The following is a 52793-nucleotide window of genomic DNA, read 5'->3' as shown; positions in this document are numbered from 1 at the left end:
TTATTTGCCGAACATGGGTTTGGCTTATTAGAATCCAATTCAATCGCTACTTTAGACCAAGTTTTAGAAATCGGGGCGCGGTGACAAGCCCTTTTACAAGAACCTCTAAAACGACAATCACAGATTAAGCCGAAGAATGAGATAAGATAAGAGGTTGTGTGCCAACTAGCTCGTCAATCAATCCACTAGCCGCTGAAAAAATCAATCCGAGAACGTGATCGATGATGTGATCATCTAACAAACATCTGGATATGTCTCTCTCCACTTCCTCGCCGATCAAATTAAATTACAGGAAAAAAGCCTTGTTGTTTGATTACATTATTAGGTCATGACAGCAACACTGCTGACCTTCTTCCATGACTCTCACTGCAAACGACACTTGGACACGAAGCGGTATCTGAACTTTCGCTGCGTCAGATAAAATCATGCTCCTCCCGACATCGCTACTCGCGCGGCTCGGAGGTCAAAGGACGGTGAAAGTGAAAAGATTTGCGTTCCAACGAAAGCTCGGGTCTTATCAGCCTCGAGATTTCAGGAGTGGAAAGATGCTCGGCGAGTCCGTGAAGCTGTGGATTCCACGAGTGATGAGAGAGAGTGATTTCTTAATTTGCGATTTAATATAAACTCGTAGCGGACACGTGTCGGACGATGGATGCCTTCGCGGTTTTTTGTAGACCCGCTGCGGGTGGTTTCTATAAATCCCGTTAATTGGTGCTCTATCGGAATCTCTTTCCCACTCTGGGTTTTCTGTTTTTTTTTTTTTTTTCATTTTTACAGTTTTTTTCTTTCTTACTCGTATGTGAAGTTGCAATTTTCGAAATCGATTCGGTCGAGTTTCGGAGAATAGAGCAGGGAGAGTGGTTTTTTTGATACGGTGGAGGGCTGTTTTTCATTTTTTTCCTTCGTAGATTTGTTTGCTGCGATTGTAGGCTAAAACAGGTTTTGGAGATCTTTTTATTCCCGGAGACGAATTTGGATCTGATAATGGCTACTTGGGCTCTTTTTTTCGTGGCACTTGCGTGTCTCGTTGGAGTAGTTCATTCTAGTGCTGGTGATGTCGATCCTGAATACAGGTCCGTTCCATTGGCTTCATCTCAATATTGTTCTTTTGCTCTTCTATCCTTTCGTTGTCTGGATGTTGACGTTTGTTCCTTTTTTCTTGTTCAACGTCATGTTAAGTACTGGGGAAGAAGTGCTGTCTGCGAGGTGTTCCTGATGTGATTGAAATTTGAAATGTTATTAACTATATCGAAGACTTCAAGTTCAAGCAGCTCGGGACGATTTAAATTTAACTGATCCTGTTCGTTTTCTTTTAATAGTTTGTGATTTAGTTCTTGGCCAAATTTCAGCATATAGTTCCAACTTTGATGCAGTTTCTGGTTATTTTATAAAACTACCACTAATATTTACATAAATAAGTGGTCCATTCTGCCGCGGACAGGTTTTAGAGTATGCTTACTTAAGAGCTGGAAGTCTGGCGTATACACTAAGGCGTAGAAAGGGAAATAATTTTACTCTGCTGTGTGTTTCTTTTATTTTCACATGTCTTCGTTCTCATTAGGAGAGAAATTTAGAATTAGAATTGCATCCTCATGTGAATAACTGATCAATAGGATCTAATAATGTAAGTTAATCCTGCTTCACTGAACAAATTCCAACATTGACAGGGTAAGATTGAAACGGACTTCATAATAGGAATTACGTGTTAGGGAAAAGGAGTTAGCTTGAAAATTCTATGGCTTACTGTCTGTTCTTTTTCCCAATTTACAAGGTATACTAAAGTAGTGCCAATGTCTTAACTTCAGTTGGATCACCAGTTTCCTTTTCCACATTTCTCTACCTGTCAAATTATCATATTCCTTTTTGCTAGCCTAAATCATCAGGTAGACTTCTGTTGACATGAAAATGGTATCTTTAGTGCTCAAATAAATGAACCAGCTTACTGTTGTCTAAATCTAATATGATCCATTAAGTGTCAGAATTGAGGGAGGGCTACTATGTGGCTGGAAATCTACTTGATTAAGTGCAAGGAGTTATGCCTATGTTTTTCACCCTGATGCCTTTGTTGAGTAAGTTCCAGGTCCATCTTTGTCTTGCTCTGAGAGAGTGAAATGGCCAGTAGAAGGACCTTTGCAACTCCATTTAGAGCATTGCATGGTTATCATCTTGCAAAGGGTCCTGGACTAAAGTGTGTGCTTATAAGGATTAGATACATATCTGATCTGATAACTTCAAAATTATAATCCTAATTGAATCAGGTAACCCTCTCATTGCTGCAGTGATTGTTTCACCATGATTACCTATTTTGGTGTCCAACTATTGTTGGTTTTAGGTCACTGGTGCTGATTTTAGTCAGCTGAAGTATCCAAGTACAATATGTTGGATCAGTAGTTAGGGAAGCGAATTTAGAGTGCCCAATGAATGTAACTATACATGATTTAGAATGCTTGAATGGAACCATACATGATTTAGAGTGTTTGAATTACTCTTAAATTGCTTTCTCCAAAGAATGCTCAACGTTCTAGCATTGTGTAATTATAAATCAGCAAATCTTGTATCAATGAGTTTGTATGGCCTAGCAATTTTATATTAACTGTCAGGTTCTCTATGACTTCTTATGAGTGGCAGCACCAATGAGCGTGCTGGACTTTGATGGAGATGAACCATTGCCCTATGTAATGCTTTCATGTAATTTCTAAAAGGTGCACTGTGTTGGAGTTGTTCCCATGTTCATATTAGGGCCTTGCAAAAGAGGGCTATCAAGTTTTTCAATTAAATATATGTATTGTAGTTATAGATTCATTATTCTTCAAGTTGACCATTGACCAAAATGGACATATGTTTGCAGAGATGGTTGTTGAAGTTGGATATACATTTATCGTAAAATGACTAGGTGAAGTTAGGTTTATTGTACAATGAATAGGTAAAGTTAGCTTTATCATAAAATGACTAGGTGAGTTGGGTTTTTATTGTAATATGACTAGGTGAAGTTAGGTTTACCGTAAAATGACTATTTGAAGTGAGGAGGTCTAGCTCTACACCTACAACTCCTTCCCGATCCACTCTAAGAGTCCTTTCCCTCACAAACCCCACTATCCTAGGCCCCCAAGAATCCCTCTTCCACCAAACCACCTTGTTAAAATATGTCCAGATGCATTCTCTTATTGTCCAGATTCATTGTCTATTGAAATATGTCTAAATTTATTCTCTTATTGCCCTGATTCATTGTACGTTGAAATATGTCTAAATTTATTGTATGTTGAAATATGTCCAGATTCATTATATGTTCAAATATATCCAGATTCATTGTATGTTCAAATATGTCTAGATTTGTTCTCCTTTATTGTAGCCATTATAGTTGTGATTAAATGGATGAAAATTGAAAAAAAAAAATCTTCTTCTTTTTATTTATGGTAACAAACCTAGTCTCTAAATTTGTCTTTTTCATTGGCCTTCATTACCCTCAGTCACCATTGTTTTCAGTCTTCATTACTGAAAAATGTTTTTTTCACCCCTTTACCGGCCTCTATTTGCCTAAATCCTTGCACCGGCCTTTTTCATCGGACTTGTTTGTGTGGAAAGGTGAAACAATGGGTTTCTCTTTCTTGTCAAGTTTTTCTACCACCGTGTTCAAAAATTTCTAGGTCCTCACTTGTTACAGATTACTATAAAAAATTGTGAGGGTTGTTTACAAAGATAGATATGTATCAGCATGTGGGAATGGAATCTGCTGCAGACGTGAAAAATTAAAAGTCATGTTGGAGTGGAAGAGAGTGTTTGGGACTCAATTCTAAATTCGACCATGTTTGTGACCATGTTCTTGGTAAAGAACCCTTTTTTGATTTTACTGAAGCTGTTACTCTTGTTCGAGGGGCTGAACATCAAAAAGCTAAAAGGTGGTGTGACTATTGTAATAAGCCTAGACATCCCAAGGAATCATGCTAGAAGTTACATGGTAGACTTCCAACTGGAAGAACAAAGATGGTAGAGGTACGCAAGCAGTTACACAAAGCCAGGGAGCAATTCATCCTAGTAGTTTAGAGACATCTTTATTTACTAAGGAACAATTAGAGCATTTGTATGAACTATTGAATCAGCCCGAATCTAATCTTAATACATTTGTTACTAGTTCATTTTCACAAAAGGTTATTTTCTGTTGCCCTTAACTCTTCTTTCTCGTTTGTTCTTGTCCTATACTCCTTGTCTTGGTAATCTTAAAGTGCGTATTGCTGATGGATCTTTATCTCCAGTTGTAGGTAAAGGTTCTATTGTTCTTTCTAAGAATCTAATGCTGCAATTTGTCTTTACGTGTTTCTAACTTGTCTAGTTATCTTTTGTACATTAGCAAACTCATTAAAGATTTGAATTGTGTTGTTAAGTTCACTCAATCTCGATGTGAATTTCAGGATATGTGTTCAAGGAAGATGATAGGTAGTGCTAGAGAGGTTTATCAACTCTACTACTTTGACAAAAGTGCATCCATGGTTAGACAAGCCCAAATTTCGGGCAGTTTATTTTTTCTTTCTATTAAAGATGAAATAATATTATGGCATCATGGACTAGGCCATCCAAATTTCTTATATTCGAGTAAGTTGTTTCCTTCATTTTTTCAAAAATAAAAATATTTCTCTTTTCCATTGTGAAGTATGTCAACTTGCCAAACGTCACTATACTTCCTTTCGTTCTCAGCCTTACAAACAATCTTAACCTTTTTCTCTCATATATAGTGACATTTGGGGCCCATCAAGAGTGGAAACTATAATGGGGACACAATGGTTCATTACATTCATAGATAATCATACTCGGGTATGTTGGGTGATCTTTTGAAAGAAAAATCCAAGGTTGTCAAGGTGTTTCAAAACTTCTATACTATGATTAAAACCTAGTCCCATACCAAAATTCAAATCCTAAAAACTGATGATGGCAAAGAGTACTTCAGTTCCATTCTTGGCTAATTTCTCATGGAAATAGTATTTGTATACCAAACAACTTGTGTCACACCTCAACAAAATGGTATTGCTGCACAAGAACAAACACCTTTTAGGGGTAGCATGGCAATTATGTTTACCACTGGGCGTTCCTAAACACTTATCGGGAGAAACGGTTTTTAACTTCATCAATTGAATGTTGTACTGGGTATGTCAGTTTCAAAAACCTTTCAACATTCTATTGGAGATCTACCCTCACGCACAATTCTTCAATAATCTATCTCCCAAGGTGTTTGGCTGTGTTGTGTTTGTTCACGTTCACAGTTATACCCATAGTAAACTTGACCTGAGAGCTCGTAGATATGTCTTTCTTTGATACTCACCAACTCAAAAGAGTTAGTGTTTTAATCCTACTACCAACCAGGTCTATGTATGGAAGTCACTTTCTTTGAAGATCAATCTTTTTTCACCCAAACTTCTCTTTAGTGGGAGAATCTTTTGGATGAAGAAACGTTTTAGGAAACAGTTGTCCCCTTGTCTATATCTTCGGTTATCTCTTGTCTAGAAATAACCATTTTGTCTCCTTAACCACAAAACTTTCCTAATACCGATTCCTTTCCTGAACAAGAGTCCATTGTGCTAGAAACTAAAAAATCTAATGTAGGGGGAGAAATACTACCTAAGAAAAATATAGAGCTGCATGTGTGCAAGGAGGCCTAACCAACAAGATGTGGAGCAACAACCACAAATAGATTGTCAAGATGCAGTTTTGATCACATAAGGTAATTCAGATTCTTCCTTGTGTCCAGAATCTTGTGGTTTTCAAGACCTTATTGTCCCCATGCTCATATAAAAAGCATAAGGTCATGCACAAATCATCCTATATCTCACTTTGTGTCCTATCACAGATTGTCCTCAAGCTTTAGAGCATTTGTTTCTAACTTGTCAAAAAATAAATTACTAAATCTATGCAGGAAGCTCTTGCTTTACCTTAATGGAAAGAGGCTGTTCTCGAGGAGATGAAGGCGTTAAAGAAGAATCAGACTTGGGAATTGCTATATCTTCCCAAAGGAAAAAAGTCCAGCTGGTTATAAGTGGGTATTCACAGTAAAATATAAGGCTGTTGGGTCAATAGAAAGTTACAAAGCGAGGCCAGGTATATACTTAGATGTATGAAATAGATTATAAGGAGACCTTCACTCCTGTTGCAAAAATGAATAGTGTCAAAATCCTGTTGGAAGGGAAAGTTTAAATGCATCTACCTCCAGGATTTGAAGGCTTACTTGGCACAAAAAATGCCTATAAGCTCAAGAAAAGTCACTCATGGTCTTAAACAATCTCCTAGAACATGGTTTGATTGGTTCACTAAAGCTATAAAGAACTTTAGGTACCTTCAGAGCCAAACAGATCATACTATATTTTTTAAACACACTAACTATAGGAAGATTGCTATACTTGTAGTGTATGAGGTTGATATTATCCTAATTGGTGATGATCTTGTTGAATTGGAAAAGGTAAATCTTTTTGGCCAAAGAATTTGAAATCAAAGATCTTGAATCTATGAGGCATTTCCTAGGCATGGAGGTGGCAAGAACTAATGAAAGAATTTTGGTGTCTCAAACAAAATATATCTTAAATTTTCTCAATGAATTGGTATGCTAGAGCGCAAGCCAGTTGAAACACCCATGGATGGAAATTGCAAGCTGAGTGCAAATACCAGTACTGAGGTTGAGAAGGGACAATATCAATGATTAGTGGGAAATTGCTTTACTTATCCCATACTCGACTTAACATTACTTTTGTAGTGAGTGTTGTCAGTCAATTCATGCATTCCCCTCGTGGTGAGCACTTAGATGCAGTTATATGATTTTTAGATATCTTAAATGGATTCCAAGAAATGGATTATTGTTCAAGAAGAGTAATAATGTATGTGTTGAAGCATCCACCGATGCAAACTAAGCTAGAGTTGTAATTTATAGGAGGTCTACATCTGGATATTGCACATTTGGAACAAGAAATCTAGTGATTTGGAGAAGCAAAAAACAGAATTAGTGGCTAGAAGTAGTGCTGAAGTTGAGTTCCAGGCTACTACACAAGAGATACGACTTCTAAGTGAGTTGAAGATTGAGTTCAACCGGCCTTTGAAGTTATATTCAGATAGCAAGGCAGCTATTAGTATTTCTCATAATCCAGTACAACACGATAGAGCAAAGCACATTGAGATCGATCAACATTTTATCAAAGAGAAGCTAGATGAAGGATTCTTGCGTATTCTGTTTATTCCTACAATACAATAGGTGGTAGATATATTCATGAAGAGTCTTCCATTACAACAGTTTGACTTCCTAATAGGCAAGTTGGGAATGCTTAACATTTACAAACCGCTTAAGGGGGAGTGTTGGAATATGTCTAGATTCATTCTCTTATTGTCCAAATTCATTCTCTTATTTTTCAGATTCATCTCTTATTGTCTAGATTCATTATATGTTGAAATATGTCATTGTCTGGTGAAGTATATCTAAGCTCATTCTCCTATATTGTAAATATTTTAGCCATTGTAGTTGTGATTAAATGAATAAAATTTGAAAAAAGAAGTTTTTATTCTTCTTTTTCTTCACTCTTGAATCTCCTTCCATATAGAATTCACACCTACAACTCCTTGCCTCCCATCCCAGTCCCCCTTGTCCATAACACCTTAGCACTGCCCCTCTTAGCCCTCAAATGGTCCCTCTCTCTCAAACCATGTCTTTTCACCTTCCTTTCTCTAGCCAACCTCCCTTACCTGAATCCTAGAATCCGAAACCCTAATTTTGTGCCTTTTCAGCCAAGTCCCATGTAAACCCTATCCCTACTTCTCACGTTCATAATTTTGTACCTTGTCAGTCAAGTTCCATGTAAACCCGATCCCTACTTCCGATGCACGAGCTTTGGAAGGCTCACCACTCTAGAAAAGTTGAAGAATGACCTCTTGCTCTACTGGGATCATAACAATATGTGCGAAGCTTGTGCTTTGAATTTGGAATGGGAATAATTGATTAATGTTATAAACCTATTAGATTGGGTTGGAATTGTGGAAGTACTTGTAGTTATCTTGTCATGTGTTCAATGCCCCTCAATCGGTGACCAAGATAAGGGAGAGGAAAAGGAGAATAAGCCCATGCTTATGAAGGCTAATGTGACACTAAAAAAGGAGAGATATTGGCTCTTCATTTTTTGCAATATCTCCAATCTTTTATCGATAGTATATAGTTTCCCTTTATCGATTCTAAAGCGGAAGTAGAGGCCTTTACATTATTCTTGGAGTTTTAGGAAAGTTAATTTATTTTTTCAGTTTGTTTTTCCATGCAGGGACCAATAGGTATCAATTGCTTGACTTATATGACAATGATTGTGTCCTTGAGTTTTTCTAACTATCTTGACATCCATGGTTGCATGCTCTATCTTGAATAGAAGCCTATCTGCTTTTGTTGTTATTTCTACCACCTTGATTAGTGGTAATATACATAGACAAATTATTTGTATTTTGGATTGTTGAGTCATAATCTTTTATTAGGATCCAAGACATTGTAGCAATTACATTTTTTGGCTTGGTTTTAGCAGACTACCCCAATATTTGTGAATGAGCTTCCTCTAGATAGGGTATGACATTTACGGGGTATAGTACATCTATCAATTCTTGATGCTATTGTTGGCTTCTCCTCCTTCAATCATTGGATTTTAAAGCCACTCCATTGAATCTTCTTTCACATTGCTATTCATCGTTGTCGATGATCAAGGAGTGGATGCCTTCCGTTCCTGCCAACCCCTAGGGGTAGTGGATCTTTGTATGGGGCCTACCGGCATAACTATGGCTTGACAACACCCTCAACAACATAGCAAGTGTCTTTAGATGACCACTCAAAATGGCTAATGACACCTCCCGGAAAACCAGGCTTGATGTAGCTAGGCTTTTCATTGCCATGACGAATGAAGCACTGGACCGACCACTCTTTCCTCAAAATCATGGTGGGCAATGATTACTTCTGGACCAAAGTTGTTTTCGATGAGATTGGTGTCACCGATACTCTGATAGTACCTCATCGACAGGAAGGAAGACCACCCAAAACTCAACATCTGACGAGCCACACACCCTATCATGACCTAGTCGTAAATCACACGAGTCGCACCCCGCAACCCAGCACCCCACTTGCTGTCTTGGACTACTCAATATCCCTACCGCCCTGTGGTTCAAATTTGAATTGGTACCCCCCTTGCTTCCCCTTGCTAAAGTTGCCACCAACCTCAGTCCCTTGTCAAGCCTATCCCCCCAACCTAGTCTTTCACGTGAAGCTACACATTCCCTTGAACCTTTTGATTCATCCCTTTGCTTCTTCGCTACCACCCCCTTCCTTAATGGACTCACCCCTCAACTTTTTCAGATTGAAAATCAGAACCCATTGAAGTTTTGTCCCCCAACCTTGTTAGATACACAAACACCCCAATCTAGGTGTCATGACGAACCTGCTTCACCAAATCATACCCAACTTATGGAGATGGCTTCGTTGATGCGATTGGGCACTCGGGTGGCCTAATAATCCCCTGGGACTCAAACTGCATCGACATGTTGGATTGCTGCACTAGTAGCTTCTCCATTGGGCTGAAAATTCGCGACCATGCTTCTGGGTGTCACTGGTAACTTGTCAGCATATATGGATCCCCAAGGTACAGAGAGAGGAGCCGATTCTGGGATGAACTCGTAGACCTCATTCAAGGCTAGACCTTCCCATGGTTGTTGGCCAGGGACTTCAATTCAATTCGTTTTTGTAATGAAAAGAACTCGTCAACAACCAGAATTTCCTCTTCAATGAGGGGCTTGGCGGACTTCATTGGTAGCTGCGAGTTTGAGGAGATCCCCTTGTTTGGAAAGATGTTCACCTGGACGAATGGTCAACAACAACCAATCCTGTCCAAATTGGATTGCTTCCTAGCAAGTTTTGATTGGCTGCAAGTATATGAAAATATGATAGCGAGAGTTCTCAATCGAGTGGGGTCTAATCACTGGCCAATCCAATTATCCACCTCATTTGGAAGGTGGGGTCCACCCCGTTCCGATTTGAAAACTCTTGGTTGATGGGGACGGACTTTCATAATTTTTTGGTTGATTGATGGTCGAGTTTAGCATTGATGATAGAGATGAGTGGTTCTTCCCCCCAAAAATTAATCTCTTAAAAGCCAAGATGAAGGCATGGTCTTTTGATCATCGCTCATCAGTTTGTGCTGAGAAAGCCTCCCTCATATCCCAAGTTACTAATTTGGACACAAGGAACAAAGATACCTATCTCAAGCTGAATTCTCTCTAGAATTACTCTCTAGCTTAATCTTCAATCTATTTCAATAGGGAGGAGTCTAATGGAAGCAACGCTGCAATTTAGGTGGTTTGCAGAAGGAGATGCCAACACAATTTTTTTTTATGCTATCTCTTAGGCAAGGCGAATGACTAATCGAATTACCTCATTATGCATTAATAATGAAGTAACTTCAGATAGAGCCTCCCTTATTGATGCCTTACTCAGATTTGACGTAGATCTGTATTCCGAGGAATATTATAATAGGGCCCAAACTTCAACACCTTTGATTTGCAAATTATCCATTGCTGCCACTTCTTTCTTGGAGTTACCATTCGCCAATATTGAGATTGAAAATGCAGTGCTAGGATTGGTTTGTGACCGAGCTCATGATCCCGATGGTTTTAATGGTGATTTCTATAGGAGTGGGTGACCAACAATCAAACAAGATGTGATTTCTATGGTTCAGAGTCTCTACAACAAGGATATAACTTTTTGCAGTATGGGTGCTAGAAAGTTAATGTGGAGCATCCTGGAGGCTTGCCTTTTAAGTCTCATTTTCAGCACTTACTAGAGTATTGCAAAACTGCTTGCCCACAAATTTTAGGATCTCCTCCCCCTTGTTATTCATCATGGTCAAGGTGCTTTTCTCAAAGGAAGAAACATTTTGGACTCTACTATGGCTGCACATCTGCTCCTCGACCGCTTCAATAAGCTCCAATGCCTCGTGGATTGCTCTCAAATTCTGGATAAACTGGGTGTTACTGGATGACTGGTTGGGCTATATGGGATTTGGTGAATGGTGACACTTCTGGATCAGAAGCTGCATTTCCTCAACATCATATTCTCTCTTGATAAATGGTACTGCCTGTGGCTCTTCAAGGGTATTAGGGGAATCAGACAAGGCATCTCCCTCTCTCCCTTGCTGCTCAATATCCTTGTTGAGTTCTTATCATCCATGATCTACACAGCAAGAGAACTTGGCTGGCTCGGATCAGTTAGTAATCTCGCGGCTTTCGATATTCCCCTTCTTCAACTCGCTGATGATGTAGTCATATTTGGAGAAGGGACAATCAAACACATTAAGAAGATCGAGGCTCTTCTTAGCCTTTTTTAGATGGCTTCTGGGCAGAAGGTTAATTGGCAATAGGCCAGCTTGATGGGCTTCAACATCAACCCTGATGTGCTTTGATCTATGGCTGACCTATTGGGCTGCTCACTATCCTCTCCTCCCACCACCTACCTTGGTCTCCCCCCTCTTCATCAGCTGCCTCAACAAGAACCTCTGGCCCTGATGGTTGAAAAGCTTGGAGTACGGCTTGCCACGTGGCATGGGAGACTTCTTCCAAAGGCCGGCAGACTCACCCTTCTAAAGTCATGTATTGCTGGAATTCCAAATCACTACCTATCATTCGTGCCTTGCCTTGCATCCATGTGCCAGACCACTGAAGGAATCAAAAAGAGATTTCTATGGAGGGGCACTAGCTCAGATTTCAAATACCATCTCGTGGGATGGAATGATGTGTGCGGATTGGGAATTCGTCTCACAAAAGACATGGACCAGGCATTGCTCCTCAAGTGTCTTTGGAAATTCAATTCTCCACAAACTTATGGAAGTCCAAGGTTGCCTTGAAGCTTCGTTGGGATGATCATCGGTGGACCTCGGAAGGGAGAAGAGACTTACCAGAAGAGGATTTTCTTAGGAATTTACTAGTAAATTTGCTAGGAAACTATAAAAAGAAACTTATTGACTTCAGGAAACTGTTGACTTTTCCTTGATATGAAGCATTATAATATAGTACTTTCCCAAAACACGGTTTTCCAAAAACTGTAATTTACTGTTTTTCAGTCTTCCTCTGTCTTTTTTCCTGTTTGCTTCTTTTGTAAACCATCAATGGTCTAGGATGACTTAGTTTGTTCTCCTACTTTTTAGCTACTTCAACATTTGAGCTCTGTACTACGTCATCAAGGTACTTTTGGACTTTCTTGGATTTTTGGGAATTTTGAGACTTGTTTCTGAAATTTGGATTTCCTTTTGAATCAGAATCTGAGAACCCTAAAAGATCCTCCGAAAGCACTTCAAAAAGCAATTTCCAGGAAATAAAGTTGAGCCACAAAACCACTATTTAAAAAAAACTATTAAAGACGAGAATTCAAATGCTTGTCATCAACCTTCAAAATAGAAATTTATGGCTTCTTTCTGGGTAGATTAGAGGACATATTATGATAAAAATAACTGTATTTGAAGGTAAGAAACAAGATTTCAATGCCTCTTATGAGTGGAATTGATTAGACAATACTTGGATTTCATGATTTCATTGAGAGTGCCACACTACTCCGCAATGCTTCAAACTCTGGAAATTTTTCTATCTATCAATCTAGCATGGAAATATTGTAGATAAGGCTTTGTGATACAATTAGAAATTATTTATCATAGGAAAAATTACCTGTCTGGATAAATATCTTTGTACAATTGTCAGAATTCGGATCATCCTTTTCAAAAAAAAAAAAAAAATGTCAGAATTCAGACGCTGCTTCTGGCCTATAACAACAGTATTATGGACTGTAGGACATGCTATGATATTATGTTGAATTCTGGAATCCCATATTGAAGAGAATCGACAAGATGAGATACAAACACAAAACAAAAAAGAGAAAGAAGAAGAGAGATGTAGGATTCAAATTATTATTAGGAATATTTCCAATTAGTGCTAAGATAAATCTTCCGGTTATTGTTAAGTGGGAATTGTCTCACATTGGTAAGTGTTAAGAACTGTTTTTGGTTTATAAAGTTGAGCAATAAGGCTCTTAAGGGGCTAGTGATTTTGGGATAGAATTGCACTCAATCCAACAGTGGTATCAGAGTAGGATGTTTGCTTAGGTCTAGGCCTAGTTTGTGCTCCTTTATGGTCACCACTCATGAGTTGGGAAATGAAAAATCCAGACCCACATTTAACATGGTATTAGAGTAGGATGCATGCCTTGTTGGGCCCACTTTATACCTTGTTTTGTTTGTACTCCGTATGTGTTCTCCATATCTGAAGTTTGTTATCTGTTTGTGTAAGCCGGGATGTGAGGAATGTTAGTGGGAATACTTCCACATAGTTAGTCTTGAGTAAAATTACATAGTTTTTTAGTTAGGACATGGCTTCATAACTTTGGCTAGTTATTTTTGGATGGACATTAACTCGATTTTCAAACATGATTTAAAAAAATATAATTTCTAGCTGAACTCATCACATAGCTAGGATTCTAATTTGTCTTGTACTCGATTAGTAACAATTGACTATGTTCGTTGGATAATCTTCTTTATTTTTTTCCTTATATGACTCTTATACGTTAAAAAAAGGGGTCCTATTTATACATGAACCTTCTTCTGTTCTGAAACTGAAGTTTCTAAGTCCATCAAGCCTTTATATTTTGATCATTGCATCATTTTGTTTTTGCATTAAGGTAAAAACATATGTATCTTCAGCTGCAGTAGAGTATTCCATTTACTACAGTTCATTGCTCTTTTTGGAGTAGCTTTTGCATATAATTATTGCTTATGAGTGTCTGACCCACCCATCAAATTTTGGAATTTTATTGGAGGTATATATCATAGAGTGTCTATTGTTCAAAGGACCTCCTTGACAAACACTTTATTCCACAGTAGAAACAAGAGGATACTAGCAATTATACCCAGATGTGGCCTTTTGACCATTCCATACGAGGAACAAGAGGCTGATAGGAAGAATACCCTGATATGGCATTTTGACTTTTTATAAGTAATGTTCCTGCTGGAAATGAACAGTATCCTTTGAGTAGTTAAATCGTGAATTTTTCTTAGTATTAAAGATCTCATAAAAAATTTACAGGAGCTTGCTAAACAAACTATAGCATTCTTATTGTGATATACTTGTTTATATATGTATCATATGCTTGCTTATATACGTAAGATTAACTTCTTATATTTCCAGCATGTTTTAGCCGTCATTATTTCTAATTTAAGTTACCTGCCGTCTCTTCAAAAAAAAATTGTCTAGATGATTGGGTGGTTCACTCCACAGGGATTAGCCCATACTTGTAATATGATAATTATCTATAATACTAAACATCTTTAACAAGATGAGTCACCATCAGTAACTTGGACACGAAACTTTTGCTAAGTTTTTACAGTATCTTTGACTGAAATAGTGGTAGTATTTGGCTTCAGTGTCTTATAAAGTCATTCAGTTCACAATTTGAATCTTTGTATTCTTTCAGTATTGTGTTCCCATTCTAGGATGTGCTTTAAGTGTCCAGCATGTTAGTGAAACCTGTACATGTGTCTGTGGTGTATCTTAAAGAAAGCCTGGTAAGTCAACTTTTTTCTGATGGTTCCGATATATGACACTTCTTAGGATCCCATTCCAGGCGTTGCATTGGAGAATGTGAACATAGTGGATGTGTGGGCAGTACTTGTTTCAAACACTGCAGATTAGTATCAACTGGGGGTGCAGTTGATGGACCATGGTACATGCAGGAACCTCTATACCTAAAATGGAAAAAGTGGGACTGCCAGAGCGACTGTGGTTACTATTGCATGCAGGAGAGAGAGAAGGAAAGACATAAGGCTGGCCAGGGACCGGTTAAGTATCACGATAAATGGCCCTTCAAGTGCGTGTTTGGCCTCCAGGTTCACAATCTTGTCCTTAACTGTCTTTGGACTTTTGGATTTCATGGTCATGCCAGACAGGAACTAACAGGTTCATGAACTGTAGGGGCATGAGTAGCAATTGGCAATTGCTCTTCATTGCGTTTTTTGAGTAATGGGCCATCACACCATTTATGTATTTTTTTAGTTTTTTAAGCCAACAGGTAGTTTTAATTAGTTTCAGGTAATCCAACAGTAACATGATCTGTGCAGGAACCAGTCTCCGTAGCCCTCTCTGCGTTAACTCTGGCTACACATTTTCATGGGTGGCTGTCATTTTTTGTCCTTCTTTACTATAAGTTACCCCTGAGACCTGATAGCAAAAAGACATATTATGAATATAGTGGGTTCTGGCACATTTATGGCCTGTTGGCGATGAATTCTTGGTTCTGGAGTGCTGTTTCACATTCACGGTAAGCAAGTTCATATTTTATTTACGTGCTTCCATGTTTTAACCCATTCTTTAATAATCAAAGATGATGGACATTCATATCTTTGTTTTTTTTTTAATTCTTTCTGATCTCTCTGTGGAAACTGCACAGGTACTGTGATTTAACGCAGAAATTGGATTATTCATCAGCAATAGCTTTGCTTGGTTACTCCCAAATTTTGGCAATAATAGCAAGTTTCAATGTGGTAAACGCAGCTGCTAGGGTCATGGTTGCTGCACCCTTCATCGCGTTTGTGACTACCCACATCCTGTACCTCAATTTACACAAGCTTGACTTGGGTATATCAAAACTTTTGATTCCATTTTCCCCGTAAGGGCCTGTTTGGAACCCACAGAAAAGAAAAGAAAAGAAAAGAAAAAGGGAAAAGAAGTTATTTTCTGTTGTTTGGTGGCAAAGAATCATTGAGAGATAAGAAAATAAGAGAAAAAATCAGTTAATAAATTTTCTCTCACAAAATGATGGAATATAGGGAGAAATGAAAATAAATAGAAACGGAAAATTTTAATCATATAAAATTTTAAAATATTAATCATATAAAATTTTAAAATATTAATAATTTTTTTTTTTCTTTCTCTTGTATCCGAACAAGAGAAACTATATTTCTCTTTCATTTTCTCTCTTATTTTCCATGGGTATCCAAACAAGAGAAAAAAAACCTCTTTTTTTCTCTGTCTTCTTTCTGTGTTTCAAATACAGCCTAAGTGAACATGTATTTTCTTGTTGTCTGACCATTGTGTTTGACAGGGTTGAACTCCAAAGTGATTGCTATCATGGGTGTGGTTCAACTTATTATGTGGGTGGTGTGGGCAGGAGTACACCGTCATCCTTCACGCATCAAGCTGTGGGTTGTTGTTGTCGGAAGTCTATTTGCTCTGATTTTGGATGTGTATGACTTCCCTCCCTACGAAGGATATGTCGATGCCCATGCACTGTGGCATGCCACCGCTGTTCCCCTTGGCTATCTCTGGTGGAGCTTTGTAAGAGATGACGCTGAGCTTAGGACTTCAAAACTTGTCAGGAAAGATGAATGACCAACTTTTGATCTTTCCAGTGTCGTGGAACTCTTTGTTCATCATTTTCTTTTATGTTAATAGTGCTTTTTTCTTATTTTCGTATGCTTACCAGTAAAACACTGGAGAATCCTTCTTTGTGTTTGTTTCAGTGGCTTGTGAAAGAAGTTATCTCCGAAGAGGGAGAATTAAAGCAAAACAAAGTCCATATGTACATGAAAATGGAATGTGTCAAGCTCATAATTACATATGATAACTATATGGACGGGTTGAAGTCAAGTAATCAGTTTGACTTTTTTAATCTTTACTTGTAAATGTTTTATTTATTTATTTGTGATTATGAATTTTTCATGTTTTGTTTGTTTGTGTTTTTACGTTTGCTTTCTATTCGATTTTATGACATTGAGCCTGTCTTATGCTAATTTTTATTTGTTTTATGTGTTTTTATGTAATTATGTTTGCTTTCTGTTTGGATTTTATGATATAAAGCTTTTGTCTTAAGCTAATGCCTCAAAAGTCAAAATTAGGGATATGGATTCATTGCTTAATATCATATGGATTGAATGCTTAATATCAAAATTAGGCAATTATTTCTGTTTGAATTTTATGATATTAAGCCTTGTTGGAGTCTGCTTTTTTTTCTTACCTTAGATTTTTTTTGTTCTTGGTGCCTCGGAACATCTCATGCACTTGTTGTAGACTTCATTTCTCCAAACTAAATTTGTTAGAAACTTTCTTATTTCTTCGAACCAAGATTCTTAGAAACTTCCTACTCAAAATGTCCAAGATGGGATGAAAAGAAAAACTTACAGTGAGATGGGTCACAGGTTTTTATAGATGGGTCAGTATCCAGATTTAAGTTTATAATCCAATTGAGATGAGTCACAGGTTGAGATGGGTCACAGGTTTTAATAGATGGGTCAGTATCCAGATTTAAGTTTATAATCCAATTGAGATGAGTCACAGGTTTTAATAGAGATGGACCAATATCCTGACTTAAGTTTATAAAGTGGATTCGGTTTTTAAAAATTTGCCTTAAACTAACTCCTAGTATTTAGTAAGTAAAAACAATGGTATTTTTTACTTTTTGTTGCATTTATTACAGTACTATAGTTTTTTTTTTTTTTTTTTTTTATATGCGAAGGTGGGCCATGTGTGGGAAAGAGAAGAACCATATTTATAAATTTGAGAATAAAATAATCTTGATAAATTTTTTTATATGTTTTGTTATGGTTTGTGTAATTATCTTATTGTTGAGGTGATTGTGGTTTCCATTATAGCTATGTTTGAGACAGACCATGCTACAACTCTGAAAATTGGTCATTTATAAGTGAAGGAAATACTAGCATTAAAAGAGAAGGTAATCAAACCACTGATAGTGCTATTGAAGTTACATGTGATTCTACTCAACCCATTGATAGTACTAGTTAAGCTCCATAACCTTTACATGCACAGTATGGAATAATTTTCAAAAATTCAAAAAAGATGAGATTGACATGGCTAGTGTAATCATTGTAAAGTTAAAGTAAAAGCACCTAGCAAAAATGGAATATCTAATTGTTTTTAGCATTTGAGGAGGTGACCAAAAAATAAAAATCTAGACATTAGGCAACAATTATTATTCTTTATACAATAAACTAGTGGAATTACAAGTCTCACAAGTCATATGTTTGATCAAGAGAGACTTAGAGCTAGGTATCACTTAGTGGGTTGTATTAGAGGAACAACCATCGTTTACTGTTGAGAGTCCAAACTTTAGGAATATGATAAAGGAGGCAAAACCTTTGTATCAACCCATTTCTCATACCACTTTGAAAAATGACCTCTTGAAGATGTATAGTAGTGAAAAGTAAAAGCTTTTGAACTAGTTGGATAAGCTATCTAGTAAAGTGGGCATCATGATTGACATATGGACTTTAGTGCAAAAGAAAGGGTACTTGGCCATTATTGCTCATTACATTGATGACTCTTGGAAGTTAGAAAAGGGCAACTTGGGGTAGACCTTAGACTTATACCCATACCTTTTATTTATGTTATTTATAAATTACATATATTATATTATGTTTATACTAGCATTGATAATCTTTTATACCTTTTTCATTAAGTTTGTTTACGTTCCTTGTCCTTATACAAAAGTTGTGTTATGTGACACTCTCTTGGATTTTTTTTTGGAATGGATCATAAAAAGAAAGTTGTCTTGTATTACTGTAAACAACTGTTCAACTAACTATGCTTGTATATAGCATTACTTTTGGAACAAATTTCTAACCCTGTTTTGCTTAAAGGAGAGTTTTTACATGTTCGATGTATTGCCCAAATATTAAACATAGTTGTTCAAGAAGGTCTTAGACAAACTAAAAAAGCAATAGAAGTTTTAAGAGATTGGATTATGTATTAGATTGCAAGTCCTTAGAGAGGAAATTTGAAGAAATGACTTGCCAATTGAGAGTTTCTTGCAAAAACAAGTTGATTTTGGATTGTAAAACCCAATGGAACTCCACCTATAAGATGCTTCAAGTGGAATTGGAATATAAAGATGTATTTGTACGTTTGAAACAAAGTGAAAAATTAAACATGGAATTGCCAACTGAAAAAGAATGGAGAATGACAAATGAAATATGTTGTAAATTGAAGGTGTTTTGTGAGGTCACTGAATTATTCTCACACACTAAATACCCTATATTGAATATTTTCTTTGCAAAAATATCTAATATTAAGTTAGCATTAAGTAGGTGGAGTAAATCCATGGATCATGCTATTTCTTTGATAGCACAAGAAATGCTTACCAAATTTGACAAGTATTGGAAGAATTGTTCTTTAATTTTGACTATTAGAGTTGTGCCAGATCCAAGGTATATGTTGAACAGCCAGTATGGAAGAGTCTTATATGACTCTCATAGTAAAAAGTCACATAGAGTTTAATATGGTGGAGTCTTATAGGAGTCTCACAGGTGGAGGTCTCACAGAAGAGTCTCAATTATAGGTGTTTTAGTTATGTTGGTCCTCTATATATATTATGTTATTCAATTATTCTAGGACTTATCTTTTAGTGTTTAACTTTGGGTGTAGTTGGGATAAGGGTAGTTTACTTGTAATTAGACTCTACTCATTTCCTTTATTATAAGTGGAGGCTCATTGTACTCAAATTATAATAATTAATGAAGTTTTTCACTTTTTTAGAAATTCTACATGGTATCATAGTGGGTTCTATGAGTTTACTAGGTCAACCCACAGAGCTAATGTGATCATTTTCTAATCTATCATATCTAGTAGTTTAGGTTTATATTATATCATTTTTTGTTCTTTTAGATTGTATCCATTGTTTTTTTACAAAGATAAACTGATATTTGACATAGCAAAGGTCAGACTGCAAGAGACTATAGTAGAAAGTTTGAACTTTTGAGGCATTTTATGCCATCAAAATGAGAGTTTTTATGGAGAATTATATGTTAAAATATATATATCTATAAGTCTATTTTTTTTACCTATTAAACCAATTCTCAATATAAGTTTTCTAGAGGGAGATATCAACATCGAAAGAGTAAATGGTCATACTGGCTAGAAGAATGAATATTTAGTTCAGCCAAATTATAAAGTTCAAAATTTATCAATTATTTATCTAAAAAGAAGTATAATTTATGAAGAAAAATTATACTTTAATCAAATGTATCAAAGTCTAGTTTCATATAGAGAAAATTTATTGTTAATCTGATCTATATGTAAGGACATATTCACATTGAAGTTGATAATAGATAAGCAACACAATGAAGATAATAAAGAGGTAAAAAATAAATAAATTCAAGAACGAAGGTTTTTATGTAAAACTAGGTATCAAATTAAATCTCTTTGAGTCTAAATTCTTAAGCAACAAACAGTTTTTAATTTTGATCTACATCGTGGGAGATATTGATATAAAAATTACTAAAAGTCAGTTTAACTGAAAATCTCTCATTTTTCCTATTTTCTCTCCTATTATCTCTCCATCCATTAGTGTAAATTAAGTTTCATTTTCTCATTTTTTGGCCAAAATTTTCTTCTAATTAGAGAGTTTTGGTAAGAATTAATCACTCTATGATGTACTCGTTCAAGGTATGCAAAACTTTCCTGCTTCGATGTTGTTTTTAAGTTTTGCATTTTTGTTACCCGATTGTGTATCTTATGCATCATCAACTCCAAAAATTGTGGTCGCCCCCCAAAAAATGTTATACTTGGTCAAATTTATTGTGTTATGACATTATAGTATCCCCTAATTTTTCAAAAAAAGAGAGGTTATATTCTAGGTTCATTTGGAAGTATGAGTATTGCATGGTGACCTCTTTCCAGTTAAAGTTGTTTTTCTCTAGTATTTCTTTAGTTTTTGTATTTTCATTGTTTTTAAAGCAATACCTAGTCCCACTACCTAAAAAAAATAGGAGTGTGCCCAACATCGAGCTTGAGTCAAGCCTTTTATTCTTCACCCAAGAGGAAATTTGTGTTTGAGTTACCCTTAAAAAGTGACTAGTCGCTTTGTTAAGCCCTAAAGTTGGGTCATTTTTTTACCTTTAAAATTGAGCAGATTGTGTTTCAGACTATGACTGTTTTGACTGGTGTATGGAGCTTTGTCGTTCTGCTAGGAGTGGTTTTTTTTCTCCCAGATTGTGTTTTGTCCAAGCCGAGTCTCTGTCCTTTTCGTCCTAGCTTGAGGGGGGAGAAGTACAAGAAGAAGTACATGAAATAGGTATTTTGTTCCACATATTATGGTAGTTTTTATGTGACCAAAATATTCAATAAAGAGGGAGAACAAATAATAAAAATTTAACATCTATAAAATTTTATAAAATTTTTTAGTCAATGAAGATTGAAGACCAAGATTGAAGATAAAAAATCTTTTTCATTACAAGCTGAAGTTATAAACTTTAACTTGAGGGGGAGTATTGAAGAACATGTATGGAAGAGTCTTATGTGACTCTCATAGTAAGAAGTCGCACATAACCAGAATTAATGTGGTGGAGTCTTACAGGAATCTCATGGAAGGAGGTCTCATAGAAGAGTCTCAATTAAAGGTGTTTTAGTTATGTCAGTCCTATATTTACGTTCAGTTGTTCAATTGTTCTAGGACTTATCTTTTAGTGTTTAACTTTGGGTGAAATTGGTTTAAGGGTAGTTTATTTATAATTGGATTCTACTTGTTTCATCTATTATAAATATAGGCTTATTGTACTCAAATTATAACAAGTTAGTGAAATATTTCTCTTTTTAAAAAATTCAACATTACAAGTTGGGCATAATTGGGTTATTCTACTGGAAATTGTACATGGATTAAAGGGAAAAAGTTTGTAAAGTTTGTGAATGTCTATATATGCTTTTGAAGGAATATTAGAAGAAAAGAAGAATGCCCAATGTAGATATGAATGCATCTTCCACTAGCATGTCTACTTAGATGAGCCCTTAAACCCTAAGAGTTAGATTTTGAAATTTTGATGTGGTGGAAGATTAATGATTGGAAATATCCAACATTATCATTGATTGCAAGAGATATATTGGTTGTTCCTATCTCTACAGTTTCATTCAAGTCATCTTTTAGCACAAGAAGTAGAGTGATTAATGCTTATTGTAGTACTCTAAATCTAGATACTATAGATTTTTAATGTGTGTGCAGGATTGGGTTGGAGTTGAATTCAGTAGTAAGTTTAATTTTTTATTTATTACTCCACTTAATATTTATTTGCTTCTTTTAAAATATCAATTAACTTTGATTTTTTTTTTTGTAAATACTTGTTTTCCTACATTTATCTCGGCCGAGTTACAAGTGATGATTATAGAAATTGATTTGGTTTTGATGGTAAGTTAATATTTTTATGTATATTTATTTATTTTATATGTTGGTAATTGGTTGACCTTTTTTTTTTTTTACAAAAAAGTTGTTTCTTTTCTTAGTGGAGCTATTTGGAGATTGATCGAGTTGTGACATTTTATTATGAGTTGTGAGGATATGGCTATAAGACTATGGAGATATTATGTGTTGTAATATGTACATAGTTTGATATAATTGACTTGTTATGACATTTCTAGGAGTATTGAGACTTTAATTTGATGTTGACATGGTGTGACTATGTTGTACTTGATATTTTAATCCAGGTAGAACAACACAATGTGATGGATGTTTAACTACATTTGGAAATTTTTGATTTCTAGGGCTAATCTCAAAGGAATAAGAGAAGATAAGAACTCTAGTTCTTGGAAGAGAGGAGAGAAGAAACCAAGGGACAGAAAGAAGAGGAAAAGATAGAGAGGAGTATGGACGGATTTGAGCCAAGAGGAAGAGGCTTGAATGCTCTACTTCATGCCTTAAGGCTATATTTATAGTTGTGTGAAGGTGTTTACAATGACTACAACTGAATAAAATAGAAGAGTACATAACTAAAACACTTTTAACTGAGACTTATGTGAAACCTCCTCTTTTGAAACTCATGTAAGACACCACCATAATAATTTTGGCTTTGTAAGATTTCTTGTTGTGAGAGTCATGTGAGACTCTTTCATATCTGCTCTTCAATAAGAAGCAAATTACAGAATATGGTGGCTAGATCAAGTGCAGAAGCATAATATAGGGTTATGACTCATGTAGTAAGTGAACTTTTATGGCTAAAATTATTGGTGACTGCGCTTGGGTTTCAGACAACTAAGCCTTTGCAACTCCACTATGACAACCAATTAGCCATTCACATTGCTACCAATTTAGTTTTTCATGAAAGAACTAAGCACATTGAAATTGATAATCATTTTCTTTGAGAAAAATTGCAACTAGGTGTCATATCCATGCAGTATGTTCATTCCAAGAACCAAGTAGCAAATATTTTCACAAAAACTATTCTTACAAGCTCCCTCTCGACTACATGTACCAAGTAAGAATATTTGATATTTTTGCACTAACTTGAAGAGGAGTATTGAATATAAGTGTCATCTATTGTAATTAAGTGGGTGAGTAGGGGTGGCATCGAGCCGAGCCGAACCCGAACCTGTCTATGTTCAAGCCGAGCCTGATTTAAATATTTCGAACTCGAGCTCGAGCCTAAAATTGTTATCGAGTTTGAGCCCAATAATTTTAACCAAGTTCGAGCTGAGCTCGAGATTCAACATTCATTTAAAACTTTTCAAAAAATTACATGTCTCGAGTTCGAGCTCCAACATACATTTAAAATTTTTCAAAAAATGTATGTCAAATAAATTGTATATAAAATTATACATACATTTTACATAAAATTGGGCATGACCTCTACTTAAAATTGAGCATAAGGGTAGCATCGAATCCAACTGAGTTTGAACCTTCCTATGTTTGAGCCGAGTTTGATTTAAAGATTTCGAACTCGAGCTCGAGCCGACCTAGCCTCCAGCGTAAAATTGTAATCGAGTTCGAACCTAATAATTTTAACTGAGTTCGAGTTCGAGGTTAACCTACATTTAATACTTTACATAAAATATATGTCAAATAAATTATCTATAAAATTATGCATACATTTTTAAAAAAAGAATGATAGGGGAGGTTCAAGATTGAATCTTGATAATAGATTAGAACACACCAATATTAATTTTTTTTACCCCAAATGTTGTCTAGCTTATTTTGTAATTTTTGAATCTGGCCATAAATTTACTATGGCCTCCTTAATGCCCTAATTGAAAATTTATATTCTAGGATACACATTTCCAAAAAAACCTTTAAATAAAATCCTATTACTACTAGAAAATTACAAGAAATATTTTAAATTTTCTTAGGAAAGTTAAATGGACCTCTTATTGCTACTTCTAGGGAAATAAATAAAAATTAATAACCAATCTAACATATTACTATACTTATCGATAAATTTTTAATAAAAAAAATGTTAAACACAAAATTGCTATGAAAATTGCCTCATGTTAAAAGTAGTATTATACCATCACCTGTCAAATACTTATTCGAAATTTTTTTATACGGTTTTCTAGCCCATCTTGGCAAGAAAATCTTACTTAGAAAATTATATAATTTTTTAATAAAAAATTCTAATTAGAAAAATGTTTCCAAAAAACATGAGGTACTAATGGTCCCTATATTTCTACTAAAAATGTCTTTTCAATATTTATTGAAAAAATCGCTAATAGTCTCTAGAAACGTATTTCTACTAAAATGTCTTTTCAATTTCTTCAAAAGCCATGAGGCAGGGACAAAAAGTTTTTTTTTTTTTTTTTTACTTATTTATGATCTCGCACGTGTGACTTTCACACATGCAAAATCAACTTCATGCGGGGTGGGAGAAATTATTTTCTCCCAACTTAGGTATCTCTCTGTACTCTTGTTTTTCGTGAGACGATGCAGAGCGAAGGCGTGGTGCCGGCGCCAGAAACAGAGGAGGCGAAGAAATCGGAGGGAAGGGGATGTAGCGGCCGACGAGGAGTTGTCGACGGTGACAAGGGTGGACAGAGTGGTGGACGAGAGGGGCTCGGCTCCCCCCCCCCCCCCCCCCCCTCTCTCGCTTCCGCGATTCATCTGTTAACGAGCCGACTCGCGAGCTTTCAAAGCCGAACCTTGATTTGGTCGAGCTCGGCTTGTTAACTCAAAGGAGCCGATTTCGGGTCTCGAGCTCGTGAGATACCGAATCGGCACCGAGCCGAACTCGAGCTGGCTCGGTTCGAAGCCACCCCTATGGGTGAGTAACACGAGTTATAATTATGATATATTTTATGTTCTTGTTCTTTTTACTCATGTTCTAGGGTTTCTACCCTAAAACTATAAGTATCAAGCTAAGGGGGAGGGCACAAAATTTGTGCTCAATTTCCTTGCCTAACCTTTTCTCTTCAACTCCCTACTTTCCTTTCCTCCTTTCTCCTTCTTCTTCCCCTAAACCTTAGTTATTATAAGCATGATACCCTAGAATTTAATGTAAGGTGATGTTATAAAATCTAATTCTGAGAGTTAATTAAATTAAGACAAGTGTTGAAGCTGAATATAGGGCCATGACTCATGTAGTAAGTGAACTGTTATGGCTAAAATCCTTAGTGATAGAGATTGGGTTTCAGACAACTAAGCCTATGCAACTTCATTGTGGTAACCAGGCAGCCATTCACATTACGACTAATTTAGTTTTTCATGAAAGAACCAAGCATATTGAAATTGATTATCATTTTATTTGAGAAAAATTGCAACCAGATGTCATTCCAAGAACCAGGTAGCAAATATTTTCACAAAAAGTATTCTTGCAAGCTCCCTTTCAACTACCAAGTTGGGGATATTTGACGCTTTTGCACTTGTTTGAGGGGGGAGTGTTGAAGTAGTATGAGTGACATCTGTTGTAATTAAGTGGGTGAGTAACATGAGTTATAGTTATGATATATTTTATGTTCCTTTTCTTTTTACTCATGTACTAAGGTTTCTACCCTTAAACTATACGTATCAAGCTAAGGGGTAGGGCACTAAATTCGTGCTCAATTTTCGTCACTTTCTCCATCTCTTTTCTTGCATCAGTGGCTAACCTTCTCTCTCTCACTCCCTTGTTTCCTTTCCTCCTTTCTTATTCTTCGTCTCCTAAACTTTAGTTGATTAAATTAGGTTCAATTCGGTTCGACCAGGTTTGACCGCTAAAACTAGTGCTAATGCAATAATGGGTTCAACCAGGTTTAACTGCTGTTAAGAATGGTGTTGATGCAATAATTAATACAAAATATAACTAGACTTATATCTGTAATCGAGGGAACATTTTCCCCCAATCTTTGATGTTCACTTTTCACAAATCAAAGTTGACTCAACTATATCTAACTATATCTTAACTCTTTCAAAACCAGAGAAAGATGATATGATAGAGCAAAGTAGACTCGAACATAATCTGCTGGAACTTGGAAGAATCATCCTCAAAATTGGACTCTGGAACAAAGTTTTTGAAAACCAGATTAAGTCTTTTGCGGCTAATTACTTATCTTCAGACTTTTGAATGTTTGAACACGATAAATGGAGTTTAATCTCTAAAATTATCCCATTCTGCGCCAGATGCTCAAGAGTTGATTTTCCGAGGCTCGTCTCAAACACACAGCTTTGGATGCAGCCCTTTTCTCAAGCTCCATTAGCAAGCCAAAGATGATAAACAGTCTATGATTGTTTCGATGCAAATGGTTAAAGCCTAATATGAAAGAAGAAGAAAAGGAGATCCCCAGTCTACCAGTTCGATTTCGTTGATTTGCTTCAACTGAGTGGTTACGGGTGTTTTTACTTTCATCAGTAAGGAGATTGTGAGGACTGGAATTTCATCTAAGAACCAATAATTCAATCCTAATGTGGCTTAGACCGAGACAGAATCTTTAATGCTCAAATCAAGCCAAAAGCCTCATTACTCTCTCACATTTTTGTCAATTACGATCCATCCTGCTCGTCCAAATTTAAAAGAGAGGGAGACGCAGAGAGAGAGAGACAGAACGAACGAAGCAAGAAAAGTAAAAGGTTAAAAGACGAAGAACAGGATGCGAGCTTCTGCCTGCTTATATTTTATAGTTACTTTCGTTTGATTTCTTCCAAATCTCAACTTCTGGAGCCCCTTTTTTTTGCATCTGATTTGTTTCCCCTGAGGACCTTTATGGTTTCTAGTAAAACTTTCTTCCACCCAATATTGGGAAAAAAAAAGAAAGAAAATTAAACCAATGGCGCCTTCTCTTCTTCTTGTTCCCTCCGTTTTTGCTGTTGTTGTGCGAGGGGCAAGGGAGCTTTTGGAAGCTTAATTGACGGGAATTTATCTTCAGGCAACAGCTTCAAGGTAATTCCCATGGCAATCAACAGAAGGCCCGTCCCATGTTGCTCTGTTAAGGGCTTGGTGAAGACAAGATACGATAGCAACAAGGTCACCGCCTTTCTGGCCGTCGTCACCTGTCAATTCTACGAACCAGAGTTAAAATGTATGCATGCAAGATTACGGCAAGAAAAATTCAAGGTCACAGGAAGTCGCACGACAACTGTGCTTACAATACCATGGCCGTGGTCGCCGCCCCGAACAGCGCGATGAGAGACAGAACTGAGACTTGACCCACGAATGTGGCCATGGCCTCAAAAACCAGGACGCCGTAGACGTAGAGATGCTGGAACAAGCCAGACAAGACACGGAACGTCAGACTAATAAATCACCAAATGGGAAAAGGTCAGAGAAAGAAACAGGAGAAACCCAGATGATTCACGAATTCCAGTGTTCCAGATACAGATAAATCCGTCGTAAATAAGGCGTTTTCGCATATATTCGGTGAGTGCCGCGCACGGAGGCGACTTTCATGCACGGCGCGTGAGGCTTTTCTCGGAATCTGCTGGGAAAAGATTAATGAAACGTACCTGGGAGCACGATTTCCAGGCGGTGAACAGCTCTCCGGTTAAAAGCATGGGTGGAATTAGAAATAGCAGCCCAACGACTGTCGAGCAGAAGAGCATCTCCATCTGCATGTAGAAAATAAAAATCAACAAGCGGAGGACAAAAATTAAGCTGTAAAACAACAATTTAGGAAGGTCGGTCAAGATTACCTGAGTTGTTTCAGTATTCACTTTAAAAATGGCTTCTTGCAAATTACCCAGAAACGAATCCATGACGAGGGCACCAGAAACCATAATCACCCCAACTACACTGAAATTTGGAGATGTCTGGGCATCAGCCAAGGTGAATAGAATGAGGCCAACGACAAGAAGCACAGCTGAGAGGTACTCGCGTAAAGGATATTTCCGACGGAGGCCCGTAATGACGGCTCCCATGATCATCACTGGTAGGACCTGAATCACCATTAAGAGTTAGAAATTGAAACGTAAGCAGAAAGTCTCAAGATAACCTGCATTATTTCACTCCTTTTATTCATACTACCACGTTAAAAAGATCTGCCCGAAGAGGGCCTCCGGATGAGACAAGAACGTTCATCCCAAATTCTTTCTGTAGTGACATTTCAACAAACAATTACTCTACTTCACTATCTTCAATTAAATAAACAAAATAATTCAACTTCATCGTGTTTACTCTTGAGAACAATGGATCAAGTCGCTGTTTGGCATCAAAGACCTAATCATGCATTCTACACAGCCAAACGAATTAACTTAATAACATAATCAAAAGTAGAATAGCAGAGTTTTGCATTATTGCTTAAAAATTACTCGCTCCATTCTTCGTTCTCAGTTTTCACTCGGCTTACGGTTAAACTGAACAACCCAATGACAAAGTTCAAATACTGGAATTTAACCTATTAAGATACTGGGGCAAAACCAGAGGCTGAGGCGGAAGGTGTTCTGCACCTTGGTAGATTTAAACATGAGCTGTGCAGGGTAATTAAGAAAAGCCAACGAGCCTTTGGTGAGTCCATGGGATCCCATCAGAACAGCAGAAAGTTTCACATAAGTCTTCCATGGATTCACCATCTGTTTTGTGGTAAATCCTTGGGTGTAAATGAGTACCAAATAGACAAATCCTTGAATGAAGGTGAAGTACCACCCGTAGCTGGAATTATAAAACTATTCAGAGTCAATAAGCAAATCCCGAAGCAAAAGGCACAACTTTGAGGCTGAGAAAGAACTAGTAGACTACCTGAATTGCAGACGATTGTAGACATATTCCTGCCTCAAGAAAGAAGAAGCGAATGTTATGATAAAGAGGGGAATGCCCAAACAGTAATTAAAAGTTAGAACCTTGGAAATTCAAGGACAAAAGTAAATAATTTTGTGCAGGCAGACCCAGTTTATCTTTGTGTGAAACTCATTACTGAAAAGGAAATGGAAGACTGCAACTGATCATGGAAATGGTGACAGATGCAAATCACAAGAAAACTTTCTTCTCCTTGCGCCAGTATTTCTTCAAAATATTTATGACTAACACCTCATATCCTAATTCCCCCAAAACAAAAGGTAATGCATTTTTCAGAGGAACGAAGCCGGTGATGATAAGATTTTGTGGAGGAATACATACAGTCTGCAAGAGCACATTCATAAGCCAGAAATATCTAGAAGAGGCAATGCATTTGCTCATGTGAATCAATTTTTAAATTGAATGAAAAACTAATGCTTTGGAAGCATAAGAAAAACTTAAATGGAAAAGCCAGGAAGTATAGCTCTAAAAATCTCACCCAAAAAAATAAAAAATAAAAATTGAACTGGGTATTCCACGGAATTCACCATGAAAGAGAACAGAGAACAGAAAATTTCTTGCTTTTGAAATTGATACTGTTGATCATGCGTTTGGAAAAAGCACGGTTATACCTCAGACAGAGAAAAGGAGAAATGAGAAAAACAGATATTAGACGAAGTTTCCTATTCATCAACAAAAGATCACTGCGACCAACTGAATTCTCTTGAAATCGAATCTCAAACAGCGAAAAAGACCCTGTAGAATTCCCAAACCACAGCAAGAGTAGAGAAACAAGTGCTTTCTATTGGAGACAAACAATGCCTAACCTCACAGATTCCATTCACCAGGTATCCAAAGAAGAAACCTGAAGAACAGATAAGAAATTGCTGCCATACAGGCCGGCCAGAGAGCGTAATCCCGAAGAGAGACCGAGTCTGCTCCTTGTTCTTCATCCCACTTTCTTCCCAACCCAGATGAAATGCAGCGAAATATGATGAGACCGAGCAAAGAGTTATGACATTAGGCACTAGAGTTTGCGAAAGCGTCACAGTTTACTGAGGAAAGGAGGGAAAAAACCTGAAAAAGCGGACGTCTGCTTCAACAAGGAAAGGATCTCAGAAAATAGAGAAAAGATCTGAGAATTAAGTTTCAGAACTGGTCTTCATTGGCTCCTATTTATAAGTAGAAGGGTAAACAGGAAGCCTGAGAAACAAATGGAGAAGGCGGCCAAGCTGTGGCCTTTGTCTCGTTGTTTTCTTTATTATTTCTTCTTCTTTCTGGCTCAAGTGTAATTTGCATGAGCTAGCAACAGTGTTTTCCACGTTACCCTGTAAATTCTAATCCTTGGGATGCGCTTCTTTACATTATAAAACATTTCGTGCGGGAGGCGGGTTTGAGGCCGGCTCGTGACCGTTTGGGTCTTAGTCTTTATCAAATATTATGGATTTTTAATATAAATATCACTTTTAATCAATGCAAAATTATGATTCCCGTTTAGACTCTTGTATAGTATCACAGCAGATCGATTCTTTTGAGTTATTCTGAAATTTTTCTTTGAAACCGCTTCCTTTGCCTCTCAGCCAGCACAATCCCCGCCTTGATCCACGCTGCATTGACGATCTCATAATACCCAAAATTGATCGCTCCGTCTTCAACAAGAGAGTCGTTTCTTAGAGTCCTCTTTGGCAACAGTGTGAAGATTATCTCCTCTTGCCTATAATGTTTATATTCCTTTTTCTCTCATTTTTATTTTATGCTAATTTTCCCTTTCTTTAAAGATGATAAGTTGCTATTTGCTCTCCTTTGAAATCTTTCTTCTCTCGATGCAATCAGCCTTGAGAAATATTTTTTTAACTATTCATCCCTAAAAAAAAAAATGGCTCACACCTCGAAGCTCGCCTTTTATGTCAAAGTTCTACTTTTATAACAAGATGAGCTTTTATATAAAACAATTGAATTTTAAAGCCGGTCAGAAAACATATTTGTCCACTCAACATGTGCTCTATGAATTGGTACTTTAAGATGTTTAAGTGCTATATCTTCCCTATTGATGTTTTCATATTTGTATATAGATAAACATTTTTAAATGTTTGTATCTTTAACTTAGTACTTGTCTCTTTATTTTTCTTTCAATAAGCCTATGCGATTACAATTATGCAAATTCCTCATATTATAATCGTCTTTCAAACTAGTAGTTCATGGCATGCCATGTAGTTTGGCTATATGAATGACATAGGCTTTAGTCTTTGTAGTGTATGGGTACTTGAGGGCACATACATGAACATATTTGCTTAGCCTGTCCACAACGACAAAAATCACCGTTATGCCTTTTGAAAGAGGAAGTTCTTCAATGAAATCTATAGATACATCTTCCCAAACTTTGTATGGGATTGGTAAGGGTTGCATGAGGCTTGGTATTGTTGTATTTTGTTTGTGAGGACACATCGCAAATGACCACATATGCATTGACATAATTTTTAAGGCCTAGCCAAAAGAAAGATCTCCGCACTCTATGGTAAATCTTTAGAAAGCCTTCATGTCTAGTGGTGGGAGAGTTATGCATTTATGTGAGTATTGCTTGGACCAAGGGTTTGTCAAGTGTTGAAACTACTACTCGATTATGAACAAAGGGTAGTGAATTAACCTCCTTGTGGTGGGGCATTGCGGAGGGATCTTGATGGATTTTTGGGAGCATCTCTTGAATCGTTGGGTCTATTGAAAGAGCCAACATCAGAGTGATACACATTTTCTGTTTGAGGCTCTCGAAAGCTTTGGTAGCATCATCACCCCATATAAAAGCATATTTTTTAGTAGGGTAGTCAAAGGTTAAGTAATTGTGGCATAATCCTTCATAAACCGTCGATAATATGCACTTAGACCTAAGAATGCTTAGAGTTATTTCAAGGTTTTTTGGTTGGGACCTTATCTGGGCCGACACACCTTCTTGAAAGACCACATGTCCAAGATAATAGACTTTTGATGAAGCAAAAGTGTACTTGGATATTTTGACATGGAGGTGGTAGTGTTGAAGTGTGCTCAAAACCTTATGTAGATGGTGCAAATATTCCTTGAAAGTCTTTCTATAAACAAATATATCATAAAAAAATACTAACACAAATTTTTGCAAGAAGGGACAGAACACGTCATTCATCAAGCTTTGAAAGGAAGTTGATGCATTGGTTAGACCAAAGGGCATTTACCAAGAACTCATAGTGTCCATCATGAGTTCGAAAGGCAGTTTTTTCGATGTTACTATCAACAACTCGGATTTGATGATAGCCTAAGTGAATATCTAGTTTAGAAAAAAATTATACACCACTTAATTCGTCAAGTAACTCATCAATGACAGGAATTAGGTACTTATATTTTACGGTGATGTTGTTAAGAGCGTGTTAGTCCACACAAAATCTCCATGATCCATCTTTCTTTTTTACCAACAACATGGGGGAGGAGTAAGGACAATTACTTGGTTTGATGATGCCTTCTTAAGCATTACCTTAACCAACCTTTCAATTTCACTTTTCTAAACATGTGGGTAGTGGAAGGGTCGTGTGCTCGTAGGAGGAGCACCATGTTGAATCAAAATCTAGTGATCGTGGAGTCGCCTTGGTGATAGACCTTTTGGTTCAAATGAAATATCTTGAAGGGTAGCGAGTATATATTGTAATGGAGGAGGAAGTTCAAGTTATTGTTGGCCCGACCATTTGGAATGTGATGGCCTAATCTTGCGAAGATACCACATTTTGTAGGGATTCTAGTTGGATCAAGTCATGCTCACCTTTTGCTAGCCCTTCCACTTAATTCGAGCACCTTCGATTGAGAATTCCATAGTTGTATGTTTTAAATCCCAAATGGCTTCCCTTAAGGTGTGCAACCATTGTATTGCTAGCACCAAATCTGCTCCTTTTATTGGGAGGACAAAGAAATCATCATTAATGAGATCCTTGGACTTCAATTGATACATTCATCACTTTAGATGAACATTGGATTTTTGTCCCTTCTCTCACCATAACAAAAAAAAAAAAACAAAAAAAACAAAAAAAAAAATTGATATAGAGGAAGCCCAAGGCGTTTTGAAAAATTTCACACATAAAATTATGAGTGCTTCCACTATCAACTAAGATGCGTACCTTATGGCCTTTGATCTTCCCATCAAGTTGCATGATTTGAAGTTGTAGAACCCAAGAGAGGACATGTAAGGATACTTTGGAAGTTGAGATCTCTTCTTTTATGATCTCAAAATGTAGACTTGAGTTGTCTTATTCATCCTCAAGCATGTACAACTGAAATCTTTTGCATCTATGACCTAGAGTGGATTTTTCATCATAGTTGAAATTGACCTTTGTTTCGCTTTCTATCAATTTCTTAAATGGAGAGCCTCTTGAATGGCCTTCAAGTTTGACCATCCCCAAAAGAAGTGTTACTCCGAGTATGAGGAATTGTGGTTTGGATGGATTGAGGAACAGGTCCCTTAGGTTGGAACTATAGGAGAGAAATATTTTCTTTTTGTACATGAGCTTGGTAAATTGCTTCAATAAGAGTTCTAGGATGGAATACCCTTACGTCAACTGTTATTTCTGGTTTAAGGCATCCAATGAAACTACCAACTTGAATATGCTCTGGCCAATAGACTCGGTTGGCACTACGTTCAAACTCCATTTTGTACTCTTTGACGGAGCTAATTTGCTTGAGCTTTGCAATAAGAGAACCAAAATCTTGATATTGGGATGACCCAAACCATATACAAAGTGCTTGTGCAAACTCATGCCAAGTGAGAAGAAGGGTAATACAGTAGTGCCATTGAAACCAACGTTTTGCATCTCCTTCTACATGGAACGAAGCTAGAAGCACTTTTTACTTTTCATTGGTTTGTTGAAAAGCAAAAATTGTTCAGCCACATAAGACCACTCCATTGGGTCATCTTTGGGCTTATATTTTGGAAAATCTATTCAGGCCATCTGAGCTTGTACAAATCCTCCTCTTATATTTATGGTTTCATGTGGAGGAAAGTGGTGGTCAAAGGAAGGTGACTTGGAGAAATGAGAGAAATGTCAATGGGGCATATATTGTGTACCATGAGGGTGATCAAGAGGATAGGAAATGGGATATAGTGGCTGAGGGTAAGTGGGTAGGGATGTGGTTGGAGTGGTCATGTAATGGGGAGGATGATGAATGGTAGAAGAGTTGGGACGAGGAGGAATATTTGGACGAGAAGGGGTAGGTAAGATTGGTAATGGATGAGAGGATAACTTACAAAAAATAGGTTTTCTTGAAGCTTCATAATCCATAACTTGTTGAGGAGGAGAAAAAGGTCTTGCATTCCTCTCTTCCAAAAAAAGCTTGAAACATAGTTGTCAATTGTTGTACTTGATCTTTCAAACTTGAGATTTCATCACTCAAGTTTTCTTGGTTGAGTTCTTGAGCAACAATCACTTCTTGCAATTGGAGCTCCATACTTCTTGTACTGACTATGTTGATGATAGGGGCTTAAAGGAATGGTCTTGCTCTGATACCACTTTGATAAGAACCTCTTCAAGTTCTGATCTTCTCCACTTCCAAATAAAGAATTAAAGCTCTTCTAGGCAAAGGAGAGATAGAGATAGAGACAAAGTGGGAGAGTAGGGGGGAGAGGGAGACTGGTTTTATGAGAGAGAGAAGAGACCAAGACCCCTGTTTATACTTTTTACATCACATATTTAGTAAAAGTCCTCAATCAATTAGACTCTCTAATTACATCATTCTAGGGGAGATTACAAAATCAAATGAGAGAATCTAAGAAACTTCTAAATCAATTACAATCTTATCTTCTAAATATTCTTTAACAAAGGAAAGTACAAATTCTAAGAATCAATCAAAATAAGGAATGTAGGACTCCCATTTCTACCCTTGACTTTTAACCTTATTTCTACTTTTGCCCTTGACTATCTTTTTCCTCTTTTGCCCTTGAGCTCCTACGCCCCCCATGCATGTGCATGGGTCAACATGTGTACCACCTCTTCTCTTGATTGTTCTTCCTTCTTTGATTTTCTTTTTTGAAAATTTTAGGGTTCCTATCAAACTATGGGAAAATAAACCAAATATCATTTTAGTGCTTCTTGATCATTTCTTCTTACTCCAACCTTATTTGTTATTTATTTAAAAAATATTTTATTTATATTAAAAACACAAACATTACAACTAGTTTTTAGCTATTTCTTATGACACCACAAAGGCAAAAAAAAAAAAAAAAAAAGTTTAGTCTGAAGTTTTTTTCATATCGAAACAAATTTCAATAAGAAAAATAGACAAAATAAAATAAAATTTTCTGGTCATTTTATTTTTCTATGACGGCACAAAATGGTCCATATGATAGATAGATTGCATTGATATGATAATGTTTTAGAATAATAAATATCTAATGACAGGTGACCATTTTGGAAAAATACTCCTGAATTTTATTTTCCCTTTATTTTGGCACCACAAAGAGAGTGGATATGGCTCTAATCTATGAACTAGGAAGGATTCATCCAAAGTTTGAGACTACTGGGTGCTAATTTGGTAACTGATAGTAGCTTCCTGTAATGGTAAAACATAATATAAAAATATAAACTAGATCATATATACATAAAAGCATCTTCGGCGTGGAGTCCGCTCTGCCATTTATTCTGGGTTGACGTTCTGTAGCGTCATGCACAAACCTCAGACCGTCCTGTCAACTGAGAACAGTTCTTCCAGAATGATTGTCTAATACGTCAAAATTCAAGGTGGCATAAGCCATTTCCGCCGGTATTAACTGGAAATGCCGAACACCACCCTGAGACAAACTGCACCATTTTGTCCATGCGGCCAACATCTCCGCTTTATAAACAGAGTAGATCGACAAGAAGCTCATCAAGGATCCCTACCTCCATCTCTAAGGCTAAGTCTTCTTCTTCCTCCTTGAACTTCATCCACGTCCCACTCTTCTCCATTTCTCTAACCAGCGCCTCTCTGTCGTTCTGTACTTCCCTTCTCACACCTCGATCAAAACCATTTAACCAATCGCTGGCTGTTCTCAATAGCGCTTCTTCTGAGTCGTCACCGCCGTTTCTTAACCCCTCCCTAAAGAAATCCAGGAAAAGTTTCTCTGTTTTCTGTTTTTGGCTACCTCCAAAGCTTGAATTGACATGCTCAAGCAGCTCTATTGCTCTGTAGTCTTCTTCTGCTACCTCGTCTTCGCTGCTCCTTTCGGAGGCTTCGGAGTTTTCTTCGACGCTGCTGGAGCAATCAAGTGGAAAGAGAGCTATGGGTTCCAACTCAGCCAGGCTTTCGAATCGTCGGATCTTCTGCAGTAGTTGCTGTTTCGTCCCTGCAAATTGAAGAAAGCAATCAGCAAAGAGCGACGCTTCAACTCTGTTTGATCATGGACATGAGAGCCACTGGATCGTTTAAAATGGAAGTGCCATGAATAAGCTGCCTTGGACTAATTCCATGTTAGCACAGCTCTACAATTCTGAAATTAAGCTTGTTCAAAGAAGTTCTCTGTAAACAGTATTTAGTAATCTAAGTTCTTAACTAGATGAATAGAAATAATAAAGAAGTAAAATAAATTGTTAATTTAGCAATAGAGCTCACTTTGAGCACAGCGACCTTGGTTCGACTGCCAGTAGGTCGTTAGGAATCATTAGTTATTTGTATATTTTACAATAAATTTGTCCAGGCGGCTCGAACCTGCATTCTTAGTTTCCAACTACGCCCGTTCATTTTACAGAAAGGAAAAAGAGTATGAAACTGTTTAATGAATAAATTACTAAAGATCATCCTTATTCATGACAATAAAGTATGAATCGTATTGTCTAATAGTCTGACAATTTTTACTTTATGTCTCTCGCATGAAGCAGGAAGAAGACAAAAGCCAGGATAACAAACAGTAAAGGAGTATAGTGTGAGTACGGTAGAGGAAAAAAACACGTACTATCCATGTTCGCCAGGCTTCGTTGGAACGATGACAAGGGCATCTCTTCGTCCTCATCTGGAAAATCCAAAACAGAAACTGGGCTCAGCTGCTCCTTTTCTTCGTATGTGTTATCTGCTCTTATTGGGCTCTCTCTCACCTGTTTTACGAAATTACACAAATCGCAGTGTTAAAATCTCCAAGAGCAACAGTACGTGGAAAAGAACAAAATCGGACAAAAGGAAGCAGGCGTGCTTCTATTGCGAGAAAAAGGAAGCAGCCTTTATTTGAAATTGTCCTTCCCCAAGAACTTTTAACCTTTATCGGCAATTGGTTTTTTAACTTTATATGTTCATGCGTCTCGTTTAGATATATATAAATCATAACATTACGACATTCAATTCTCTACCTTCTCCTTTTTTTATCAAGGACGCACAAAATTTCAGTTGAATAGAGCTACCTTTGAGCCTCACCAACCGACAATATAAAGTAGCAGGAGAATCAGATGAGTGGCTAAGGCTTACCCAACTAAACATCTATTATTGTTAACAATAAAGAATAACAAAAAAATAGTGCCCATGTTAATGCTCATAAATCAGCTGAATACAATATAGATAAGCATTCATGTAATTTCAATCAGCATGGTTCATAGGAATATGGAACAAGAGTCCACTTTTTTTTTTTTTTTTTATTGAATGCTAAAGCACTTAATGATTGAAGCATCAGTGAAGATAAAGATGGGATGTTTACCAAAAATATTTTTGGTACTTGATGTTTATAAGGAGACAAGAATTAGTGGTGTTCATCTCTACCCGGTACTGATCTACTAATCGATTAAGTACTATCAGAGTTCCCTATGTTAAAAGACACTTCCTCCCTGATTAAAAACGAAGTGTAAAACAGCATGATTGTAGCCTGACTCGGTCCACTTAAAAGAATAAAAAACAGATGAAGTCAACTAGATTAGTACGAATCTAAATTACTACTCAATAATTTGGTTTTTTCTTTGTTTAAAAAACCAAGACAAGAAAAAGCCAAGGCGAACCAACGTCGACTTTTAGAAGATGGAATTTCCAGGAGAACCAAACTGGAGAGCTTAAACAAAGATGTAGCAACTCTATACCAGCAGACAAAGCGATCTCTTTTTGAACGCTACTATCAAAAGTCCAAATCGATGAAGCATTGAAACACCTTACCTTTGGTTTGCGGTAGCAGGTCGCTGTCCCCATGGAATCCTCACCGACACCCCTCTTCTTCTCTTGTAAGAGAGTTTTACACTCTACCCCATTTTCACCCGTGTACTCCGAGCTGCTACTTGAAAACTGTAACGAGAAATCGCTGTCGGTCCAGCTGCTGTTGGAGCTGTTTGTGCTGCTGGTCTGGATCGAAGACGAGAAATCAACGGATTTAGTCGTCGTCTCGACCTCGCTGAACGATTTCCATCTCATAATGTCCCGAACTCTAACAGTAGCGATAATTTGGCTGTCACATTTTTGGCTTTTGCTCCGGAAGCTTCTTTTCAGCCTGTGGGAGAGGCTTCTGGGAAGAAGGCGTTGTTTAGGGCGATCTGAAGTCTGAGATCTCACTGGAGAGAATGGAAGGTGCTTGACTGCCTTGATGACCGCTTCCGATGCCTTTCGAAATTTAGTGATGGTAGCCGAAGCTGCTTTCGATCTGCTTCGGAGTAATTTCGAACTGCTCTTAGGTGCAGTACTGTCTTTGAGATCCACTTCAATAAGATTTCTAACCGTAGTATTGCATCGTCTGGGACAGGAAAGGAAGCCGCTGGAGGAGTGCGAATCGTCTTGGAGAAAATCTTTGAGCATCAGAGGCTTTCCAGGTTCAGCTTCGAAATCCATGGCGAGGGGTACGTGACCGGAAAGAGTGAGAAACGAACAGGAGAGGTTGAAGGAAAATTAAAAGAGAGAAGCAACAGAGCGAACACTACAGGAATCCTGCTTTCAGACGAAAAGACTGAAAATGTCAGAAAGTAGGATCACCGAGGAGCAATAAAGAATCAAATATCTGATAGAACTACGAACCAAGTCGGGATCAGACTGCAGGACACATAAGAAGGCTGCTGAGGTAGATGAATCAGAAAAGCAGAACCTCCATCAATTCATTACCTCCACAAGCTCTTTTTATAAATCTCACCAGCACCAAACCTTGACAAACGGATCCAGTGAATGCTGCCAAATCTTGAGGTATAGAAATAGAGACGGACGGATCCGAAATTAACTTCTGATGTCTCTCTCTCTTTCTCTCTCAGTGGCGCTCGGCGCGAATCTTCTAGGTGTGGAGGAAAGCGCCAGCAGGAGGAGATTTTAATAGAGGAGGTTGGAAATGAAAATGGTGAAAGTGAAAGAGGGAGGCAGCTTCTGAGGTGAAGATCTCCAGACAAGAACGTATGGAAGCCATGAAAAAATACAAGGGCTTTGCGTTAGAATATTCATACATATAGTGTTTTTTTCTGATTTTTATAATACACAAATGCCACATAGGATGTAAGATACGGAGTCCGAGAGACTGACAAGACCCCGACCCCGACCCCGGCCGCTTCGGCATGTTGACCCTTGGTCTAATGAAATTAACTAAATTGACCCGTCGGGCACCTCTTGTGATTTGGGAACTTTTTCACACGATAAACTACGCGAAAATTCAAAATTTTGAATTTGTCGTCTTCCTCCCGCGGAAAATCGAAGGCGACGAAGCGCCACACGCGGTCCACTGCTAAATGTTTCCGACACGTGCAAAGCGGCCCCACCTGAGGCAGGATCCGATGTTCTATTGATTGCCCGTGGTTGGTATTCGTGCCCCGGTGTCGGATCCCCCCACGCTCGCGTTAAAATAATGGCTACTGATCCACCGCATTGAAATCCCAGCCTCTTTCTTTTTCTACTTTTCTCGTGTTTTTCTAACATCTGAATCTGATGGACTCAGACTTTCGGAATCGCAATTGCAGAGGTCAAATTTCTATTTCTGGTGTTCTTCTAAGTTGCTCTCACGGATCTTTCCTCGTCTACGATCTGCCAAAAATGAATCGACATTCAAGTTAGGATTTAAGGTTCGCTACCTCTATCTATAGTTCAATTCATGTATCTTCTGTATATGGAGGATTCTCAGTGGAATCGCGCGCTGGATCTGGTAAAGAAAAGAAGAAGGATCAAAGAAAAACCTCAATGATCGAGGTCGCGTTGTTGCGATTGATGTGATTTGATTCAAACTTGATGAAACGCCATTAAAGCGACTCTCGCTTTTGCTGCAATGACTTTTGAAGTTAGTGGAGGCGGCAGAGCAGGCGAAAGCAACATGACGGTCCCGCACCATGAACCGTCCTTCTCACCAAAGGTAATGCTTGTAGGGAACGCTAATAAAACAATGAAGTTCAAAACGAATAAAGGTATGAGTTATAGCAGCTGAGAGAATTGTTATTTGATATGATGCACTTCTGAAAATTCAGGTAGATTTTGAAAATGAGAGTTATTATGAACAATGATTAATTATTTGATAGTCAATTTATATAATTTCAAGGACAAATTAAGCAAGTATAATCAAATATCCATAAACAAAAATTCTCATTAGAAAAAAAAAAAAACAGACTTTGGCCAACAAAATTTTTTTGCCACCAAGAGTTCTATTTTTCACTGGCTATCTCATGCTGGTTGAGACAGTTTTGCTAGTGAATTAAAAATTTCGCTGACGATCTATCCCCTAATCAAAATTCACTAGCAAAATTTATTATTAAAGAAATAATTTTTCTAAAAAATAATTTTTATGTTGCCAACAAAATTTAAAATATGCTGGCAGAAATTATCTCTACCAGCATTTTTTTTTGGCATAAATAATTTCTGCCAACAAATTTAATTTTTGTTGGCAGAGATAATTTATGCCAATGAATTTTTAATTTCACTTCTAGAGTTTTTATGCCAAATATCTGCTAGCGAATTTTAATTTCACTTCTAGAGTTTTTATGCTAAATATTTGCTTGCGAATTTTAATTTCTTTCGTAGAAATTTTCTACTAGCAAATTTTAGTTTTGTTGGAAAAAAATAATTTTAAAATTTTATTTTTATTTATTCTCTATTTAATGATTCATAAAAATAAAAGAAGCAATATATAAGAAAATAATTATATTAGTAAATATACATTTTTTTAATATAAAAAATTGTTTACAAAATTAAAAATTATACAAAAATAATACATAATGAGGCCATTGCATCTTATACAAAATTGTAGGTTGCAGGTGGTTTTGAGTTTGCATCTATTGAAAGAAAGACTGCATTTGCATCTATAAGTTCTTCATATTATTCTCTTGCTCCTCGGTACGATACTTCAAGTTTCTTAGCTCTTCTTGAGTTTCATATAGTTGCTCCTTAATTGCCAGTAACCCCTCTTTAGGTACATGTAACTAATCCTCTATATTTGCAGGTGGTTGGGTCAATGAAGACATTTGGGTTATCCTGGGTAGAAGTAGTTGAGACAATCCCAACCCTTTTATGATCCACGAACCCCACATACGATTGCAACCTCATCAAGTAGCTCACCACCCTCCTTTTGCATCTAGGACTAGCTATTGCATATCCTCCTTTGAAAAAAATAACAAGAGGTCATTTATAATGATTCATGCTTAAAATAAAATGTAATGTTTATAAAAAATTCATACACATACAATTCTTTAGGTCCGTCAGTCCACCCGCCTTCATCAAACCGATGAGTAAGCGAAATTACTCAAAATCAGAGCAATTTGTACACGTGTAAATATGTTAGAATAGTAGTACATTTGAAATAAATTATACTCCAAAATAAACATATATACCAACTCTTTTTTAATATGCAAATTTTTTTTGATCCCGTGGTATGTCAAACATTTTGTTTTCTAATTTTTTTGATATTTACTAGGGAAAGTCTCTTTATATGAAAATTAGACATTAGTAAAATAAAATAATAATTGGTATTTAAAAACAATTCATACGAATCTAATTACCTTGAAGTTCTCTCCTCAAACACGTTCATGCAAAGCCACTGGCAGTCCTTGGGGGAAACCCATCTATAAGGAGTAGACAGTACTGACGGTAGCGTCCATGCTCCTTATACCACCGATGCATAGCATTCCGGTGCCGTCGAAATGCAACACCCCATATCGCATGCATGACAACTCATGTTGCTGCATTACTAATGAACTCGAAATCAAAATTTTTTGATGACACAAAAATTACCAACTTTAGTATTGTAAACTAAATATTGAATTTCTAGAAAAGAGAAATACTTAGACTAACTAGTTGTGATTTGAGTACATGGGTTTCTATTGATAATAAAGCAAACAAGTAGACTCTAATTACAATTAAACTACACTCAAAAGGTCAAACCTAGTGACTTACTAGTAACCATGATTGTTGGCTCAGGTACCTTCTGAAGAGGGGGATTGAATTGAGTTTTTAAAATTTTAAAATAAATGCACTAATTTGAATTTTCTGGCAATTGTAAATTAAAATATGCACACACCATAATCAACACAAATATTTTTTTTATCAATGTTCCCCTAGTGGTATTCACCATAAAAGAGTCCTTGCTTGGGAAATTCCACCAATTGGCTCTATTAGCTAGAATTTGTTAAGTTTACTGAGTCGGTACGTGGGAAGCCCCCGCCAGATCCACGATACATTGACTACTGTTCCATAAGGTCAGTTTGGGAATTTCACTCTTGTAAAGTGGTTGCCCTACTTTTCTCTTTATAATTGGGGGGGGGGGGGGGGGGGGGGGGGGGGGTGGAGGTATAAGGGTTTCATCAGTTGCAGCCAAGAGAGGTTGGAGAAAAATCACTTGTAAGTGTGTGCGATTTTATCTTCATAGTAGATTACTACAGCGGCGAAAGATAGGACGTAGTCTTACCTTGAGGCGAACCTGTATAAATCTTGTTGTTATTTTCGTTGTTTGTTTTTTCTTCTTTCACAATTACTATTATTGCTCTTGTTAGTTTAGAATTAGGGCATCTAATTCCCAACAAAATTTACATGAAAGAAATTCGAACTCTCTTTTGATGTACATGTATGCTCTAATACACAATTACAACAATGTCTCTTTAGATTTTCAGCTAGATTCTAATTCTAAGCAAACTCTTCTATCTATAATTAAGGTCATAGATTAACCTATTGATCTAATTGTAAAAGTTACAAAAGAAGAAAAACTTACACCCTATGTATTATGTGGTGAGACAACCTTCTCCTTTGGAATCTCCAAGTCTCCAACTTTGAAACATTATTGAAAATGATTTTGGAGTTTGGTTGAATGTAGTGCAAGGAGAAGGCCCATATATGGAGTGCAGATAAATATAGTCCAAAAAAATTTGAATTTCTCCAAGTGTGTTTGGTTGAATGTAGTCCAAATAAATATACGAAAAAATGTAATGCTCCAAGACATGAGATTGCAAAGCTCAATGAAGATCTTATTGCCTTGAAGGAAGCAAATGAAAGCCATATGGCTAATGCTTTAAGGCAAAGTGGATTGATTGGCAATTGATAGCCTTGCTCTTGGAAAGAAGAGCATTAAATTAGAACAACAACTCAAAGTTCTATCACAAAAACTGTTATGGTCCTGGGGTTAAGTACCTATGTCTTCCGCTCCTAACCGGCCGGTATTTTGGGTAGTATTGACTAGGTGCTTAACATCTTGGTATCAGACAGGTCCACCCTTGGGGATTCCTCTTCCCCTGACGATTTGAGACAGTTAGTGGAAGATACTAGGCAGATGACAGATAATCAGGCTCATGCCCTGGAAGAGGTGTGTCAAACAACCTCCGATTTGCGTGAGGCAATAAAATCAATGGATGCTGCCGTCCAAGCTCTCCTCCGGCGACAAGAGGACCATGATACACGAGCCCAACCTCCAGCTGCCTACTCTCCACCGGCCGACCACCATCCATTCCACCCACCACCATCCCCATCTGGGGCTTGCCTTTCAAGCACCAAACACTGTGTCCAGGTATTTAAAACTTGACTTTCTTATGTATGATGGGTCTAAGGACCCTTTGATTTGGTTAGCCAAGTGTGATCAAGTCTTTTACCATAAAAAAACACCTGCGCATGAGAAAGTGTATTTGGCCGCCTACCACATGCTCGATGAAGCGCTTCTATGGTACCACCAATTCCAAAATGACCAAGTAGTTCAGGATTGGGCAACTTTTAGACAGTCTTGCATGATGAGATTTGGTCCTCCAGCTAGTAGCAATCCATTGGGAGAATTAATCAATTACAAACAAAGTGGAACACTAGAGGTGTACCAAAAGACCTTCCAGTAAAGGTTAGTCCGTGCAAACCAGTTTGTTAGCCACACACAGTATGTTCATATTTTTACTGCTGGTTTGACAGAAGCTCTGCGTTTAGAAGTTGAATTACATGCTCCTACAGATTTAGACCACATTATGAATTTAGACAGGGCAATTGAGCACAAGCAGCGTGTTCTAAAGGAGTCACTGGTCAGAAAACCAGCTTGGCCAGGGAGGCACAATGCCTCAGCGCCAAACCCATCCTCTGGCCTTCCAAGATTTAGAGACAGTGCAGCCCCACGCCCAGACATCTCTAATTCGGCTCCACCTACTCCTTACTTCAAAAAACTGACTAGACAGGAAATGGACTAGAGAAAGGCCAGGGGCCTCTGTTTTAACTGCGATGAACAATATGTCATTGGACACCACTGCAAACAATTATTCAGTATATGTCTGTGGGAGGATGGAGAAGAAATACCACCAGAGGAGGAAATTGTGGAAACTGAACAAGAAGATCCAGAGATTTTCCTTCATGCTATGACTGGTCTACGCAGTTCCAGCACAATGCAGGTTGAAGCCCAATTACATCATTTACAGTTACACTGTTAGGGTCCTGGGTTAAGTACCTATGTCTTCCGCTCCTAACAGGCCGGTTTTTTGGGTAGCATTGGCTAGGTGCTTAACATTTGGTATCAGAGCTAGAGCTGCGTCCCGACTTCGAATCCCGACGCCCCCAAAAATGGATGCGGGTGGTCACGCGCCTAGACTGACCCGGGTTCGACCAGGCTCCGGTTGCTCTGTTGTGGTAGCCTCCGCGGTCGTCGGCTCGGGGAAGGGCGGGGTACTGTTAGGGTCATGGGTTAAGTACCTATGTCTTCCGCTCCTAATAGGCCGGTCTTTTGGGTAGTATTGGCTAGGTGGTTAACATTAAAAACCCACCCCAAAGAAGAAAATTGGGAAGAATAAGAAAAGCCAAAACAAGAAGTTCACTCCCTTTCTTCACATTCGATGCCACTATTGCAATGAAGTGGGACACTATGCCCACACTTGCCAAATCAAAAAATGCAAATGGCATCAAACAATGTTGGGTGACCAAAAAAACCAAAAAGGTTGTGATAACCTAGGTTGAATTTATGAGAAAAGAAATTCTTCATTGACTTTATAATCAAAGTACATGAACCTCTATTTATAATAGAGAAAGGTAGTAGAGTTCAATTACAATTAAACTACCTTTGTCCCAATTACACCCAAACTCTAACACTTAAAGATAATCCTAGCATAATTAAATAACCCAAGATAAATAGAAGACTAACATGACTAAAACACCTTTAAACTGAAACTCTTCTACGAGACCTCCTTCTGTAATAATTGTAGTTCTATAAGACTTCTTTTTGTGTAAGGCTTCTTATTGTGTAAGACTCATAATGCCACATCACGTGATCATGGTGGGTCCCACCAATTTGTGTGATCATGGTGGGTCCATATCTTATGGGTTTGGGCCCATCTTCCAACACACTTGGATATATAGGCCTTAATTGATCTTATGAGCTTGTGCACAACTTCCAACACACTTGGATATGTGGACCTTCCTTGGTCGTGTGGGCTTGGGGCCATCTTCAACACTCCCCCTCAAGCTGGGGGTGAGAGAACATCATGAACTCAAAGCTTGCTGCAAATGATGTATAAGATCTTCTCGTATAAAATGGTAGTCCTCCATATCTTCTAGCACTCCCCTTCACACTGGTGCTCTCTTTCATGAGTCCCAACTGGCATAAGATAAGTGAGAGTAAAATCAATCCAAGCTGTGTGACATCGCTCCATACTTTAGTCATAACTCATGCTGGATGTAGGGCACACTCCTATCATTCGCAAGTAGTGTCACTCCTATCTTTTGCAGGTAGTGGGTCTATATGTAGTGCTCAAAAGTGTAATAAAACTCCTCTATCACCGTGTCCTTCCATAGGACAACGACTCTCAAGTGTTAGGAGTAGTAAATGCCAATTAAGGGAGGTAACATATATGTAGTAATAAGCTCCTCCATCACGGTGTCCCAACTCGGGCACCGACTCTCACAGGTAGATATGGGTGATAAATGTCTATCATTCACAGAATGAAGACGTGATACGTGATAAATGCATGTCATTCACAGGACGGCGATAAAAGACACAATTAGTGGGTAATGCATGTCATTCACAAGACGACGATAAAAGACCCACGAGTACATAAAAAAGTCTCAGTGGACTTGAAAAACCCAACCATGATGGACTTAAACTCCCAACCGAAGCAACACACAAAATGTTGGCCCAAAGATGTATGTGAGAAGGGTTTGATCATTAATCATCCGAGAATATCATCAGTTGCAGCCGAGAGAGATTGGAGATAAACCACTTGTAAGTGTGTGCGATTTCATCTTCATAGTGGATTACTGCAGTGGTGAAAGACAAGACGTAGTCTTACCTTGAGGCAAACCTGTATAAATCTTGTTGTTATTTTTTTTGCTTGCTTTTTCATCTTCCGTGATTATTATTATTGCTCTTGTTAGATTAGAATTAGGGCGTCTAATTCCCAACAAAATTTACATGAAAGAAATTTTGACTCTCTTTTGATGTACATGTATGCTCTAATACTCAATTACAACAATCTCTCTTAAGATTTTCTGCTAGATTCTAATTCTAAGCAAACTCTTCTATCTAGATTTAAGGTCGTATATTCATATAATTGTAAAAGTTACGAAAGAAGAAAATCTTACACCCTATGTATTTTGTGGTGAGACAACCTTCTCCTTTGGAATCTCCAAGTCTCCAAGTTTGAAACATTTTTAAAAATGAGTTTGGAGTTTGGTTGAATGTTGTGCAAGGAGAAGACCCATATATGGTGCAAATAAATATAGTCCAAATAAATTTGAAAATCTCCAAGTGTGTTTGGTTGAATGTAGTCCAAATAAATATACGAAAAAATGTAATGCTCAAAGACATGAGATTGCAAAGCTCAATGAAGATCTTATTGCCTTGAAGGAAGCAAATGAAAGCCATATCAAGGCAAAGTGGGTTGATTGGCAATTGAGAGCCTTGCTTTTGGAAAGAAGAGCATTAAATTAGAACAACAAGTCAAAGTTCTATCACAAAAACCCACCCCAAGGAAGAATGTTGGGAAAAACAAGAAAAACCAAAACAAGAAGTTCACTCCCTTTCTTCACATTCGATGTCACTATTGCAATGAAGTGGGACACTATTCCCACACTTGCCAAATCAAAAAATGCAAATGGCATCAAACAATGTTGGGTGACCAAAAAAAACCAAAAAAGTTGTGATAACCTATGTTGAATATATGGAAAAGAGAAATACTTCATTGACTTTATAATCAAAGTACATGAACCTCTATTTATAATAGAGGAAGGTAGTAAAGTCCAATTACAATTAAACTACCTTTGTCCCAATTACACCCAAACTCTAACACTTAAAGATAAGTCCTAGCATAATTAAATAACTGTTGGAAGATGGGCTCAAGCCTACGAGCTCAAGACAAGAAGCCCACACGTCAAAGGAGTGACATATGTTTCAAAGGAGTGTTCCTTTTATGACTTTTGTTTTATCAAGTTGTAGCCCTAAGGGCATTGTAAAACTATAAATAAAGGCATTGGCTAAGAGGTAGGACATTGAAGCACTCTCATCTCTTTCCACAATTCGTCCAACCCTCATTTTTCTTTTTGATGCAACCCTCTTCTTCCTTAATCCAAACTCTCTCCTTCCATGTTCTTCTTATTTTCTTCTCATTTTGTCTTCTTCTTCTTCTTCTTTCTTGTTGATCTAAAGTTCCTTTCATGAGATCCTAAATTCTACATGGTATCAAAGCATGGAGTTTAGGATCTCTTCATGGAGTTAATATGAAATCTGTTCAAGAAGTTGTAAAAGGAGTTCAGTCATGAAGAGATAAGTTCATACTCTTCTTATTTACGTTTTTTTTGTTTCCTTTTCTTATTTACATACTCCTTTTTACTGTTTTTCTTTATTTCTTGAATTTTGAGTCACATCAAGTCAAGATAAATCTTTATATGTTGTAAAGATTTATTTTTATGACTAAATTGATGTTATAATCTTGACTCCTTGTAAATCAATTACAAGAGTGATCAAGATCATTTGTTGTTTGCATCTAATTAAGATTGATGGGTGAAATTCAGTTACCTTTATGTAATTTGGATTCATCTTATTTGAGGTAGAATTTCAGCACATGTTGCTGTATCTTCTCCTACTTAAGGTTGCTCATGGGTTTGTGTTATGTTGTTGGATGCCCATTATATGTTTGATGAAATTCTAGCAGTCATTTACCCTTTGTAGTTCCGTTTTTTTTTTAACTTCAACAATTGAATTTTTTTTTACGTTGAAGTCTCCCATGAGCTGAAGATAAATCTCTTCCAAGTGTCTTGGTTTGTCGTTAAATCTTCTCTAAATTTTTGTCTATTGCTCGTTTGTGTTGGAGTTTGGATTAAGGCCTAATCGGTTGCATCTACTTTCTTCTCTTTGTTCTTATGAATACAAGAGAAGTTGAGTGATGGCTGGATGTTATTATCACTTTCTAAAGGCACAAATTTGTTGATAATTTGGTGCTTGCCCTTGTGAAATAAATTGGTTCTTGTTCTCTTTTGTGAAATAAATTGGTTCTTGTTGCCCTTATGTGTCTCAAATATTTCCCAAGTTAAATATTTTGTCATTTTTGTTAATGATTTTACTCGTGTGACTTGGTTATATCTATTTAAAGAGCGTTCCGAAATTCTTCCTTTGTTTAAAAATTTTCATGCTATGGTCTTGACACAATTTGGGAAGAAAATTCAAACCCTTAGATCTAATAATGCTAAGGAATACATGTCTCATGACTTCAAATCATTTTGTGAGACTAATGGACTTATTCATCAAACATCATGTGCCTAAACTCCTCAACAAAATGGTGTTGCTGAAAGGAAGAATCGTCATCTTTTTGATGTTGCTCGGGGCCTCCTCTAAATGAAGGTACCCTATTTCTATTGGCCTCATGCTATACTTACATCATGCTTTCTCATTAATAAGTTACCTTCATCAGTCCTTCATCATAAAACTCCTTACTCTGTGTTATTTAATGGTGAAGATCCTTTTTCTCTTCCTTTGAAAGTGTTTAGATATACGTGTTTTGTTCATGTTACATCTCCACATAAAAATAAACTTGATTCTCAGTCTATGAAGTGCATTTTTTTGGGATACTCTCGCACCCAGAAAGGTTATGTTATTTACAATCCTACCCTTCGGAGGATGTTTATCTTTAGGGATGTGACTTTCTTTGAGGACACTCCCTTCTACTCCTCCCATGATGCTCCTCCAGGATGGACTTGTCCTTCTACTACTCCTTGTCCGCTTGTGCCGTTCAATCTTGAAGTGGATCCATCCCCTGATGCACCGGCCGCACCTTCACTTGTGGAGTTGTTGGATCCACCCGAGGTAAGTCCTTCTCCTCCTATGTATGGGCCTGAATTTGATACTCGGCCTATTGCTATAAGAAAAGAATGTCGCTCTTGTACTACTTTGCATCCTATCTCAAATTTTATGTCTCACCATCGCTTGTTTTTCGAGTGTTTTCAGTTTCTTGCGTCCCTTTCTTCTACTTCCGTTCCGCAGTCATATCAGGAGGCTCTCAGACATCTAAGATGGAAGACGGCTATGGATGAAGAAATGCACGCCTTATACGAAAACCAAACCTGGTACTTAACATCACTTCCGAAAGGTAAAAGATTGGTTGGTTGTCGATGGTTTTTTTCGGTGAAACATAATTCGGATGGATCGGTTGCTCATCTTAAAGCTCGACTGGTTGCTAAGGGCTATACGCAGTGCTATGGGATAGATTATGAGGAGACTTTCTCTCCTATTGCAAAATTTAATTTGGTACACATCATCTTATCTATTGCTACTAACTCTTCATGGCCCGTCTATCAGTTGGATGTTAAAAATGCTTTTTTAAATGGTGATATCTGTGAGGAAATTTATATGGTTCAACCACCTGGTTATGTGGTCGAGGGGGAGTCAATATGCCGGTTAAAAAAGTCTTTATATGGGCTTAAGCAGTCTCCTCGGGCTAGGTTTGATAAATTTAGTCAAACATTTCTACTGTTTGGTTTTCATCGGTGCTTGTTGATCATTCCATATATTATAAAGGGACGATCAAAGGGACAATATTATTGGCCGTTTACGTGGATGATATTCTCTTAACTGGTGATGATGCTTTGAGCATACAAGAGGTGAAGTAGATGATATGTCAGGAATTCAAGACTAAAGACCTTGGTATGCTTAAATATTTTTTGGGTATAGAAGTTCTTTAATCCAAACATGGGATAATATTGTCTCAAATGAAATATGTCTTGGATCTCCTTGAAGAAACAGGAATAAAGGGTTGTAGACCAGTTGACACACCTATGGATACAAATGTAAAATTATGTGCCACAAATGAAGAAGATATTGATATTGGCAAATATCAAAGAATCGTGGGAAAACTGATTTATCTCACGGTAACTAGGCCAGACATATCATATGCTGTAAGTGTGGTGAGTCAATTCATGCACAAACCACAAATTACCCACTGGTAGGCTTTAGAGAGAATATTATGTTATCTAAAAGGAGCTCCAGGAAGAGGATTGCTGTATAAAAAACATGGGCACTTCAACATAGAAGGCTTCTCAGATGCAGATTGGGCTAGATCTCCTGATGATAGAAAATTTACATCAGGATATTGTACTCTGGTTGGGGAAAACTTGGTTACATGGAAAAGTAAGAAGCAAAATGTGGTTGCAAGATCTAGCACCGAAGCAGAATACAGAGCTATGGCCCATACCGTTAGTGAACTTTTATGGATCAGGACCCTTCTTACCGAACTAGGTTTTTATAAAAAGGGGTCCATGAATCTGCATTGTGATAATCAAGCAACCATTCATATCACTTCAAATCCAGTTTTTCATGAAAGAACTAAACATATTAAGGTGGATTGTCATTTTATACGGGAGAAGTTTCAAGCAGGAATAATCTCTCTCAAACATGTGTCATCTCAAGAGCAAGTAGCTGATATTCTCACTAAACCCGTTACATCTAAAATCCTATCGTTTATATGTGGCAAGCTGGGTATTTATGATGTCTTTTCTCCTCCAGCTTGAGGGGGAGTGTTGGAAGATGGGCTCAAGCCCACGAGCTCAAGACAAGAAGCCCACACATCAAAGGAGTGGCATATGTGTAAAATATGATATTTTCTATAAAGATGTCATAGAAGTGTAAATATGTGTTCCTTTTATGACTTTTTTTTTATCAAGTTGTAGCCCTAAGGGCATTGTAAAACTACAAATAAAGGCATTGGCTAAGAGGTAGGGCATTGAAGCACTCTCCACTCTTTCCACAAATTCGTCCAACCCTCATTTTTCTTTTTGACGCAACCCTCTTCTTCCTTAATCCAAACTCTCTCCTTCCACGTTCTTCTTCTTTTCTTCTCCTTCTCTCTTCTTCTTCTTCTTCTTCTTTCTTGTTGATCTAAAGTTCCTTTCATGAGATCCTAAATTCTATAATAACCCAATATAAATAGAAGACTAACATGACTAAAATACCTTTAAACTGAAACTCTTCTGTGAGACTTCCTTCCATAATAATTGTGGCTCTGTAAGATTTCTTCTTGTGTAAGGCTTCTTATTGTGTAAGACTCATAATGCAACCTCACTTGATCATGGTGGGTCCCACCAACTTGTGCGATCATGGTGGGTTCATATCTTATGGGTTTGGGCCCATCTTCCAACACACTTGGTGTTGGAAGATAGGCCCAAACCCACACGACCAAGGAAGACCCACATATCTAAGAGTATTATAAGATGGGCTACATGACCAAGGAAGGCCCACAAGATGGGCCCAAGCCCATAAGAAGTAGGACCCACCATGATTACCATGAGCTGACATCCTTATCACATAAGTTGAAAGATCAAGAAGGACTCATGATGCCACCTTTATCTTATGGTCACGTACTAGAAGAGTTCTAGTTTGAGTTATGTTTGTCTTTTATCTATATTGAGTTATTTAATTATCCTAAGACTTATCTTTAAGTGTTAGAGTTTGGGTGTAATTGAGACAATGATAGTTTTATTGTAATTGGACTCTACTATCTTCCTCTATTATAAATAGAGGTTCATGTACTCTAATTATAATAGGTCAATGAAGCATTTCTCTTTTCCTCAAATTCAACACTTGGATATGTGGGCCTTCATTGGTCTTATGGGCTAGTGCCCATCTTCCAACACACTTGGATATGTGGGCCTTCCTTGGTCGTGTGGGCTTGGACCCATCTTCTAACACTCCCTCTGAAGCTAGGGGTGAGAGAACATCATGAACTCCAAGTTTGCTGCAAATGATGTATAAGATCTTCTCGTATAAAATGGTAGTCCTCCATATCTTCTAACACTCTCCCTCATGCTGGTGCTTTCTTCCATGAGGCCCAAATAGCATAAGATAAGTGAGAGTAAAATCACTCCCAGCCGTATGACATCGCTCCGTACTCCAGTCATAACCCATGCTGGATGTAGGGCACACTCCTATCTTTCGTAGGTAGTGGCACTCCTATCTTTCGCAAGTAGTGGGTCTATACGTCGTGCTCAGAAGTGTAGTAA

The 52793-nt window shown here is 37.4% G+C and overlaps 3 protein-coding genes and 1 pseudogene across 6 annotated transcripts; 2 read left to right on the top strand and 2 right to left on the bottom strand.

The window, feature by feature from the left end:
• The first annotated feature begins 206 nt into the window (after positions 1–206).
• On the top strand, positions 207–16486 carry LOC137967148 (uncharacterized). 2 transcript variants are annotated; one of them, XM_068813605.1, is made up of 5 exons: positions 207–1073; positions 14635–14909; positions 15141–15340; positions 15470–15657; positions 16124–16486. In XM_068813605.1, exons 1-5 carry the CDS (start codon positions 1055–1057, stop codon positions 16408–16410), a joined length of 969 nt encoding a protein of 322 aa, XP_068669706.1. In that variant the 5' UTR covers positions 207–1054; the 3' UTR covers positions 16411–16486. The 2 variants fall into 2 exon arrangements, with proteins under 2 accessions (XP_068669706.1, XP_068669705.1); XM_068813604.1 differs by having other exon boundaries at positions 210–1073; positions 14648–14909.
• A 2477-nt stretch (positions 16487–18963) lies between these two features.
• On the top strand, positions 18964–22583 carry LOC137935375 (zinc finger BED domain-containing protein RICESLEEPER 2-like; annotated as a pseudogene).
• Positions 22584–26851: 4268 nt separating this feature from the next.
• On the bottom strand, positions 26852–30142 carry LOC137934447 (UDP-galactose/UDP-glucose transporter 2-like). Of its 2 annotated transcripts, XM_068778782.1 has the most exons (7): positions 29795–30137; positions 28932–28960; positions 28643–28844; positions 27890–28132; positions 27704–27805; positions 27352–27459; positions 26852–27250 (listed from the first exon to the last, which is right to left on the bottom strand). In XM_068778782.1, exons 1-7 carry the CDS (start codon positions 29918–29920, stop codon positions 27020–27022), a joined length of 1041 nt encoding a protein of 346 aa, XP_068634883.1. In that variant the 5' UTR covers positions 29921–30137; the 3' UTR covers positions 26852–27019. The 2 variants fall into 2 exon arrangements, with proteins under 2 accessions (XP_068634883.1, XP_068634882.1); XM_068778781.1 differs by having other exon boundaries at positions 27704–28132; positions 29795–30142.
• A 5262-nt stretch (positions 30143–35404) lies between these two features.
• LOC137935080 (uncharacterized) lies at positions 35405–38992 on the bottom strand. Of its 2 annotated transcripts, XM_068779726.1 has the most exons (4): positions 38922–38992; positions 38076–38834; positions 36901–37039; positions 35405–36294 (listed from the first exon to the last, which is right to left on the bottom strand). In XM_068779726.1, exons 2-4 carry the CDS (start codon positions 38736–38738, stop codon positions 35807–35809), a joined length of 1290 nt encoding a protein of 429 aa, XP_068635827.1. In that variant the 5' UTR covers positions 38739–38834; positions 38922–38992; the 3' UTR covers positions 35405–35806. The 2 variants fall into 2 exon arrangements, with proteins under 2 accessions (XP_068635827.1, XP_068635826.1); XM_068779725.1 differs by lacking the exon at positions 38922–38992 and having other exon boundaries at positions 38076–38884.
• Positions 38993–52793: the final 13801 nt, after the last annotated feature.

This window comes from Aristolochia californica, unplaced genomic scaffold, assembly GCF_029961685.1.
Source record: "Aristolochia californica isolate CCGP_79_NKW_82.1479 unplaced genomic scaffold, dmAriCali1.0.hap1 SCAF_6, whole genome shotgun sequence".
NCBI classification, from domain to species: Eukaryota; Viridiplantae; Streptophyta; class Magnoliopsida; order Piperales; family Aristolochiaceae; genus Aristolochia; species Aristolochia californica.
This window is presented reverse-complemented; position numbering and strand designations above follow the sequence as displayed.

Coding starts and splice junctions, on each gene's coding strand:
- LOC137967148 (XM_068813604.1), top strand. CDS start 985: ATGGCTACTTGGGCTCTTTTTTTCGTGGCACTTGCGTGTCTCGTTGGA. Junction 14,910..15,140: donor AGTGCGTGTTTGGCCTCCAG/GTTCACAATCTT, acceptor TGATCTGTGCAG/GAACCAGTCTCCGTAGCCCT. Junction 15,658..16,123: donor TTTACACAAGCTTGACTTGG/GTATATCAAAAC, acceptor TGTGTTTGACAG/GGTTGAACTCCAAAGTGATT.
- LOC137934447 (XM_068778781.1), bottom strand. CDS start 29,920: ATGAAGAACAAGGAGCAGACTCGGTCTCTCTTCGGGATTACGCTCTCT. Junction 28,961..29,794: donor TGGTGAATGGAATCTGTGAG/GTTAGGCATTGT, acceptor TTCTTGAGGCAG/GAATATGTCTACAATCGTCT. Junction 27,251..27,351: donor GGGCGGCGACCACGGCCATG/GTATTGTAAGCA, acceptor TAGAATTGACAG/GTGACGACGGCCAGAAAGGC.
- LOC137935080 (XM_068779726.1), bottom strand. CDS start 38,738: ATGGATTTCGAAGCTGAACCTGGAAAGCCTCTGATGCTCAAAGATTTT. Junction 37,040..38,075: donor CCTGCTACCGCAAACCAAAG/GTAAGGTGTTTC, acceptor TTCGTAAAACAG/GTGAGAGAGAGCCCAATAAG. Junction 36,295..36,900: donor AAGCCTGGCGAACATGGATA/GTACGTGTTTTT, acceptor TTCAATTTGCAG/GGACGAAACAGCAACTACTG.